The sequence below is a fragment of the Pelophylax lessonae genome (assembly GCF_965119305.1).
Source record: "Pelophylax lessonae genome assembly, chromosome: 6".
Taxonomy (NCBI): domain Eukaryota; kingdom Metazoa; phylum Chordata; class Amphibia; order Anura; family Ranidae; genus Pelophylax; species Pelophylax lessonae.
The window spans coordinates 6,704,815-6,776,903 of record NC_138773.1 but is presented as its reverse complement, the minus strand read 5'-3'; the positions used below and the strand labels follow the sequence as shown (position 1 = coordinate 6,776,903).

The following is a 72,089-nucleotide window of genomic DNA, read 5'->3' as shown; positions in this document are numbered from 1 at the left end:
ACCTCGAACACCCAATGTTCGGGCCGAACCGATGGTCGACCCGAACCGTTCGATCATCCCTAATCCTATACTGTACATGGACAGACTTTTCACTAAGACAACATTTTTGTAACAAAAAACATGTTTTTATTTGTCTAATGTAATATTCTGATTTTCTGAGATATTGAATTTTGGGGTGTCACTAGCTGTAAGCCATAATCATCAAAATAACAGAAAGAAATGCTTGAAATTATCACTCTGTGTGTAACACATCTCTATAAGAAATGGTTAGGGGCAGGCCCGGCACTCATTCAAGCCAAAGGGCTGAAGGGATGCCAGAGCTGCACCTCTCTAAACGCATGGGATTTACAAGGGCAATGATTGGTGGTGAATTGTGATAGAAAATCTAAACACAGGACAGTTATAAAAGAAATTAATTTTATTCAAATTGCAAATACAAACATTAAAAACAGCATAGAGCAGACATAGACATATCCAAACATAATAGAAAGACAATGAACAGCAGTATGGATCACATAGGTCCTACATGTTTCGCCGAGGCATAGATCCTCATAGAATGGCTTCCTCAGGGACCAAACAGGTGCAATCCCATTACTGATTCTAAGTAGCAAGATATAATATAATTTTTTTTATAGGAACAAAAAAGTACAGCAGAGTCATATGTATACACAAACATGTCAAGCACAGTAGAAATGACCCCCTAAAAAAGTACAACATGTTCCTACTCATATGATGCTTACCATTTCATTTCATATGAGGTATGACATCTGTTGAAAGTGACGACAGCCCACAATATTAAAGCACAGCACAACGTTAACCCAGCAGTGGCCAGAAGGGAGGTCCGGCACATGCCCGGGGGTCCCCAAATATGGTGGGCACTGGACCAGGCTACAGCCCACTAGCAGAGTCCTTGTGTCCAGGGGAGAGAATCAATTTGCCCACAAAATAGATATATAAAAAGAAAAGGGGAAAAAAGAGAGCCCATAATAGGCATCCCAATCAGTAAATGCTTTAAGGATATAGGTTGGCGTTAAAGAGGTAGGTAACTAGTGAGGATCAATATCATATGTGATAAGGCATATAAACCATCACCCAAAGGGAAGGGTAGGTGGGTGTTCAAAAATAATAAACCCCACCAAAATGAAACAATGTATATAAAGATATAGAGTATGGAATATAAAGTGTATATAATATGTAGGGTGTACACTGTAAGATAAAGTGCAAAAGTATTGCATGAAGATAAAGAATTTGGTGTATTGTGTAGAGGAAACGTATACAACGCCACCAAAAAATAAGAAAGAATTAGTACATCCCCTAAAGAGGTGACCATCAAGCCTACAGCGTGTGAGAGTTATATGGGATTAAAACCCAACCAACATATATATATATATCCGGTGAGTGTCCCCGATAGATACCAGGTGTAGAAAGTGCCCACCAAGCCATCGAGTATTAACAGAGGCAAAGAAAATATAACTCACCAGCAGTTTACAGGAGATTCACCGATAATAAGCTGAAGACGAGTGTCCCCTGGTCCAGCGTGCAGAGGGAGCCATGTCTGGCTTCCTGCTCCACCGTGGACCTATAAGTAGGCCGGTCACACCGGAAGTGACGTGGCCTTAAACCGGCCTCTATATGCGACTTCCGGTGCGGGCGCCATCTTGGGATCTGAACCAGCGTGAACCGCAAACACAGCGGTCTCACGTCGAGAATGATCCACAAATACATCCGTCCGGAGGAGGGAGGACTCGGGGACAAAGGGGGGAAAAAAGATGGAAAAACTACCCCAACCCCGGCTGGGCGCCTGAGTGCACACCAAAAGAGGGGGGAACATTCACATCGGTCTGTGCGATAACACTTACCATAGGGAAATTTGTCACAATCAACAGGATGCCTCACAACAGTATCATTATTGTAGCTAGCAGTCCTAAACAGATACAACAATGTTCAACATCAAATGTATTGCTATACTATACATCCAACTACTAGATTTAATCTTTGGTGATGAATTCACAAAAAATATACCGTGTATAAATTAATACACGGATAGTACCTGAGAGTAAGGAGGGAGAAGAAAAAAAATGGGGGGATTATTCCAGAAATGGCCTAAAGGATAAAGCTGTGTTAAGGCAAGGGAATTTGGTGGCCTATAATTGGTAAATCCACTTGGCGTCACGTTTCAATATGGAGTTGTCTGTTCGAGGTTCGGCCGAATTGAGAACTTTTTTGCTGAAAAAGTTTGGAATTCGGCAACCAGAACCGACCAAAATGCAATGGTTCAGGAAATGGGCTTTAAAAGCCCGTGATTGGACCAGAACCATCAGTAAAAGCCAATTGAGGGGGCAGGAGAATGCTAGGAATGTGATTGGAGTGACTAGGGGGTCCATAGGCCAATCATTAGTGAATACGCCCCCCAGTATATAAGATAGCCCTCGCCAAATTCCTAGCATTGTTATACAGGGACATGGAAGAGAGTGGAAGCAGTTCTGTGACTTCTGTTACAAAGTGTCATTTAGCAATTATTAGTGTGAGGAAAGGGATATCTAGTGTAATTAGGGTGCTATTTTCCACTATAGTTAGCTTTAATTATTCAGTTTCTGTAGGCAAAGTGTTAAGTGTAAGGGGACCATAGTGTAGTGTAGGGTTAACTGACTGTGACTGCTATGGCAGGTGACAAAACCCTTCCATGTCAGGGTGACCGCTATAGAGAAAAGATTGTTTCTCTTGTGTCACATTCAGTGCACTAATATGGCTTCGCCCCTGTCAGCATTCTTTTTGCTGCAGGAGTTGATAGTGCTTTTTTGAGGACATGTTTGGAGTCAGGCATGACATCTGAACATGTGTATAGGGGTATATATACACACACATGTCTATATATATACACCTGCACATATATAGGTGTGAAAGGAGCAGAACACTATACTTTTGCTAATGAAATAATTTGCACTAATATGGCTCCGCTCCTAACACACCTATATATGTGTAAGTGTAAAATACATATAAGTGTGTGTATATATATACCCCTATACAGAAGTTCAGATGTTTTGCCTGCCTCCAAAGAACCCAAAAAAATGCCCAAACAAATGCCTGCAAGAACAAACCTGGGCATTTTTTTTTGGCGCTGGCATTTTTTGTGTTCTTTGAAGGCAGGCAAAACATCTGAACTTCTGTATAGGGGTATATATATACACACACACTTATATGTATTTTACACTTACACATATATAGGTGTGTTAGGAGCGGAGCCATATTAGTGCTAATTATTTCAATAGCAAAAGTATAGTGTTCTGCTTCTTCCACACCTATGTATGTGTATGGGTATATATACATATAAGTGGGGGTGTATATATATATACCCCTATACAGAAGTTCAGATGTTTTGCCTGCCTCCAAAGAACCCAAAGAAATGCCAAAAAAAATGCCAGCGCCAAAAAAAATGCCCAGATTTGTTCTTGCAGGCGTTTTATTGGGCATTTTTTTTGGGTTCTTTGGAGGCAGGCAAAACATCTGAACTTCTGTATAGGGGTATATATACACACCTACACATATATAGGTGTGAAAGTAGCAGAACACTATACTTGCGCTAATGAAATAATTAACACTAATATGGCTCCGCTCCTAACACACCTATATACAGTATGTGTGTGTATATATATACCCCTATACAGAAGTTCAGATGTTTTGCCTGCCTCCAAAGAACCCCAAAAAAATGCCAGCGCCAAAAAAAAATGCCCAGGTTTGTTCTTGCAGGCGTTTTTTTGGGCACTTTTTTTGGGTTCTTTGGAGGCAGGCAAAACATCTGAACTTCTGTATAGGGGTATATATATACACACACACTTACATGTATTTTACACTTACACATATATAGGTGTGTTAGGAGCGGAGCCATATTAGTGCTAATTATTTCATTAGCAAAAGTATAGTGTTCTGCTACGTTCACACCTATATATGTGTAGGTGTATATATACATATAAGTGTGTGTGTATATATACCTCTACACAGAAGTTCTGATGTTTTGCCTGCCTCCAATAACACCCAAAAAATGCCCAAAAAAATGCTGGATACTAAACCGGCAAGGTGTGAACAGAGCGGAGTCATATCCCTGTTCTATAAGTGACAAAATACAAACAATCTTTTTTTTTTTCTGGTTCTGGACATGCTACAGAGCTGAAACTTCACAGGTACACTTTTTAGACCCCCCAGACATCAAAATCAAAAAATCTCTTTTTTTTTTTTTTCAATAATTGGCTCTCTATCAAAAATGACAATTTTTAAGAACTTTTTTTGTGTGATTCATAGTCCATGGGGCATGACCCAGAACCCTAGGCACTTTTTAGGGGCATTTATTGGGTTTTAGGGCTTTAAAATGGTGTTTTTTGGTGTTTTTTGATTAAGTTCGGGTCCCATTAATTTCAATGGAGTTCTGAAATCCGGGCCGAACTTTCGGGAAGTTCGGATGTTCTGGCCGAACCGAACTTTTGAAAAGTTCGATCATCCCTAGTCTCCAACACAGAAAATTGGATAGTATAGGGGTCAAAACTGTGCTTAAGACAAATGGGGGTGTATACCATGCCAGTGTCAATATAATAAAGATGATCATGTATACGGCGAGCAAACGCTCTTTTGGTCTTCCCAACATAGAAAGATCCACAGATGCAGCTGGCAAGGTAAATAACCCCCTCAGTGCGGCAGGTAGCATAGAAGCAGGGTTTGAGAACTACTCCATGTGGCAGGGGAAGTACATTACCCTCCCTCATCCAAGGACATTCTGCACAATCACCGCAGCGAAATGTGCCAAAGCCACCAGTAGCCCCTACCAAGGTCTCGTCAGGCCCTTGATAATGACTGTGGACCAGTTTGTCCCTGAGAGAGGGGGCTCTATGGTAGACTATCTCTGGTGATTGTCGAATATATTTTGAAACAGTCATGTCATCAGTAAGAAAATGCCAATTCTTATCAAGTACATTTCAAATTATCTGATGATGGGAATTGTACCTTGTAATAATTTTGGTGGTATTCAGGGGGTTTTTGACCTTAGAGCCAAAGATCAGGTTGTCTCTCGACTGAATGATGGTTCTGTTGTATGTCTTTTTAAGTGTCCTTCTGCTATAGCCTCGTGCCAACAACCGAATTTGTAAGGCCTTTGCTTCCTGTTTGAAATCACTGTCCAACGCACAATTATTTTGGGTCCTAAGATATTGAGAGTAAGGAATACTGCGTACAAGTGGAGGTAGGTGACGCCGCCAAACATAAAAACGTTTGAACAGAGTATGTGGTCCAGGAGCTGGATGACAAAATCTGCCATGGGCCATTTCGTCTGAACTTGTTCCCTAAGGAAAGTGGAGATGACTTCAACCCCCTTAGAGTGAGGTATGCTCGAATATAGTACCTCAATATCCATGGCAACTAATAAAGAACCCTCCGGTACCGTAAGACCCTCCACAACTCTAAGAAGCTCCAGCGTATCTTTAAGATACAATGGAAGTCTGATGACATGTGGACAGAGCTGATCATCCACAAATTGACTGGCCGGTTCAGTTTGAGAGCCCATGCCCGAGACGATAGGGTGGCCTGGTGGCTTATCAAGGTGCTTGTGCACCTTGGAGAGCGAGTAGAATGTTGGCAGGATGGGCAATTTTACGTTTAAAAAATCATATAAGTCCTGGTCGATAATGGAGGATTGTAATGCATTTGCCAAAAAAGATTTGAAACGTATCTTCAACTGTTCAATAATATCTAGGGAGACTGGTGCATACCAGTCGCGGTTGGACAGAATCATGCCACACATTTCCTCATATTGATGTCTGTCCATAATGACCACGTTGCCACCCTTTTTAGAAGGGCTTGATGACAATGTGGTCGTTATGGAGCAGTCCATCCAATGCCAATCTTTGTGAAGATGATAAATTAGAAGGCTTAACAGTGGGTAGTCTAAGACTCTCTATATCCCTAAGGGTTTGTTTCAAGAAGGCCCAAATAGCGGGACATGTTTGGAGTTTGGGGAACTTCGTTGATTTGGCCTTAAATCTTCGGGAAGTTGGTCTATCATCGTCGTCATCATCATGAGACGATGAGGAATCTGATGACTGTGCTTCAGAGGTGGTTTCATTCTCATCTAATAGTTATTAGATAAGTATTTTGAGGTAACGGAAGTCCTGCGCTCTGAATCCCTTGTATAGGTCTTCATCATATGCACTGCTTGCACATCTTTCTTTGTCAAAAAGATATTTGAAGGTAAGATTTCTAGCGAAAAGATGGATATTTTTCACTAGTTCAAATTTGTTCAAACCCTGTAGTGGGCAAAAGCTCAGGCCCAATCGAAGTATCTGTATCTCTTCCCTAGATAATTGATAGGACGAGATGTTGATGATGTCGAGGGAAGTTGGACAAGATTGAGTATGTTCTCAAGGATACAAACGCAAAGTTTGGTTGGTAGAAACAGGATTTGTTGGCATTATAATTAAATTTGGTGATTCATCCGGATATGTGTGTGTGACATCCTCAGTGATGTCATTAGAGGTTCCTATTGTCGTGACAGTGCAGAGTGTTTGATGATGAATGGGTCGAGTGTACCCAGTCTCTTTTCTTCCATGTGAGGATGGGGAAGTGGGGTACCCTAGGGGGGGGATGATCCAGGTGACATTTACCCCCCTTGGGGATAGCTCCTAAGGCAGTGAATGCAGATATGTTGTCCTGACCAGACAAAGGTGTGTTTGTGTTGGGAATCGTGACTGTTGCAGTATTAGATGTGGATTGTGGTGAGACGGCTCATTTTTTGCCATGTTTTTCATCATTATATGGTGTATCGCCACTCCCCCTGTTAGTTTGTTTGCGTGTTTTACCTCTCCTTTTTTTCACTTTTCCTGTCATATTGGCTGATTTTTGAGAGGATGCAGATGATGCTACTGAAAATTCAGAATCTGATCTGTAGGTGATGTTACTATTCTCCAGAATATGTCTGGAAGGTTTATTTCTCTGTAGTTGGAAGGCCCTTTGTCACCTATATGCATAACCTCCCATAAAGGCCAGTTTATCTTTGTAGAATTTCTGATCTTTTTTCAAATGTAAATTCTTATAGTTCTCAAGGTATGCTATCAGTTCTTGTTCTTTTTTAGCGAAGTCTGCGTTTTTAACAAGCAATCTATTTTTTGCCTGCAGGGTTTCAATGTACTTGTCAAACTCAACCAAGTCCAACTTGAATTTGTCCCTCAGCATCTCCATCATGGTGGAGGTACATTGGGTCAAATTCTTCCCCCATTTTTCCTTAAAGTTACCATCATTTACCTCAAAAGAGGGTAAGATTTGGATCGGTAAAACCAAAGGGTTCAAGCCTTAACCCTATATACTTATCAAAGAATCTTACATGCCACCCGATGTTGGATTTCCTCTCCAGTAATCTTTTTAACTTATGAAAATATATCTCCAAACTAATGTTCATATGGGTCTCTTATATACATGTTTTCTGAATAGTATCCAGAAAATTGTCCCAACCAATGCCACTGAATTGCGTTATCCTGGAAAAAGGGGGGGGGGGGAGAAAAAAGAAGGGAATGGAAAGAGCTTTATATAGCTCCACAGATACTAATTGAAGGTCAAAAACGAATGACCAATTTTTATATTGTAATATAAATTCATATTGTCACAATATATTATGAGCCAGCATTCCACAGGATGCGGGGTTCTTCACCCCAATTGAATACATGTACAGGAAAATTAGAAAATGTTGGCTCACATTGACACATCCCTAAATCATAATCAGAAAAATATAAAAATGGTTATGGGCAGGCCCGGCACTTGATCAAGCCAAAGGGCTGAAGGGATACCAGAGCTGCACCTCTCCAAACGCATGGGATTTACAAGGGCAATGATTGGTGGTGATTTGTGATAGAAAATCTTAACACAGGACAGTTATAAAAGGAAATAATTTTATTCAAATTGCAAATACAAATATTAAAAACAGCATAGAGCAGATATAGACATATCCAAACATAATAGAAAGACAATGAACAGCAGTATGGATCACATAGGTCCTACATGTTTCACAGAGGCATAGATCCTCATACAATAGCTTCCTCGGGGACCAAACAGGTGTAATCCCATTACTGATTTTAAGTAGCAAGATATAATATAAATTTGTTTTAGGAACAAAAAAGTACAGCAGAGTCATATGTATACACAAACATGTCAAGCACAGTAGAAATGACCCCCTAAAAAAAGTACATGTTCCTACTCATACGATGCTTACCATTTCATTTCATATGAGGTATGACATCTGTTAAAAGTGACGACAGCCCACAATATTAAAGCACAGCACGACGTTAACCCGGCAGTGGCCAGAAGGGAGGTCCGGCACATGCCCGGGGTCCCCAAATATGGTGGGCACTGGACAGGGCTACAGCCCACTAGCAGAGTCGTTGTGTCCAGGGGAGAGAATCAATTTGCCTACAAAATAGATATATAAAAAGAAAAGGGGAAAAAAGAGAGCCCATAATAGGCATCCCAATCAGTAAACATTGTAAGGATATAGGTTGGCGTTAAAGAGGTAGGCAACTAGTGAGGATCAATATCATATGTGATAAGGCATATAAACCATCACCCAAAGGGAAGGGTAGGTGGGTGTTCAAAAATAATAAACCCCACCAAAATGAAACAATGCACATAAAGATATAGAATATGGAATATACAGTGTATATAATATGTAGGGTGTACACTGTAAGATAAAGTGCAAAAGTATTGCATGAAGATAAAAGAATTAGGTGTATTGTGTAGAGGAAACGTATAAAATGCCACCAAAAAATAAGAAAGAATTAGTACATCCCCTAAAGAGGTGACCAACAAGCCTACAGCGTGTGAGAGTTATATGGGATTAAAACCCAACCAACATATATATATATCCGGTTAGTGTCCCCGACAGATACCAGGTATAGAAAGTGCCCACCAAGCCATCGAGTATTAACAGAGGTAATAAGCCACAATTGCGGCAAAGAAAATATAGCTCACCGGTAGTTTACAGGTGATTCCCCGATAATAAGCTGAAGACAAGTGTCCCCTGGTCCAGCGTGCAGAGAGAGCCGTGTCTGGCTTCCTGCTCCGCCACGGACCTAAACCGGCCTCTATATGTCACTTCCGGTGCGGGCGCCACCTTGGGATTTGAACCAGCGTGAACTGCAAACACAGCGGTCTCACGCCGAGAACGATCCACAAATACATCCGTCCGGAAGAGGGCGGACTCGGGGACAAAGGGCGGACTCGGGAAAAAGGGCGGACTCGGGGGCAAAGGGGGGAAAAAGACCTCTTTAGGGGATGTACTAATTCTTTTTTCTTTTTTTGTGGCGTTTTATACGTTTCCTCTACACAATACACCTAATTCTTTATCTTCATGCAATACTTTTGCACTTTATCTTACAGTGTACACCCTACATATTATATACACTGTATATTCCATATTCTATACCTTTATATACATTGTTTCATTTTGGTGGGGTTTATAATTTTTGAACACCCACCTACCCTTCCCTTTGAGTGATGGTTTGTATGCCTTATCACATATGATATTGATCCTCACTAGTTGCCTACCTCTTTAACGCCAACCTATATCCTTACAATGTTTAGTGATTGGGGTGCCTATTATGGGCCCTCTTTTTTCCCCTTTTCTTTTTATATATCTATTTTGTAGGCAAATTGATTCTCTCCCCTGGACACAACAACTCTGCGAGTGGGCTGTAGCCCGGTCCAGTGCCCACTATATTTGGGGACCTCTGGCATGCGCCAGACCTCCCTTCTGGCCACTGCCGGGTTAACGTCGTGCTGTGCTGTAATATTGTGGGCTGTCGTCACTTTCAACAGATGTCATACCTCATATGAAATGAAATGTAAAGCATCGTATGAGTAGGAACATGTTGTACTTTTTTTAGGGGGTCATTTCCACTGTGCTTGACATGTTTGTGTATACATATGACTCTGCTGTACTTTTTTGTTCCTATAACAAATTTATATTATATCTTGCTACTTAGAATCTGTAACGGATCCTATAGTCTCTATGAGAGAGATCCGTGCAGCTTCTCCCGAAATCCCAGTGAAAATACCATTAAGAAGTGAAAATAGCTCCCCATTCCCCCCCAAGCATGAGTCCAGACTTCATGACGGGATAAAACGAACTGTTTTATTAAACTCACACACAGTCAATTTATATACAGCATGGACCCATCCCTCTCCTCCTCAAATTACTACACACAGGTCAGGGGTTGAATGATTACATTATAACATGTAGATGAAATTGTATACAAGAACTCAACTAATTATCTAGCCCTCTGAACAGAAGCAATGGGAGTTCATTAACATTTCTAAGGAATAACGACCACAAACAGCATTCTTAACAGATGACAATGACTCAATCAACCTGAGCCAATTACCTGGAAGACGGTCGTCCTCGAGCTCATGAACTACAACATGCATTATTAAACAGAGGAGTAAATCAGCATATTCAATGATGTCTGAGAAGAAAGAGGGTTGAGCTGATGACATTAGCATCTGTCACAAGAAGTACACAGCAGCATGGCAACTTGGAACAAAATCTTCACACCTCTGGAGAGACAGTGTTGATAACTATACCTCTCCTTTACAGGCAAAACTTCCATTTTGTCACATAGCTCCCCCTTAGTTCCATGGGACGGCATACCTGCCTAGACCCTAACGGGTCGGCTTGGGGATGTCCGGGTAGTAAAGTCTATTTCTCCAGCTCTGTCTGCTGGGATAACCCATCAGCATTGGCGTTCTGCTTCCCTGGCCAGTATTGTATAGTGAAGTTGTAAGGCTGCAGTGCCAAGCTCCAATTCAACAGTCTGGGGTTATCTCCGGCTACTCGGTTGAACCAAATAAGTGGGTTATGGTCCGTCATTACTGTAAAGGAACGTCCATACAAATACGGCTGCAGTTTCTTGAGTGCCAAACTCTAGGGCCAAATACTCTTTTCAACGGTGGCATAACTGATCTCCCTGGGTAGAAGTTTTCTGCTCAGATATGCCACCAGATGCTCCATGCCATCCTCCCCAACCTGGCTTAAACAGCTCCCAGTCCAAACATTGAGGCATCTGGGTATCTGGAGAGGGTGAGGCATTCATAGCTCGTTCCTGCTGTCTGGTGGTGACTGGAAGTGCTCCTTTTGAAGTCTGGGTTATAAATTGTGAGGTTAAACACCCCAAGTCATTCCCCAACAAGACCTCAGCTGGTAAATCTGGCATGATGCCCACTTCCACTGACTTAGCCCCGGTGCCCCAATCAATATGCACCCTGGCGGCGGGTAACTTGTGGATGGCTCCCCCTGCCACTCTTACTGCCACAGCACGCCCAGTGTGCTGTGAGGGTTTAATCCTGTGCGGTTGTACCAGGGTTATGGTGGCTCCAGTGTCTCTCAGTCCCCTGGCTTCTTGTCCATTTAGTCTCACTGTCTGTCTGTGGTGAGCCCTGTTGTCCTCAGCTGCTTGCACTGGGTTAGCCTCGTGAAGGGTACCCAATTGCTCCTCAGTGGGTTCAAACCTGGGTATGACTGGGGAAACGTCTGCGGGACAGTGGGGGACCATTGTCTGTGCTGAAGGGGGTGACCCTGGTCGGATCCATGTAGCTTGGTTCCTGCTCTGGGTACAGTCTCGCTGATAGTGCCCAAACTGCTTGCACCTGTGGCACTGTACCCCACTGTGGGACCGGTATCTGGGTGTCCGACTGTGGGTGTGGTAGTAGTGAACTGCTGCTTGCGCTGGGGAAGGTGGCCCTGTTCGAATCCATGAAGCGTGGTTCCGTTTCTGAGTGCAGTCTCTCTGATAGTGCCCAAATTTCTTGCACAAATGGCACTGCACTCCATTGTGCCTATGGTATCGATTTGCCGGGGGGTTAGGGATTAGTCCTGATTGTTGTGGTGCTGGCGCTTGAGGATAGTACAGGGGACATAATCCTGATGATCCTCTGTGAAGGTCGACCCGCCTGCTCTCATAGAATTCGTCCGCCAGCCTGGCTGCCTCCTCCACTGTCTGAGGTTTCCTGTCTTTGACCCAGTTTCTGACATCTGCTGGAGTGTAGTCGAAGAATTGCTCTAGCAATAGCAAATGTATGGCATCCGCTAATGTAGTCGCCTGGCATCCCTGCATCCAATTGCTGGCGGCGCGGTGCATGCGGAATGCCCACTCTGTATATGACTCTTTGCCCTGTCTCCTGAGGGCCCGGAATTTTCTCCTGTGTGCATCCGGTGTAACAGCATAACGAGCCAACAAAATTTCTTTTACTTTGTCATAATTGTGAATGTCCTCGTCAGGCACTGCTCTAAAGGCTTCTGCTGCTCTGCCTGATAACTTGCTGCTCAATATCGCAGCCCAGTTAGCTCTTTCCAGATCCTCTAATACACACTGTCTCTCAAAGTCCTGCAAATAATTATCAATATCCATTTCACCCTCTGTGAAGCTTTTAAATGCAGCATAGTTGATCTTACGTGGCCGTCCTATTGTAGATCCAGGTAGCGACAACATATCCCCTTGTGGTGATCTGGCTCTGGCCTCCCGAGCTTCTCGGATACTCTGTGCTTCAGTAGCTTGTGCCATGATTTGCACCACAATTTCGTGTGAGGGGTTAGGTCCCAACATACTTAGTCTCCATCTTACATCCCTTTGGAACTCTGTTTCTTCTGTGTTTGCCATTTGCAGGTTGCTGGTTCGGTCGCTCTCCAGTAGTTCAGCTATTATCGTGGCTTTTGGCTTGTTGCTCGCCCCTAAGCCTCGAGCTTCCAGCAGTTCCTTAAGCGTCGTTCGTTTCAGCCGTTCGTATATAAGCACCATTTTCGACCTCTTTCAGTTCAGGATATCCATTCGGGAGAAAAATCCCACCACTGCCACCAGTGTAACGGATCCTATAGTCTCTATGAGAGAGATCCGTGCAGCTTCTCCCGAAATCCCAGTGAAAATACCATTAAGAAGTGAAAATAGCTCCCCATTCCCCCCCAAGCATGAGTCCAGACTTCATGACGGGATAAAACGAACTGTTTTATTAAACTCACATACAGTCAATTTATATACAGCATGGACCCATCCCTCTCCTCCTCAAATTACTACACACAGGTCAGGGGTTGAATGATTACATTATAACATGTAGATGAAATTGTATACAAGAACTCAACTAATTATCTAGCCCTCTGAACAGAAGCAATGGGAGTTCATTAACATTTCTAAGGAATAACGACCACAAACAGCATTCTTAACAGATGACAATGACTCAATCAACCTGAGCCAATTACCTGGAAGACGGTCGTCCTCGAGCTCATGAACTACAACATGCATTATTAAACAGAGGAGTAAATCAGCATATTCAATGATGTCTGAGAAGAAAGAGGGTTGAGCTGATGACATTAGCATCTGTCACAAGAAGTACACAGCAGCATGGCAACTTGGAACAAAATCTTCACACCTCTGGAGAGACAGTGTTGATAACTATACCTCTCCTTTACAGGCAAAACTTCCATTTTGTCACAGAATCAGTAATGGGATTACACCTGTTTGGTCCCTGAGGAAGCCATTCTATCAGGATCTATGCCTCAGCGAAACATGTAGGACCTATGTGATCCATACTGCTGTTCATCGTCTTTCTATTATGTTTGGATATGTCTATATCTGCTCTATGCTGTTTTTAATATTTGTATTTGCAATTTGAATAAAATGAATTCCTTTTATAACTATCCTTTGTTAAGATGTTCTATCACAATTCACCACCAATCATTGCCCTTGAAAATCCCATGCTTTTGGAGAGGTGCAGCTCTGGCATCTGTCAGAGAAACGGCCATGCTGCAACTGACAACTCCGCCAGTACTTCCAATGGCCTCAATGGACTCAGGCCATAGACTCATTGTAAGTGAAATGGCTGTGCTGCAACTGGCAACTTTGCCAGTACTTCCCATGGCTGCAATGGACTCAGGCCATAGACTAATTCACTGGCCTATAAAAGGACTCTGCTCAGCCCATCTGATTGCTGGATTGTCTTCAGCTCTTCCTGTTTCCTGTGCATTGTTACTTCCTGGATTCCAGTTTGACCCGGCTTGTTCCTGACCTGTCTGCTCTCTCTCCTGGCTTTGACTCTCTGCTTCATCTGACCATCCAATCCTGCTCCAGTGTTTGACCCTCGGCTTGTGTGACCATCCCTGCTCTTTTGCCCTCTGCCTGACTTCTAGTGTACCGATCCCGGCTTGCTCAACGGACTTGCTTCTGCTCAAATCCCCTTGTCTTGGCGCCTGTTTGGACTGATACCTGTGTATGACCCTCGGCCTGGCTTTTACCTGCACATTGCTTGATTCCCTGGAGTTCCTGAGAGTTGTTCCGGATACCCTTGTGAACCTCTATCTGCACTCCACAAGCATCCAGTGCTCCTTGGGACGCGTCACCTCCTGTCCCACTTCCAGGGGTGATTCGCACCGAGCTGCAAGGGAAGCCCTCTCAGCATTTCGGCCTCTACCAAGAAGGGATCTGACAGTACAATACAGCCATGTCAGAGGCCGACAGAGGTGCTTCCCAGCTCGAGGCTCTTTGTCAGCAAGTCTCCTCTTTAACACAGGCAGTCCAGAGACTGCAGGACGGTTATTTTCAATTAGAGGGTCAAGTGTTGAACCTAGCTGGCGCACCCTCTCCTTCCGACCCCAATCAACCTCCCGCCAGCTCCGGGGGCACCTCCACTCAGCAAGGACCAGCCAGCCCTGCTCAGGCAGCCATGATTTTCCCACCTGAACCCAGGGTACCTACACCTGAACGCTTCCGTGGGGAACGGAGAAGGTTCAGATCCTTTAAGAACGCATGTCTCCTGTATTTAGCCCTTCAGCCCAGAACCTTCTCTTCAGAGACTGTCAAAGTAGGATTTATAATTTCTCTGTTGTTAGAAGAACCCCAGACCTGGGCCCATAACCTCCTTGAGCAAAAGAGCCCCTCATTGAACTCTGTAGACTCCTTCTTCCAGGCCATGGCCCGGTTATATGAGGACCCCCAACGGACTGTTACAGCTGAATCAGCCCTACATGCCTTACAACAAAATAAACGTCCTGTAGAGGACTATACCATTGACTTCCGCAGATGGGCTGCGGATACAGACTGGAATGAGGCAGCACTCAAGTACCAGTACCGTCACGGATTGTCTGAAGCCCTTAAGGACGAGTTAGCTCGGGTAGAAACCCCTACGTCTTTGGAAGGTCTAATCTCACTGGCAATCCAACTGGACAGGCGCCTGCGGGAGAGACGCTCAGAGCGCCTTAAAGGGGCCCGACCTACCTGGGTACTCCCGAAAGTCCCACTTGCTGCTTCACCCCATCCTGGGCCTTTTGTCTCCGGGGGATCAGAAGGAGAACCCATGCAGATTGGTCTAATCCGTTCTGCCTTGACCCCCGAGGAAAGACAACGTCGCCGTCAAGCGAACCTCTGCCTTTATTGTGGGGAATCTGGCCACTTCCTATGCAATTGTCCTGTGAGACCCAGTAAGTCCTATTCACGACCTCTGCTGAACTGTCAAGTCGCCGGGTCATCCCCTACTCATCTTATTCTCCCTGTCTCCCTACAGGTAGCAGAAAAGAAGATTAGGCTTCTGGCGATCGTTGATTCCGGGGCATGTAGTTGCTTTCTGGACCGTTCTTTAGCTCAAAGACTGTGTGTCCCCATGCAAGCTAAGGAACAGCGACTCCATATTCTTCTGGCTGATGGTTCTTTGCCCAGTTCCGGGCCTGTTACTGAAGAAACATGCCCCATCTTCACCACGACAGATTCCCTTCACCAGGAATTCCTCCGATTCGACGTCCTTTCCTCACCAATGTTTCCCATTATTTTAGGACTTCCCTGGCTACAGGCCCACAACCCACAGATTGACTTGGTTAAGAGAAGGATCTCCTTCACGTCTAATTACTGCCTGAACCATTGTTTCCTACCCGGATCTGATATTTCTGCTGCTTGCCTGGCCGTCCAACCAGTACATGATCTCCCGGAAAATGTCCCCGCAGTTTATGAGGAATTCATGGACATATTTGATAAAAAAAGGCCGAAGCTCTGCCCCCTCACAGGCCTTATGATTGCCCTGTAGAACTTCTGCCCGGAGCCGAGATTCCTTTCGGAAGGATATTCCCGTTATCTGAGAAGGAGCTGGAAACCCTCCGGATTTATATTAACTAAAATTTGGAAAAGGGTTTTGTCCGCCCCTCCTCCTCACCAGCAGGGGCCGGGATATTCTTTGTCGAAAAAAAGGATGGCACACTAAGACCTTGTGTAGATTACCGGGAGCTTAATAAAATTACTATTAAAAACCGGTATCCTCTACCTCTTATCCCAGAACTGTTTCAACGTTTCCGGGCAGCTCAGATCTTTACCAAATTGGATCTCCGTGGAGCTTACAACCTTGTTCGCATTAGGAAAGGAGATGAGTGGAAGACGGCGTTCAGAACGCGGTTTGGCCATTTTGAATACCTGGTCATGCCTTTTGGGCTGTGTAAAGCCCCTGCTACCTTCCAACATCTAGTTAATGACATTTTTCGGGAATTCCTGGATCTCTTTCTGATTGTCTACCTAGATGACATACTAATTTTTTCCTCCACTCTGGAACTCCACCGGACCCATGTTAAAAAGGTACTATTTACTTTAAGGAAACACGGACTTTATGTGAAACCAGAGAAATGCGAATTCGAGAAGGATTCCATTCAGTTCCTGGGTCTCATTATCTCAACAAACGGCATTTCCATGGATCCACAGAAAGTGCAGTCAATTCTTGATTGGCCAGCCCCCTGTGGTAAGAAAGGAGTTCAACGCTTCGTGGGGTTTGCTAACTTCTATCGGAGGTTCGTGAAGGGGTTCTCTATGATTGTCTCCCCCATTACCCAATTGACCCGCCAACAGGTCCGTTTCCATTGGTCACAGGAAGCTCAAACGGCCTTTGACAAACTGAAGACGTTGTTCACCTCAGCACCTATTCTCCAGCATCCTGATCCAACCCTACCTTATGTGCTTGAAGTGGATGCTTCAGAAATAGCCACTGGAGCAATCTTATCTCAAAGACAGGGCCCAAAGACTCTTCTGCACCCTGTGGCTTTCTTTTCCCGGAAGATGACACCTCCGGAGAGAAACTATGATGTAGGGGATCGGGAACTCTTGGCCATCAAATGTGCCTTGGAAGAGTGGAGATACTTGCTTGAAGGGGCTACTCATCCCATTTTGATATTCACAGACCACAAAAACCTGGAATATCTCAGGACAGCAAGACGCCTGAGACCCCGTCAAGCTCGATGGGCCTTGTTCTTTTCCCGGTTTAACTTTCATCTGACTTACAGGCCAGGGTCCAAGAACGGGAAAGCAGACGCCTTGTCCAGAATGTTTCCAGATACCCCAAACACAGCTGAACCTAACACCATCCTCTCGGCTCAAAATTTTTTGCTTATTCAAAAGGATCTGCAATCAGCAATTAAGCAAGCCTCAGTTCAATGTCTCGAGCCTGGGACCTCTTCCTTGGAAAAACGCGGGGGATTCTTGTGGTTCCAAAAAAGGATTTTTGTTCCTTCACAAATCAGACTACAGGTCCTAAAGACTTTGCATGATCACAAGCTTGCCGGGCACTTTGGGGTCAGGAAGACATGTGAACTCATTCAGCGCCACTTTTGGTGGCCCAATTTAGTTCAGGACTGTAAATCCTATGTGGGTTCTTGTATTATGTATCAGCGTAACAAGGGGGCTAAGACCAAGTCCTGGGGCCTGTTAAGGACATTGCCCATCCCGGAACAGCCCTGGAAGCAACTATCCATGGATTTTATAGTGGAATTACCACCTTCAGAAGGTTTCACTACTGTCCTGGTGGTGGTGGACCGTTTCTCGAAGATGGCGCACTTTTTGCCTATGATTGGCACACCTTCTGCCGTGGAAACAGCTAACATGTTTATTAAAGAAGTGGTCAGGCTACACGGTCTCCCGGACAGTATAGTATTGGACAGAGGCGTCCAGTTCACCTCCAAATTCTGGAAAGAGCTTTGCAAATCCTTGTCCATTGAGATATGCCTATCATCAGCCTACCACCCGCAGAGTAATGGTCAAATGGAAAGGACCAACCAGACCCTTGAACAATACCTACGTTGCTTTTGCACTTGCTCCCAGGATAACTGGGTCTCTTTACTTCCGTGCGCGGAATTCGCGTATATTAACGCCCTGCATTCTGCAACCAACCAGACCCCGTTCTGGGTGAATTACGGGTTCCATCCTTCTTTTTTGCCCAGTGCTTTCTCAGAAACATCAGTTCCTGCAGTGCAAGACCGGATAATGGCTATCAGGGATAACTACCGGGTGCTACAGGACTCCATATCCAAAGCCCAACAGGAGTACAAGAAATTTTATGACCGCAAGAAAAAGGAGAATCCTATGTATAAGGTCGGGGATAAGGTGTGGCTCTCCTCAAGCAATCTACGACTATGTTGCCCTTCTAAAAAATTGGGACCAAGGTTTATTGGGCCTTTTAGAATCAAAAGGATGATAAACCCTGTGGCTTTCGAACGAACTTTACCTAATTCATACAAGGTCCATCCTGTATTCCATGTTTCCCTGCTTAAGCCTGCAATTTCTAGCCCCTTCCCAGGGAGGGAAGAATTGCCTCCACTTCCAGTTTCAGTGGAGGGTGAACCTGAATATGAAGTGGAAACCATTCTGGATTGTCGAAGAAGGGGTGAGCTCATACAGTATCTTATTAAATGGAAAGGTTACCCCCCTGAAGACAATTCCTGGGAACCCGCTAGTAACCTGCATGCCCCCAGGCTGGTACAGGAATTCCACAGGAGATTCCCGGAAAGATTGGCCCGGTTAGGCATCCGGAGGCTGCCCCTTGGGGGGGGGGCACTGTCAGAGAAACGGCCATGCTGCAACTGACAACTCCGCCATTACTTCCAATGGCCGCAATGGACTCAGGCCATAGACTCATTGTAAGTGAAATGGCTGTGTTGCAACTGGCAACTTTGCCAGTACTTCCCATGGCTGCAATGGACTCAGGCCATAGACTAATTCACTGGCCTATAAAAGGACTCTGCTCAGCCCATCTGATTGCTGGATTGTCTTCAGCTCTTCCTGTTTCCTGTGCATTGTTACTTCCTGGATTCCAGTTTGACCCGGCTTGTTCCTGACCTGTCTGCTCTCTCTCCTGGCTTTGACCCTCGGCTTCATCTGACCATCCGATCCTGCTCCAGTGTTTGACCCTCGGCTTGTGTGACCATCCCTGCTCTTTTGCCCTCTGCCTGACTTCTAGTGTACCAATCCCGGCTTGCTCAACGGACTTGCTTCTGCTCAAATCCCCTTGTCTTGGCACCTGTTTGGACTGATACCTGTGTATGACCCTCAGCCTGGCTTTTACCTGCACATTGCTTGATTCCCTGGAGTTCCTGAGAGTTGTTCCGGATACCCTTGTGAACCTCTATCTGCACTCCACAAGCATCCAGTGCTCCTTGGGACGCGTCACCTCCTGTCCCACTTCCAGGGGTGATTCGCACCGAGCTGCAAGGGAAGCCCTCTCAGCATTTCGGCCTCTACCAAGAAGGGATCTGACACATCCCTCCAGCCCTTTGGCTTGATCAAGTGCTGGGCCTGCCCCTAACCATTTTTATATTTTTCTGATTATGATTTAGGGATGTGGCAATGATTGTTGTGTCAATGTGAGCCAACATTTTCTCATTTTCCTGTACACAGGAAATAAATGTAACTTTTTCTTTTCAATAAGTTTTTATTAAAGATTTTCAACATACAACAACATATTCCGTTAGCAGTACATAGAACAAGATGATACATCATGAGAAAGTATAGCTCATATCACAACTTGTACATAAATTACGCAGAGCTCCTCAGGGTTCTAGCTAATTCCTTAGGGAACCCCAAGTTCGTACCAAAATGATATAGCCAGGGTGCCCCTGAAGTCCCAGGTGAGGTACCCAAGGAGCTCGGCACCCCCTTGGGAGCTTACTGTGCCAATGCCACCTCTTCCTCCCGTCTTGCTGGGAGTATGGGACATAAAAGGCCCCGGAGGCACTCTGCTGTGATAGGATACATAAAAAGGATGAAGTAGATAACAATCAAAAGTTGAAAACCGGTAGACTATCAACTGGACAGTCCAAACAAACAAAACCTCCTGTAGTCAGTGAACAATCAGCAATACCATTTTACAAGCAAGTGAATAAAATTCGTGCTCAATTAGGGTATTTATCTAGCCACCCTCTCCATTGCTGCTGGAATGTTTGGGAATTATCTCCCGAGCTAAAAAAAATTTCCGTTGATAACTTCGTAGACCGTGGGGATTTTGGTAGACCTCCATGCCGCCGCCACATTAATTCTAGCCGCCGTTAGAATATGTGAGAGAATACATCTATGTTCTTTCGGAATAGACCGGATACCCAAGTTCAGTAGAGCCAATGAAGGCGTCATTGGCAGTTTCAGACCCGTAACCGCGGCCACCAAAGCGTAGATGGCCACCCAGTAACTCCGCAGTCTCCTACATTCCCAAAATGCGTGGAGTACTGTGCCCCTCGCCCCACATTCTCTCCAGCATGCATCCGAAGAGTCCTTATACATATGGACCAATCTGGATGGAGTAAGGTAGCTCCTATGTAGTAGTTTAAGTGCCCCTTCCCGGTGGTTAGTGCAGTGCGTATATTTAAAATAGGATTGTATAGCTTAAATGTAACTTTTTGATGATATTCTAATTTTATGAGACGCACATATGTGTGTGTGTGTTTGTTTGTGTATATATATATATATATATATATATATATATATATATATATATATATATATATATACAGTATCTCAAAAAAGTGAGTACACCTTCACTATCTTTTCATGTGACAACACTGAAGAAATTAAAGTTGGCTACAATGTAAAGTCGTAAGTGTACAGCTTGTATAACCAACCGCTGGCAACAAAAGTGAGTACACCCCTAAGTGACAATGTCCAAAATGGGCCCAATTAGCCATTTTCCCTCCCCGATGTCATGTGACTCGTTAGCGTTACAAGGTCTCAGGTGTGAATGGGAAGCAGGTGTGTTAAATTTGGTGTTATCGCTCTCACTCTCTCATACTGGTCACTGGAAGTTCAACATGGCACCTCATGGCAAAGAACTCTCTGAGGATCTGAAAAAAAGAATTGTTGCTGTACATAAAGATGGCCTAGGCTATAAGAAGATTGCCAAGACCCTGAAACTGAGCTGCAGCATGGTGGCCAAGACCATACAGTGGTTTAACAGGATAGGTTCCATTCAGAAAAGGCCTCGCCATGGTCCACCAAAGACGCTGAGTGCAACTTCTCAGCATCCTATCCAGAGGTTATCTTTGGGAAATAAACATATGAATGCTGGCAGCATTGCTTCAGAGGTTGAAGGCGTGGGGGGTCAGCCTGTCAGTGCTCAGACCATACGCCGCACACTGCATCAAATTGATCTGCATGGCTGTCATCCCAGAAGGAAGCCTCTTCTAAAGATGATGCACAAGAAAGCCTGCAAACAGTTTGCTGAAGACAAGCAGACTAAGGACATGGATTACTGGAACCATGTCCTGTGGTCTGATGAGACCAAGATAAACTTATTTGGTTCAGATAGTGTCAAGCATGTGTGGCAGCAGCCAGGTGAGGAGTACAAAGAAAAGTGTGTCTTGCCTACAGTTAAGCATGGTGGTGGGAGTGTCATGGTCTGGGGCAGCATGAGAGTGCTGTCAGGCCTTGGGAGCTTCAGATCATTGTGGAAACCATGAATGCCAACATGTACTGTGACATACTGAAGCAGAGCATGATCCCCTCACTTCGGAGACTGGGCTACAAGCCAGTATTCCAACATGATAACGACCCCAAACACCTCCAAGACTACCGCTGCCTTGCTAAAGAATCTGAGGGTAAAGGTGATGGACTGGCCAAGCATGTCTCCAGACCTAAACCCTATTGAGCATCTGTGGGGCATCCTCAAATGGAAGGTGGAGGAGCTCAAGGTCTCTAACATCCACCAGCTCTGTGATGTCGTCATGAAGGAGTGGAAGAGGACTCCAGTGGCCACCTGTGAAGCTCTGGTAAACTCCATGCCCAGAAGGGTTAAGACAGTGCTGGAAAATAATGATGGCCACACAAAATATTGAAACTTTGGTCCCAATTTGGACATTTTCACTTAGGGGTGTACTCACTTTTGTTGCCAGCGGATTAGACATTAATGGATGTGTGTTGAGTTATTTTGAGGGGACAGAAAATTTACACTGTTATACAAGCTGTACACTCACTACTTTACATTGTAGCAAAGTCTCATTTCTTCAGTGTTGTCACATGAAAAGATAGAATAAAATATTTACAAAATTGAGAGGGGTGTATTTACTTTTGTGAGATACTCTATAAATACATTAGGGGGGATATGATTTCTATGTATAAATACATAAGGGGGGATAGGAGATGAAAGGGTAAAGATTGGAAAATCTAAAATCAGTTATTTATTTCTAAAGGCCCAAGGCGTGTGTCGTTGAGGGAAAATAAATTCCGATGATGTTTGATTTTCTGTAGAGATTCATCTTCCAGAGGATTTGTGTTTTAAATGAATCTCAGATGAACACAGAGCCGATCTCCCCCCTGTGTGCTCCGGGGGTGTCAGGGGGAATTTCTCTATTATAAATATATGAATGTGCGGAGAATGAAATTGTATTGTGACCAGAAATGTCACATAGATTTTCTGATATTGTCATTTACTTTTCTTCAGCAAAATTTCCACATCAGACTTCTAGCACTGAGCTGACCCTTCCAGAGGAGACTCCCCTCCCCCCTCTGCCGGGGGGATCACTGACAAAATCTGGGCTAGGAGCTAAAACAAGGAAAATTCTTCATTTTACCAGTCTGGCCATTCACAGGTATTTATTTCCTTCATTATTTGTTGTACAGGTACGTTACATTTCACTCATTGCTTCATTTGTAAAACCGACTCATCCCAATTGTTGTCATCTGTAAATGTCTGAAATAAAATAATGGATACAGAATGTTTTTTATTTTTCTTGCAGCTAAACTCCTTCATAATACATGACACCGATCACATTGATTGATTTGGTCTCAGATCAGAAAATATGTTGAATTCTTTTTAAGATACAGGACAGGTAAAGAGTCCCATTTTATTTTATTTATTTCATTTTTGTAACTATTGATCCAACACAATCACATTGTACATATCGGTAAGTGATTGACATAAGATGCAGTGTAACATATTGGACACATATTTATGTTTCATGTATAAGATGATAAATATGATGCTGTTGTCACTCTCTACACATTGTATACTCATGTGTTTCTTTGATTTATGGAAACATAAATTAATAATCTATGAAATGTTTCATTTTTGTGACTTTATATCTCATGTGGTAATTTCCTGTGTTTGATCTTTCACTGGATATATTAATAAAGTGTTAAATATTGACATGGGAATCAATTTATGTCCTTATCTATTTTTCATTTATATATTATTTATCTTCATATTTAGTGATCTCAGCATTTCTTTTCTGTTTGTAGAGTTTTATAAACTTATTTGGTTCAGATGGTGTCAGGTGTGTGTGGGGGCAACCAGGTGAGGAGTACAAAGACAAGTGTGTCTTGCCTACAGTCAAGCATGGTGGTGGGAGTGAGGGATTGACTTGGCAATGAGTAAGCGACATCTCTAAGTCGTGAAACGCGTCTGCCTTTGTGTCCTGCATTCACAGTGTGTTGTTCCAGTTGCCTATTGTTTGATGTGGAATAAATTTACTCCAATTTTTGATTTACATCGAAGTGCGGTCATCTCTTTTTGCCTCACATGGTGGTGGGAGTGTCATGGTCTGGGGCTGCATGAGTGCTGCCGGAACTGGGGAGCTACAGTTCATTGAGGGAACCATGAATGCCAACATGTACTGTGACATACTGAAGCAGATCATGATCCCCTCCCTTCAGAGACTGGGTAGCCGGGCAGTATTCCAACATAACGACCCCAAACACCTCCAAGATGACCACTGCCACTGCCAATTACCAATTTAATAGTCTGGAATTTTTCTGGTATTTATTTAAATTTGTTGTTATGTGTATTTTATTGATACCAGGCATTATATTTTTTTTTATTATCATTATTTTTTCTTTAAATATAGTTTTGGGTGCAAAGAAAATATATTATATATAATGGATGTTAAGAAGAAAAACAAACACATTTTATATCAAGTCCAAACTGATACATTTGATGGCATTGCCACTCCCTAACACACATTGTAAATGCTCATCGCCTTTTTGGATTGATAGAAATGTAACTTAACCATTTATTAAATTATTTAGTAACATGAATTCCTGTATTGGATATTTAATTGATTACATCAATAAAACTATTAATATATTAAGGAGAATATAACACTTTTTAATTATCTGGTAATTCTTTTCTATGTAAAATATTCAGATTATTAATAATTAAGCAAATATTTGCATGTGCTACAAGAGTTTGTATTTATATCTGTACATCTTTGTGGAGGAGATATCTGTATACAATATTGCAAAATGTGACCCCCATTTATTATGCTGCATAGTTACTGTATGAGGCTGAAATATTACTGAACCCCTTCAGCTCTCGCACCGGTACAACCCCTGTCAACCAGAGCTTTTTTTTTTTTTTTTTTTTACTTTTCCTAATACATGTTTATTCTGCAATAACTTTGTAGTTTTGTAATAATAATAAAATGTATACAGTGCCTTGAAAAATTATTCATACCCCTTGACATTTCCCACATTTTGTTATGTTACAACCAAAAACGTAAATGTATTTTATTGGAATTTTATGTGATAGACCAATACATAGTTGCACATAATTGTGAAGTGGAAGGAAAATGATAAATGGTTTTCAAAATGTTTTACAAATAAATCTTTGAAATATGTGGCGTGCATTTGTATTCACCCCTCTGAGTCAATACTTTATAGAACCACCTCAGAGAATTAAATTGTTGCCCATTTTTCTTTGCAAAGTATCTCAAGCTCTGTCAGATTGGATGGAGAGCGTCTGTGAACAGCAATTTTCAAGTCTTGCCACAGATTCTCAATGTGATTTAGGTCTGAACTGTGTGTCATTCTTACACATGAATATGCTTTGATGTAAACCATTCCATTGTAGCTCTGGCTGGATGTTTTTTTGGGTCATTGTCCTCCTGGAAGGTGAACCTTCACCCCAGTCTCAAGTCTTTTGCAGACTCTAACAGGTTTTCTTCTAAGATTGTCCTGTATTTGGCTCCATTCATCTTCCCATCAACTCTGACCAGCTTCCCTGTCCCTGCTGAAGAAAAGCATCCCCACACCATGATGCTGCCACCACCATGTTTCACGGTGGGGATGGCGTGTTCAGGGTGATGTGCAGTGTTAGTTTTCCCCCACACGTAGCGTTTTGCTTTTAAGCCAAAAAGTTTTAATTTTGGTCTCATCTGAGCAGAGCTCCTTCTTTCACATGTTTGCTGTGCCCCCCACATGGCATTTTGCAAACTGCAAATGGGACTTCTTATGGCTTTCTTCCACCAATGTCTTTCTTCTTCTCACTCTTCCATAAAGGGCAGATTTGTGGAGCGCACGACTAATAGTTGTCCTGTGGACAGATTCTCCCACCTGAGCTGTGGATCTCTGCAGCTCCTCCAGAGTTCCCATGGACCTCTTGGCTGCTTCTCTGATGAATGCTCTCCTTGCCTGGCCGGTCAGTTTAGGTGGACGGCCATGTCTTGGTAGGGGCCCGGCCGGTCAGTTTAGGTGGACGGCCATGTCTTGGTAGGGGCCCGGCCGGTCAGTTTAGGTGGACGGCCATGTCTTGGTAGGGTTGCAGTTGTGCCGTACTCTTTCCATTTTCCCATGATAGATTGAACAGCGCTCCGTGAGATGTTCAAAGCTTGGGAAATTTATTATAACCTAACCCTGCTTTAAACATCTCCATAACAGAGTAAAGGGGGATGAATATAAATGCACACCACACCTTTCACATATTTATTTGTAAAACATTTTGAAAACCATTTATTTCCTTCCACTTCTCAATTATGTGACACTTTGTGTGGATCTATTACATTAAATCCCAATAAAATACATTTACGTTTTTGGTTTTAACATGAAAGATTGTGGTTGTGGAAAATTTCAAGGAGCATGACATTTTTTTTCAAGGCACTATAAATATATATATTGACAAAAAAGGCTTTCTTTTGGTGATATTGTCTTTGAAACTGTCTAAATTATATTTTTCAATCCATAGACAAAAATAAAATGTAAACAAACTAAAATATATACATAATTTTCTTTTAATGGTTTAATATAGTATAATATAATATGAAAAAACGTTATACAAAAATATATTTTGTCCTGCTTATCTGCTTTCCCGCTCAGGTCATTATAAAATTATGCCTGAGCGGGAACCCTATTGTTCTGGGTGGACTTCATATGATGTCCTCCCTAGAACAAGCCTAGCACAGGCCCTATAAGCAGCACTCTGGTGCAATCTGTCACCAGCTACATTGACCAGACATGGCAGATGACTGATCAGTGTACAGGCCCACTGGGGAGGAAGGTATACCCGGACCCGCCTTCTCTCTGTGATGTCAGAAACCAGAAGTAATGAGAATTTTGTGACCTTCAATTTTAGCTATTTGTTTATAAGCTGATACCAGCTTGTGCAGCTTTTAATTATACTGATCAGATGCTTTGGAGGCCAGAGGAAAGTTCTTAGGTCTAATAGACCCCAGATTTCTCCATAAAGTGGACCTTTCATGGCCCGTGCTATCACTATCTATCTAATCACCCTTTATCTCAGTGGCAGGTGGTGCTCGGTAATTCGTGGGCAGGGGGGGCAAACCAACACACACACGCTTCCCTTCCACCTTATGGACGGAAGGACTGACGGCCGGCAGGCAGGCAAAACAACACACCATATCCCCCCCCCCCCCGAACGGCCGGCCTGCCTCCTTACCTCCTCCTTCCTCCTATCTGAGCTGGGGAGTGCTGGAGGGCTGAGCCACTGTGCTTCTCCTCCAGCTGTGTGTCTCCTCCCTCTTCCTGGCCAGTGGCCAGTGAGATCGCTTCTCCTTTTGGCCAATTGGGAAAGGGGTCTCACAACCCTCTTCCTGATTGGCTGGGAGGAGAATCAGTGTGACAATAGTGAATATTTATTCACTATTGCCATACAACTGGGTGCTGAGTGCTCTGCGCCCTGAGCCCACCCTTTCTTTGAAGCCTATTAAAGCCTCTAGCTCTAATCACATGATAAAAAAGCCCATATTGGAATCCATGCATCGGGTGCCCTGCATGTAGATTAGGGGGCTAGATGCATGGATGGGGGGGCGGCGCCCCTTTTGCCCCTAATGGATGGGCCGCTACTGCTTTATATAATCAGGCTTGTTGTTTACAAGCTGTTACCAGCTTATGCAGCATCTAATCAAACTGATCAGATGCTTTGGAGGCCAGAGAAAAGTTCTGGGGTCTAATAGACCCCAGATTTCTCGATAAAGTGGACCTTTAATGGCCCATGCTATCACCATCTATCCAATCACCCTTTATCTAATCAGGCTTGTTGTTTACAAGTGGTTACCAGCTTGTGCAGCATCTAATCAAACTGATCCGATGCTTTGGAGGCCAGAGAAAAAGTTCTGGGGTCTAATAGACCCCAGATCTCTCCATATAGTGGACCTTTAATTGCCCATGCTATTACAAGGGATTTTGTTCATTCCTTGTGATAGCAATAAAGATGAATGAAAAAATATAAAATAAGAGTGCAGTGTAAACACATTTAAATAAAATAAGTAATAACATTTTAAATGTACACTTTAAAAGGCCACTTTAGGATACCTTAATTATTTGTTTTGGTGCCTTAACCATTTAAGCCCCGGAGGATTTGGCTGCTCAAAGACCAGAGCCTATTTTGCGATTCGGCACTGTGTGATTTTAACGGAAAATTGCGTGGTCGTGCAACGCTCTACCCAAATGAAATTGATGTCCTTTTTTTCCCACAAACAGAGCTTTCTTTTGGTGGTATTTGATCACCTGTGCGATTTTTACTTTTTGCGCTATAAACAAAAAAAGAGCGAAAATTTTGAAAAAATAACAATATTTTTCACATTTCATTTTATAAAATTCCCTCCCCCAAAAAAATGTAAAAATCAAATTTTTTTAACATTTTAGGCCAATTTGTTTTCTGCTACATATGTTTGGTAAAAAAATTGCAAAAAGCGTATTTTGATTTGTTTGCGCAAAAGTTATCGCGTTTACTAACAAAGGGAAAGATTTTTATCATTTTTGTTGTTTTTTTTTAACGCGTAATGGCGGCGATCTGGGATTTTTTTTTGCGGTACTGCGACATTGTGGCGGACAGATCGGACCCTTGACTGACATTTTTGACACTTTTGGGGTTACCAGTGACATTACTGCAGTAATCAGTGCTATACATATGCACTGTTACTGTAAAATGACACTGGCAGTGAAGGGGTTAACTTTTTTTTAGAGGGAGGGGTGGTGTGTGTCCCTAGGGGCATGATTCTAACTGTGATTGGCTGTGGCTTGAGGTGTAGGAGTGATTAACGGTCCTACATAGTAGAACCGTATAATCACTGTTCCTACACAGGGGAGAATGACAGGCGGCTTGTTTACATCAGCCGCCTGCCTTTCTCCCACTGTCACGGACGATCGTGAGTGCACGGTGGACATCGGGTCCCCCGGTCACACGCGCGGGGGGGGTCCGTGACCGCGCAGGAGCGCGCCTCCGGCGGCGCGCGCTCGCACCACAGAGCCTCACAGGCTAGTGACGTACCGGTACGTCACTTTGCCTGTGAGGGGCTGACCGCCGCAGTATATGTACTTACGGCGGTCGGCAAGTGGTTAAGTATCATGTTTTTATAAGCTAATTCAGGGTCTTATAATACAGCCTGGACTTCCAGAACTGCCACACATATTAAAGCCACTTCAGCCCTGGAAGATTTTCCCCCCTTAAAGCAGAGTTCCGGCCTCAAAATTGAATTTTTTTTTTGGTCACTTACCCTATTTTAGAAGAAAATATACTTACCTTCCTTCCACTTCCTCCCTCTGCGGCCGCGGCCAGCGCCATCTCTTCCGGTTTGCGATGACTCCTGGGAGCTGAACGTCATCGCTCCCAGGAATCAATGTGCCTGCACCGGCCCCGCTCGTCACTTCCAGTGCAGGCGCTGCATTCCCTGCTAAACAGCTTCTGGGCATGCCCAGAAGCTGTGCATGGATGCCACGCCTGCACCGGAAGTGATGAGCGGGGCCGGTGCAGTGCATTGTGGGACTCCGACGTCACGAAAGAGGACACGAAGAGGGGCGCTGCGGCTTCAGATGCCCACACCTGAGATGGCAGCGCTGGAGAAGAAATTTTCATTGTAGGTATTTCTTCTTACAGGTAAGTGTGACCCGGAACAGTTCAGAGGCTATCCATTGTGGAATGTACTAGCCCTGACTGTCCCAGGGGAATTTTTAGCTAAAATTGACCCCCGAGGACAGAACTCCGCTGTAATGACCAGGCCATATTTTTGCGATACGGCACTGCATTACTTTAAAGAGGAAGTAAACAATCCTCTGCAAGTTGTACCTATAGGTAAGCCTATGATAAGGCTTACCTATAGGTACTGTAAATATCTCCTAAACATGCACCGTTTAGGAGATATTTACCTTATATGCAGCCAGTGACATCACTGGCGCATGCGCTCTGAAGGAACGGCCGTTGGTGCCATTCCTTCAGAGCCCCGTGCCGTGACCGTGGGAGTGACGTCACCACGGCTCCGGCCAATCAGATGGCCAGAGGCCAGAGGCCGCGATCCCAGAAGACGGGCGACTGAATATGTCGCCCATCATATAGGTAAGCGGGCGGCACGGTGGCGGGTCATTCTAAGGTAAGTATTCCATAATGAGCTAGTATGCGATGCATACTAGCTCATTATGGGTTTCTCTTTCAGGTTGAAAAAAAAATGTGGGTTTATGACCCCCTTTAACTGTCAATTGAGCAATTGTTTGATGCTGTACCCAAATAAAATGTATGTCCTTTTTTTCCCCACAAACAGAGCTTTATTTTGGTGGTATTTGATCACCTGTGCGGTTTTTATTTTTTGCGCTATAAACAAAATAACTAGCAACAATTTTGGAAAAAAAAAAAAAATATATATATATATATATATATATATATATATATATATATATATTTTACATTCTGCTAAAAAACATACCCAATAAAAAAAATTTAAAAATCAAACTTCTTCATCAGTTTAGGTCCAATATATATTCTGCTACATGTTTTTGGTAAAAAAATAAATAAAATCCCAATATATTGATTGGTTTGCGCAAAAGTTGTAGCGTCTACAAACTAGGGGATATTTTTAAATTGTTTTTATAGGAACGAGGATCAGCGCGCTACCCAAAGGGTCTGATGGTGCAATAAATCAATCAAGATAAATAAATAGAAAAATGAACATGAAAAAGCTGCCAATCTGAATCGGTGTCCCCAACCGTGAAATAGCAATGTGTAATGGTAAACAGGATCGGCGCTAATTCAAAAGAATATGTGATGAATGTGCTAATGATCAAATCAGTGTGTATACATAACACAGTGCTTCATAAAAATGATGCAAACAATCAAAGAATGAGAAAAATATCCAACAAATTTTGATATATAAAGAAATACACTCATTCTCATGTGGTGTTGAATAGTGTTGAGCGAACACGGACTGTATTATTCGTGTTCGTACCGAATAATTGAATTTTATTTCCTGTTTTGTATGTAATGGCGCGCTTTTAATGGCGGGCTTTCAACAGCCAATCAACAAGCGTTTAACTGGTGTGCCTTAAGCCATCCCAGCCATGCCTACTAATGTATTAGTAGCTGTGATTGGCCATCTGAAGCATGTGACCATGTCTTTATAAGTTCGAGAGCCCCAGCGCGCCGCGTCATTCTGCTGTAGTTTAGGGACAGAGCACACATCATACGTGCTGGCTGCTGATTAGGGAAAGATAGTGATTCTGTGAAAAATTGTGTCCGAAAAGAATGCAGGGACAGGTCGGAGTGCAGGCAGGGAAAGTTATTAGAGCATTTTAGGGCGAGGCTGGAGATTAGGCAGGGTCAGTCTTCTACATCGATTTTGCTGTGTGGGGGGTGGTGCTGTGAACGATCTTATTGAGCATATTAGGGCCAGGCTGGAGATTAGGCAGGGGCAGTCTACATAGATTTTTCTGTGTGGGGGGTGGTGCAGTGAACAATCTTTTTGCCCTCACTTGAGCCCACTGAGGAGGAGGAGGAGGGAGAGAAAAATCTATTTTTATCAGTCTGTTGTGTGCAGCGTTCAGCTATATTTCACTACAGATTGCTGTTCTAATCTGCTATTAAAAAATTTATTTAAAGGGGAATTTTTTTTAAGAGCACTTGCCATGCTCTTAACTACATTTTGCTGCCATTTGCAGCACTCTAGCCCTTTCCATTGGTGTTTTAGAGCCATTTTGGTGCCTGAAAGTTCGGGTCCCCATTGACTTCAATGGGGTTCAGAGTCCGGGTAAAGTTCGGAAAAAGTCTGGGACATGGACCCGGACTTTTTTTCAAGTTCGGCCGAACCTGCCGAACACGGACATCCAGGTGTCCGCTCAACTCTAGTGTTGAATGGTGTGTAATAATATTCAGTCTTGTGCAACAAAGAAAGGTAAGTCCAAATGATTCCAAGTGATATCCAGAAAACTCATAAATATGTGAAAATTATGTTTATTCAAATAAACAAATAACGTGTCCTTCTATATCGTCCAAAAAAAATAGTGTGTAACGGCCGCTTACCTCAATACACCTAAAACATGCGTGTGTGAAAATGAAGCTTCCCTTTGACGTCCCTCTGATAGCTCAATTATGGCTGGATGATGTAATCCCAAGATGAGAGGCAGCAACTTCCTCTTCGCTGATGACCAAGATGGTGCCCAGATGTCTCATAGAGAAAGTAATAACAGAGGGGCCATCATCGTGCAGTATGTTCCCAAAAGGTTTATTAGGTAAAAAGTAGTACACTTACACAATGAAAGATAAACTAAAATGCTGACCGCCAATGCGGTAAATCACAACTTCCGGTCATGCCCGTAGACACGGAAGTGACGTCACCCAGCTTTACATAGGCAGACCGTCGTTCTGCCTCTCTCGGGAACAATCGTGGGTGGCCGGTGGACATCGGGCTTGCCAGGCCCGCTGATTGGCTCACCTCTGTCCAATCAGTGTGTGATCGCCTGCGCCACCTAGTGGCTATCGCACGAAATGACGTACAGGTAGGTGATTTCATGCAATAGAGCCACTTTGCCGCAGTAAATGTACGTTAGACAGTCGGCAAGGGGTTTAAAATAAATATTTTGTTTTGGAAAATTAATATTTTCATTTCTGATGTTGCAGTAAAAGCTGACTTTTCTCTGTATGTTGGATAAAGGACAAATTAAATGTCACTCTGCTCTGTGTATTCTGCAGGAACTTCACTTTCTGAGCAAAAATAGGAGATTCTGCACCAAATTGTCTGTCAACATTTGGAGTTTTCTATATTTGATACTTTGGATTATCATAAATGAAGTCCTACAATGGATTGAAGAGGTGAATTTTGCTTTATTTATGAATATTTTTATGATGAAAAAAATATGAATACAAATATTATAATGAGGAATCAAACAGCTGAATTCTTTCTCTCTGGACTGTCTGATGTTCCGGCTTTTCAGCTCCCTCTCTTTCTCCTCTTCCTTCTCATCTACCTTCTGACATTAATCTGGAATTCACTGATCATTGTCCTCATAGTCATCGACTCTCACCTCCATGTTCCTATGTATTTCTTCCTGGGGAACCTGGCCGGTTTGGACCTCTGTTGTTCTTCGGTCACCGTCCCACGAATGTTATTTGACCTTCACACCAAGAGTAGAAAGATTGCCAAGGGAGATTGTATAACCCAATTCTTCTTCTTTTTATTCTTTGCCAGCTCTGAGGTTTTTCTGTTGTCCGCCATGTCCTATGATCGATATACCGCCATTTGTAAGCCATTGCATTACATACAGATCATGAGTTGGAAAGCCTGTGTACAGTTGGCCTTCACTGTGTGGTTTTTCGGTTTTACTTATTCTTTAACTTACACACTTTCTGTCCTAAGATTATCATTCTGCAGATCGCATGTTATAGAAAGTTTCTTTTGTGACTTTCCTCAATTATTTCAGCTCTCATGCAGTGACATCAACCTCAACACTCTGCTCCTCTTTCTCATGGGTGGCCTCTTTGGAGCTGGGTCTCTGATACTGACCATCCTGCCCTATGTCTATATATTCAAAACGGTTCTTAAAATTAAAGCTAAGGACAATAGGAGTAAAGTTTTCTCTACTTGTATCCCTCACCTGACCGTGGTCTTCATATTTTATTGCTCCTCTGTGTTTACTTACTTACGGCCAAGCCCTAACCAGCATTTTGCTGCAGACAAAGTGGTGTCCGTCTTTTACACAATAATTCTTCCTCTCCTCAATCCTTTGATATACAGTCTGAGGAACCAGGATTTCAGAACAACCTTTCTCAATTTTTTTTATAGAAAAATCTTCCACCTTCCACCCAAAATACAGAACCTACCTTAGGTCCTTCACAAGCATACACATACTAGGGCTAATTTATACAGGGGCTAACTAACCTACCAACAAGTCTTCAGAGTGTAGGAAGAAACCCACACAAGAATAACATGAAAACTCCATGTAGGTAGTGTCACAGTGAACCTAAACCGACTTTAGTGTCTCTGTTCCGGCATCTATGTTCCCCATTCAGTGTGTTCCACTGATGGTGCAGGTCAGGTTAGGAGTCTGCCCTCACTCCATGTAATCCACAGAACATGCAGAGAAAAATGTCAGCCATCGCACTCCATACAAGCCCAGTGTGTAATAGGTGATGGCAGCCTCAGCCTAACTCCATCTAGGTCACACCCCTGACATGTTTCACCCCCAGATCTCAATGACTAAGCTCATGGGTGGGTAAAAACATGATGGGGGGCATGGTCTGGGTGGAGTTAAGCTGAGACTGCTATCACCTATTACATGCTGGACTTGTAAGGTGTGCAGTGGCTGACATTTTTCTCTATTTTGTCTGTAGGTAGTATCACTGTTGGGACTTGAACTGAGGAGCCTACTAAGACCTAGTGGGGGCACTTATTCCAGTGACAGCTGTCTAAGAAGGAAATGACCTCACACTGAAGAGATGTCCTCTGATTTAACCACTTGCTTACTGGGCACTACTGCCCAGGTCAATTTTCAGCTTTCAGCACTGTCACACTTTAAATGACAATTGCGCAGTCATGCAACATTGTACCAATATGACATGTTTTATGTTTTTGTTTTTTTTTACACACACAGAACTTTCTTTTGGTGGTATTTAATCACCACTGGGTTTTTTTACATTTTGCTAATGATGACGTCAGCTCTGACGAAACGCTTTGTGCGTGGTTACGTCATTTCCGCCCCACTGGAATGCAGATCCGGTCGCTGACACGCATAGCGTCCCGGAAGTAGCCACCAACGAGGGACTCGCGGCCCCTACTGCTCTGGATGCCCGTTTACCGCTGTATCTATGTGAGTACCTGATTTTAACTTGTATAATAAAGATTTTCCAAAACGGTACATCACTATATGACACTTCTCCTTGCATATCATCACGGGATACACCCATCGTTTTGAGGAAAGGGAATACAAGGCTTCGTTGCCCAGGTGAAGGAGACACCTTCCCCCAAGAGCCCCACACACAGGAATTGCTGGATAGAGGATATCATACCAAGGCCCATTACCCCTGTAGGGGTACATATTTCTGGTGAGTGCGGGAGATATTGGAGGGGTGCACTGGTTTTCTCACCCATCACCCAGCACTCGGATCACCCGGATTATCACCTACTAAAATTGATTGATACACCTGCTTCACCTTACAGCACCTTAAAAGACTGTTTATCACCTTTTGTTGGATCATCACATTCTTTATTTTTTTGCATAGCACTGTATGGACTACTTATTTCTTTTGTCGGATTATTATATCTTTTTAATTTTGTGATTATTATCATTATTTCAAATTCTTTCACTGGCACACAGGCTTTTGCCCATTAATTTATTCATCGATTTATTGTACATATCACTTTGAGAACACATCTAATCAGATTATTAAGGATTATATCCTTTCATTTTGTGATCATTACCATTACTTTAATTCTTCCACCGGCACGCAGTTCTTTTGTTTATCAATTTATTTATTTATTTATTTATTGCACATATCACTTTGAGCACATATCTAGTGAGAGGACACTCTAATCAGCTTACCTTTGACAAATTTTTTTTTTACCCTTTTAAATACTTATGCTTTTTACTGTGGATTGCATGTCATTATCTAAATATGCACATTAGCACTTTACCCAATGACAATTAATTTCATTTCTCCCTATACCACTTATATCCAATCCGGCAGCGCCATCTTACCTCACTTTTTTCCACATTTTTCATATTTTGTTATAAAATTTTGCAAACAGATAATTTTTCTCTTTCACTGATGTGTGCTGATGAGATGGCACTGATGAGGTTGCACTGATAGGTGGCACTAATAGGCGACACTGATGATCATTGATAGGCAGCACTGATGGGCACTGATAGGGGGCACTGTTGGGGGGCACTGATGGGCAATGGTAGGCAGTACTAATAAGCACTGGTAGATGACACTGATAGGCAACACTGATAAGAGACACTGATGATGAGGCACTGATGGGCACTGATTGGCAGCACTGATGGGCACAGAAGAGTAACACTGGTGGACACCGATTAGCAGTACTGCAAGGCACTGGTTAGCAGCACTGATGTGCACTGTAAGGGACCGATGTTCCTCTAACAGAAGCCGGTTAACGGCTTTCTCCTTTTCTTCACGCTGACAGGGTGAGGGGAAAAAAATTCGATAATCGGCTTCTGCTTACTTTCGTGATCAGCTGTCATTGGCTGGTAGCTGATCATGGGATAATTGGCCCTTTACCCGTTCTGTGATCAGCCATGTCCCAAGAATGGGACGACATCTTAAGCCCACACTGTAGCCATCTTTCGGCTATAGCATGGACGCCAAGTAGTTAAAGGAATTCTCCATAAAGGGACTCCGATGCCAAAAACAAAATGTATCCATTCCCTACACATTTATAACAAGAGAATAGATATTGTGGCTTTATATACTGTATAGTTTACTGAATCTCTATACTCTGAACGGTAAAATATTTGAAAATGATAAAAAACAGTCCATTAAAAATGTATGTGATATATGTATAAACTGGATACAATGGTGGATACACTGGAGTATTGGCAACTACATGGTAAATGAGGTGTAAAGTTGATAAATGTAAAGTTCTGAAATTTTGCATTACATCATTTTACATTTAGTCATCACGTACTGTGGAAAATGTTGCATTTCATTTGGAAATAAAGGTCCCAGAGACTGGAGGAAATGTGGAGGCACAGAATCTAAGTTGCATGAGGTCCAGTGTGAAGTTTCCACAGTCAGTGATGATTTGAGGAGCCGTGTCATCTGCTGGTGTTTGTCCACTGTGTTTTATCAAGTCCAAAGTCAGCGCAGCCCTCTAGCAGGAAATTCTAGAGCACTTCATGCTTCCCTCTGCTGACCAGATTTATGGAGATGCTGATTACATTTTCCAGGTGGACTTGGCACCGCCCACACTGCCAAAACTACCAATACCTGGTCACATGATCATAGGATCTCTGTGCTTGATTGGCCAGCAAACTAGCCTGACCTAAACCCCATAGAGAATCTGTGGGTTATTGTCAAGAGGAAGATGAGAGACATCAGACCCAACAATGCAGATAATCTGAAGGCCGCTATCAAAGCAACCTGGACTTCCATAACACCTCAACAGTGCCACAGGCTGATCGCCTCCATGCCACGCCACATTGATGCCACAATTCATGCAAAAGGAGACCCGACCAAGTATTGAGTGCATCCTATACTGTATATGGACAGACTTTTCACTAAGCCAACATTTCTGTAATAAAAATCTTTTTTTTTATTGTTCCTATGTAATATTATTATAATTTTCTGAGATACTGAATTTTGGGGTGTCACTCACTGTAAGCCATAATCATCAAAATAAAAAGAAAGAAATGTGTGAAATCTCTCACTCTGTGTGTAACATCTATATAAAACATAGGAGTTTACCTTTTTGAATTTAATTACTGAAATAAATTTAACCTATTGATGATATTCTTATTTTATGAGAAGCACATGTGTGTGTATATATTTACATACAGTATCTCACAAAAGTGAGTGACAACACTGAAGAAATTACACTTTGCTACAATGTAAAGTAGTGAGTGTACAGCTTGTATAACAGTGTACATTTGCTGTCCCCTCAAAATAACTCAACACACAGTCATTAATGTCTAAACCACTAGCAACAAAAGTGAGTACACCCCCTAAGTGACAATGTCCAAATTGGGCCCAATTAGCCATTTTCCTTCCCCAGTGTCATGTGACTCGTTAGGGTTACAAGGTCTCAGGTGTGAATGGGGAGCAGGTGTGTTAAACTTGGTTTTATCGCTCTCATTCTCTCATACTGGTCACTGGAAGTTCAACATGGCACCTCATGGCAAAGAACTCTCTGAGGATCTGAAAAACAGAATTGTTGCTCTACATAAAGATGGCCTAGGCTATAAGAAGATTGACAATACCCTAAAACTGAGCTGCAGCATGGTGGCCAAGACCATACAGCGGTTTACCAGGATAGATTCCACTCAGAACAGGCCTCACCTTTGTCGAAGTTGAGTGCACGTGCTCAGCGTCATATCCAGAGGTTGTCTTTGGGAAATAGACGTATGAGTGCTGTCAGCATTTCTGCAGAGGTTGAAGGGGTGGGGGGTCAGCCTGTCAGTGCTCAGACCATACGCTGCACACTGCATCAAATTGGTCTGCATGGCTGTCATCCCAGAAGGAAGCCTCTTTTAAAAATGATGCACAAGAAAGCCCGCAAACAGTTTGCTGAAGACAAGCAAACTAAGGACATGGATTACTGGAACCATCTCCTGTGGTCTGATGAGACCAGGATAAACTTATTTGGTTCAGATGGCGTCAAGCGTGTGTGGCGGCAACCAGGTGAGGAGTATAAAGACAAGTGTGTCTTGCCTACAGTCAAGCATGGTGGTGGGAGTGTCATGGTCTGGGGCTGCATGAGTGCTGCCGGCACTGGGGGGGAGCTACAGTTCATTTAGGGAACCATGAATGCCAACATGTACTGTGACATACTGAAGCAGATCATGATCCCCTTCCTCTGGAGACTGGGCTGCAAGCCAGTATTCCAACATGATAACAACCCCAAACACACCTCCAAGATGACCACTGCCTTGTTAAAGAAGCGGAGGGTTAAGGTGATGGACTGGCCAAACATGTCTCCAGACCTTAACCTGATTGAGCATCTGTTGGGCATCTTTTTTTAAAATCAGAAACAAAGTTTATTGAATTGTGTAGAAGTACAGCAAGTATAAAAAAATAAGCATGAGATAATACATAATCATCCATACAGTAACAGAAAGACAAAGCAAAAAATCCTGAAAAGGAACAATCAAGGAGAAGTAAATCACTCCAACCCTCATCATCCATCTCCCCAGCACACTCCTCCCAGATGGGCCTAAGGGAATAAGCCAGCCGCGTTGCTGACGGAGCGAGAAGCATATCATAAAACATAGAGATCAGTTTCCTAGGTTCATCTCCCTTCATGACCAGCAGGATATCTAAAGGCTGTAATTGGGGGTAGGTGCCATCAAACTGAGCGTGTGGGGCATGACGCAATTGAAGGAACCGGAAAAACATAGAGTTCGGCAATTGAAACTCGGCCTTCAATTGATCAAACTGTTTAAGACGTCCACCATGAATAACATGAGAAAGCTGATAAATGCCATGCTGTATGCAGATCTGCAGATCAGGAACCAGCATGAGCTCCCGTAGGTGTCTATTGAACCACAAGGGGGTATCGTCATGAAAGGGAGAGCAGCCCAGCTTCGCAACCGCCAGGTCCCTTCCTGTGAAACGCAAAAGTAAGTCTACCAGAGCCACCAACCGTGCCACAAAGACCTCTCAGGATTAGAGTTGAGCGGACTCCTGGATGTCCGTGTTCAGCGGGTTCGGCCGAACTTTAAAAAAAAGTCCGGGTCCGTGTCCCGGACTTTTGCCGAACTTTTCCCGGACACCGAACCCCATTGAAGTCAACTTTCAGGCACTAAAATGGCTCTAAAACACCAATGGAAAGGGCTAGAGTGCTGCAAATGGCAGCAAAACGTAGTTAAGAGCATGGCAAGTGCTCTGCAAACAAATGTGGATAGGGAAATAACTTAAAACAAAAAAAAAAAACAGAAAAATAAAACAATGTTCTTCATCTCTGAAGGACGAGGCCCATATGGAGTAGGAGGGAGGTTGAGGTGGTGGTGGATGTGGCGGTGTCATAGGCGTGCGCACAGGGTGTGCGGGGTGTACCTGGGCACACCCTAATCACCTAGGGCACATAGCATTATCGCTCTGTTTGCCAGTGAGGAGATGGGAAAGATCTCCCTTGGACCTGCTCTGCTCTATTTCTCTTTGCCAGCAGGGAGAGTAATGTATCGGGGCCATGTACATGTAGGCAAACACATGCATGTGTATTTAAACTTTGGGGTGCACACCCTAATGCAATAGGCTGCGCACACCTATGGGCGGTGTAGGTGGAAGCGGCGGTGGAGGAGGACCAGGGCCGGATTAAGAGCATCATGGGCTTGGTGCTGAGGATTTTGAAGGGCCTTAAGGGCCGTGCCTTGGCATGCACCCAGAGGAGGAAGGGTGCAGCCATGCATGCCTAATTCAACATGGGATGCTGTCTCTGAAGCCCATAAACACATCCATGCATCGGCAACTGTCCCTCCTTGTCCGGCCTTCGTGCTGTGTGGGGAGGTTCTGAGGGAGCTGCCTGGGGAAGCGAGCATAGAAGCCAGACTTCTGTGTTTACAAGTGACAGAAGAGCGGTAACAGTGAATATGGCCAACCCGGGGCCTATATAAAGGTAGGGGCCTGGAGCTGCAGCTCCAATAGCCCCTACGTTAATCTGGCCCTGAGGAAGATGAGGTAGCCAACACTGCTTCTTTTCAGAAATTTTAAATGAGGATACACCCCAAAAGAGTGAGAAAGAGCAAAAATAGAACAATCGCTGGGTAAGGTCGATATCCATCGCTATTCTGCACAAGGTACGGAAAAGTCCCGTGGGATCCATGCCTGGTTCATTTTAATGAACGTGAGCTTGTCCACATTGTCTCTGGACAGGCGGCTGCACTTGTCTGTGATAACGCCCCCAGCCATGCTAAATACCCGTACAGATAATACACTGGGTGCAGGGCACGCCAGCACCTCCAAGGCGTAAAAGGCAAGCTCAGGCCATGTGCCCAACTTGGAGACCCAGAAGTTGAAGGGGGCAGACCCGTCATTCAGTACGTCTAGGCGTGTGCACACATACTGCTCCACCATATTGGTGAAATGCTGCCTCCTGCTAAGACGTTCCATATGAGCTGCTGGTGCTGCTGTTTGTTGTGGCGTGCTGACAAAGCTTTTCCACATTTCGGCCATGCTAACCCTGCCTTCTGAGGTGCTGGCGGTGCCCTGGTTGCATTGGCGACCTCTTCCTCCTCCTCCTCCTCCTCCTCTGCCTTGTGCTTCCACTGTGGCCCCGCTGTCAGGTGGGAATGCCAGCAGCATCGCGTCTACCAGCGTGCGCTTGTACTCGCGCATCTTGCGATCGCGCTCCAGTGAGTGAATTAAGGATGGTACGTTGTCCTTGTAATGGGGATCCAGCAGCGTAGCCACCCAGTAATCAGCACAAGTTAGAATGTGGGCAACTCGGCGGTCGTTGTGGAGACACTGCAGCATGTAATCGCTCATGTGTGCCAGGCTGCCCAGAGGCAACGAAAGGCTGTCCTCTGTGGAAGGTGTATCGTCTGTATCCTCTGTATCCCCCCAGCCACGCACCAGTGATGGCCATGAGCTGGCCTGGGTGCCACCCTGCTGTGAACATGGTTCCATCTCCTCCTCCAGCTCCTCCTCCTCATCCTCCAGAACTGTGCCCCCTCTGGACAATTGTATCCCTGGCGTTTGTGTGTGCAGGAACCCACCCTCAGAGCCCCTTGTGAATGACTGCCCTAAAAGCCTTGGAAATGTTACCTCTTCATCCTCCTCCTCCTCCTCCTCCTCATCCTGTGCCACATCCTCTTCCATCATCGCCCGAATTGTTTTTTCAAGGAGGCATAGAAGTGGGATAGTTAAGCTGACAACGGCGTCATCGGCACTGGCCATGTTGGTGGAGTACTCAAAACAGTGCAACAAGGACACACAGGTCTCGCAAGGAGGCCCAGTTATTGGTGGTGAAGTGGTGCTGTTCCGCAGAGCGACTCACGCGTGCGTGCTGCAGCTGAAACTCCACTATGGCCTGCTGCTGCTCGCACAGTCTTTCCAGCATGTGCAAGGTGGAGTTCCACCTTGTGGGCACGTCACATATGAGGCGGTGAGCGGGAAGGTCGAAGTTACGCTGCAGCGCTGACAGGCGAGCAGCAGCAGGGTGAGAACGCCGAAAGTGCGCACAGACGGCCCGCACTTTCTGCAGCAGCTCTGACATATCGGGGTAGTTTTTAAGGAACCTCTGCACCACCAAATTCAGCACATGCGCCAGGCAAGGGATGTGCGTCAAACCGGCTAGGCCCAGAGCTGTTATGAGATTTTGCCCCTTATCGCAAACCACCAGGCCGGGCTTGAGGCTCGCTGGCAGCAACCACTCATTTGTCTGCTGTTCCATGCTCCTCCACAACTCCTGCACGGTGTGTGGTTTTTCCCCTAAACAGGCAAGTTTTAAAACTGCCTGCTGTCGTTTACCCCTGGCCATGCTGAAGTTGGTGTTGAAGGTGTTACGCTGTCCGGATGAGGAGGCGGTAGAGGATGAGGAAGCGGAGTAGGAGGAGTTAGGAACAGGAGGCAAACTGAAGCGCCCTGCAAACCTCAGTGGTGGAAGGACATACACCAAATTGCTATCCGCCTCAGGCCCATCCGCCACTGCATTTACCCAGTGTGCCGTTAGGGAGATATAACGCCCCTGACCGTGCTTACTGGTCCACGTATCGGTAGTTAGGTGGACCTTGCCACAGAAGGCGTTGCGCAGTGCACACCTGATTTTTTCCCCCATCAGGGAAGGGGTGGCTTGCCTGGAAAAGTAGTGGCGGCTGGGCACGGCGTACTGTGGGACAGCCACCGACATAAGGTTTTTAAAACTGTGCGTCTCCACCAGACAGAATAACAGCATTTTAAAGGCCAACAATTTTGAAATGCTGGCATTCAGGGCCAGGGATCGCGGGTGGGTAGGGGGGTACTTCCTCTTCCTCTCAAGTGTTTGGGAGATGGAAAGCTGAACGCTTCCACGGGACATTGTGGAGATGGTTGGTGACCCAGGTGGTGGTGTTGCTGACAGATCCTCTGTTTGCGGGGTGACATGTGCCGGTATCACTACAGATGTGAATGGAGCGGCCGAGACTGCAGCAGAAGAGGAAGCAGGATGAGCCAGAGACGTTTCTTGGTTTTGAAGGTGTCTACTCCACTGCAGCTCCAGCTTTGCACTTAGATGCCTGATCATGCAGGTTGTGCTCAGGTTGAGAAGGTTTATGCCTCGCTTCAGGCTCTGATTGCACAGGGTGCAAACCACTCGTGTCCTGTCATCAGCACATTTTCTAAAGAACTTCCACGCTAGAGAACTCCTTTGAGCTGGCTTTGGTGCGCTCATTCCCTTGCTGCGTTGGGCAGTAGCAGGCGTAGTGTCTAGGGCACGGCCGCTCCGCTTCTGCACCCTGCTCCCTCTTCTGCTGTGCTGGTGGCTCTGTGCGACCACCGCCTCTTCCTCCAAACTACTCAGGTCACCTGGATGATCTTCATTCCATGTGGGATTGAGGACCTCATCGTCCTCCACATCATCTTCCAACCAGTCTTCACCCCTGCCCTCCTTGTTGGTCTCCACAATTCTGAACGCCGCAGCAGTTGGCACCTGCGTTTCGTCATCATCGGAGACGTGCTGCGATGGTCCTTGCATGTACTCATCTTGAGAAATAAGTGGTTGGGCATCGCTGCACTCAATCTCTTCCACTTCTAGGGCAGGGCTAGGTGGATGGCCCTGGGAAACCCTGCTGACAGATTCCTCAAAAAGAAGAAGAGACTGTATGCTGTATGGCTTGGGGCTCAGACTGCTTGCCTGATTTCCAAGGGGGTGAGGTGAAAGACGGTTGGACATTGGCTGCAGGTGCCAACTCTGACCTTTCTGCAGTAGACTGGGTGGGAGACAATGTGAAGGAACTGGAGGCACTGTCAGCAACCCAATCTACTATCGCCTGTACTTCTTCAGGCCTCATCACGTCTAGAGGCGCATTATGCCCTACCAAATACTGCTGCAGGTTCTGTCGCCTACTCACACTTGAGGAAGGTGTTTCACTTGTGCGTGTAGCTGGCACAGATTGACCACGTCCTCTCCTTGCAACAGGAGCTCTACCAGCAGCACCACGACCCAGGCCACGGCCCTTATTTGACGGTCTCCTCATATTTCTGTAATTTATGATCTTGCCCTAGAAAGGTGTTTATTGAATAGCGGAACAAAACAACAACAGTATCGCACGGGTGTATCTGACAGTCAAATATGCAAACTATGCCGCAATTTAATGTTTTTTACCCCAAAAGGGTGTATATTGAATAGCGGAATAGGAAAAAGGATAAAAAACGGTGTATCTCACACGTACAAACACAGACTAGGCCCCGATTAAAATGTTTTTGTACCCTAAAGGGAGGACGAGGAAGAGGAGTAGGAGGAGTTGGGAACAGGAGGCAAACTGAAGCGCCCTGCAATCCTTGGCGGTGGAAGGAGATGCGCCAAACAAATTTAAAAGGTGTATCTCACATGTACCGATACAGACTATGCCGTAATTTAATTTTCTTACACTCCAAAAGGGTGTATATTGAATAGCGGAATAGGACAAATTTTACAAAACGGTGTATCTCACACGTACAAACACAAACTAGGCCCCGATTACAATTTTTTGTACCCTAAAGGCAGGATGAGGAAGAGGAGTAGGAGGAGTTGGGAACAGGAGGCAAACTGAAGAGCCCTGCAATCCTCGGCGGTAGAAGGAGATGCGCCAAACAAATTTAAAAAGGTGTATCTCACATGTAGCAATACAGACTATCCCGCAATTTAATTTTTTACACTCAAACAGCGTGTATATTGAATAGCGGAATAGGACAAATTTTACAAAACGGTGTATCTCACACGTACAAACACAATCTAGGCCCCGATTAAAATTTTTTGTACCCTAAAGGCAGGATGAGGAGTAGGAGGAGTTCGGAACAGGCAGGAGGCAGACTGAAGCACCCTCAAATCCTCGGCAGTATGAGATGCGCCCCAAAAATTGGAAAGGTGTATCTCACACGTACCGACACAGACTATCCTGCAATTTAATTGTTTGTACCCAAAGGTTTTGATTAAATAGCGGAATAGAAAATATGATCAAAATAAGTGTATGTATCTCACACGTACACAACCAGACTAGGCCCCAATTACTATTGTTTGTACCCCTAAAGGCAGGATGAGGGGTAGGAGGAGTTTGGAAAAGGCAGCACCCTCAAATCTTCAGAAGTATGAGATGAACCCCAAAAACTTGGAAAGGTGTATCTCACACCTACCAACACAGACTATGCCGCAATTTAATTGATACCCAAAGGTTTTTATTGAATAGCGGAATAGAAAATATGATCAAAAAAAGTGTATGTATCTCACATGTACACAACCACACTAGGCCCCAATTACTATTGTTTGTACCCCTAAAAGGCAGGATGAGGAGTAGGAGGAGTTTGGAACAGGCAGCACCCTCAAATCTTCAGAAGTATGAGATGAACCCCAAAAACTTGGAAAGGTGTATCTCACACGTACCAACACAGACTATCCCGCAATTTAATTGTTTATACCCAAAGGTTTTTATTGAATAGCGGAAAAGAAAATATGATCAAAAAAAGTGTATGTATCTCACACGTACACAACCACACTAGGCCCCAATTACTATTGTTTGTACCCCTAAAAGGCAGGATGAGGAGTAGGAGGAGTTTGGAACAGGCAGCACCCTCAAATCTTCAGAAGTATGAGATGAACCCCAAAAACTTGGAAAGGTGGATCTCACACGTACCAACACAGACTATCCCGCAATTTAACTGTTCCCCAAAGGTTTTTATTGAATAGCGGAATAGAAAATATGATCAAAAAAAGTGTATGTATCTCACACGTACAAAACCACACTAGGCCCCAATTACTATTGTTTGTACCCCTAAAGGCAGGATGAGGAGTAGGAGTTTGGAACAGGCAGCACCCTCAAATCTTCAGAAGTATGAGATGAACCCCAAAAACTTGGAAAGGTGTATCTCACACGTACCAACACAGACTATCCCGCAATTTAACTGTTCCCCAAAGGTTTTTATTGAATAGCGGAATAGAAAATATGATCAAAAAAAGTGTATGTATCTCACACGTACAAAACCACACTAGGCCCCAATTACTATTGTTTGTACCCCTAAAACGCTGGATGAGGAGTAGGAGGAGTTTGGAACAGGCAGCACCCTCAAATATTCAGAAGTATGAGATGAACCCCAAAAACTTGGAAAGGTGGATCTCACACGTACAAACACAGACTATCCCGCAATTTAACTGTTCCCCAAAGGTTTTTATTGAATAGCGGAATAGAAAATATGATAAAAAAAAGTGTATGTATCTCACACGTACAAAACCACACTAGGCCCCAATTACTATTGTTTGTACCCCTAAAACGCTGGATGAGGAGTAGGAGGAGTTTGGAACAGGCAGCACCCTCAAATCTTCAGAAGTATGAGATGAACCCCAAAAACTTGGAAAGGTGGATCTCACACGTACCAACAGAGACTATCCCGCAATTTAACTGTTCCCCAAAGGTTTTTATTGAATAGCGGAATAGAAAATATGATCAAAAAAAGTGTATGTATCTCACACGTACAAAACCACACTAGGCCCCAATTACTATTGTTTGTACCCCTAAAAGGCTGGATGAGGAGTAGGAGGAGTTTGGAACAGGCAGCCCCCTCAAATCTTCAGAAGTATTAGATGAACCCCAAAAACTTGGAAAGGTGGATCTCACACGTACCAACAGAGACTATCCCGCAATTGAACTGTTCCCCAAAGGTTTTTATCGAATAGCGGAATAGAAAATATGATCAAAAAAAGTGTATGTATCTCACACGTACAAAACCACACTAGGCCCCAATTACTATTGTTTGCACCCCTAAAGGCAGGATGAGGAGTAGGAGGAGTTTTGAACATACACCACCCTCAAATCTTCAGAAGTATGAGATGAACCCCAAAAACCCCAAATATCATTCAGCTCTGCTGCAGGCCACGATTTAATTTTTTTTAACCCAAGGCTGTATATTGAATAGTGGAATAGAAAAAAGTGTATGATTTTTGAAACCACTCAATAATAGCACATGTGAACTGAACACTGAACACAGCAGTGTATGATCAGAGTCAGCACAGCACGGCTGAAGGAAAAACGCTGCACACAGTGACTGATAGAAAAATACTTTTCTCCCTCCTCCTCAGTGGGCAAAAAAAATTGTGTTCACTGCACCCCACACACAGCAAAATCGATGTGGACCACTGACACCTGCCTATCTCCAGCCTCTCCCTAAATGGATTGATAAGATCGTAGATCGGTCACTGCAAACCCCTCCCACACAGCAAAATCGATCGTAGAAAACTGACCCTAAAAATCAGCAGCAGCCTCTCCCTAAAAGGATTGATAAGATCGTAGATCAGTCACTGCAAACCCCTCCCACACAGCAAAATCGATCGTTGAAAACTGACCCTAAAAATCAGCAGCAGCCTCGCCCTAAAATGCCTACAACTCGCCCTGCCTAACACACTCCGACCTGTCCCTAAATTCTATGCGGACACAAATGAGTTTTGCCTGCCTGTCTGTCCCTAATCAGCAGCCAGCACATATGGCTGGAACTTATAAAGACTTGGTCACATGCTTCAGATGGCCAATCACAGCTACTAATACATTTGTAGGCATGGCTGGGATGGCTTAAGGCACACCAGTTAAACGCTTGTTGATTGGCTGTTGAAAGCCCGCCATGAAAAGCGCGCCAATGCATGGAAAACCCGGAAATAAAAGGACCGAACGCTGACTTTTACCCGAATATACAGTAAAGTTTTCGGGTCCGTGATTCGGGTAACAAAAAAACAATTATTCGGTACGAACACGAATAATACAGTCCATGTTCGCTCAACCCTATTTAGGATATCACAAAAGGGATGGGGGAATTGGCTGGGAGACTCCGCACAGACCAGAGACTCATAGTGCTGCCTGTCAGCCTTATCAAAGTAAAAGAAATGAGACAACTGTGCCGCTATGTAGTATAAACTAAGATCAGGAACCGCCAGGCCTTCTAGCGTGGTGGGACAATTCAGAGCCCTCCAAGACAACTTGTGCCTGGAGGGGCCCCAGATGAAAGACTTCAGGATAGACTCCAGGACTCTGAAGTACTTCACCTGGATGTAGACCGGTGAGTGCAAGAGAACATATAAGATCTTGGGTAACAAAATCATTTTGACCAAGCCAACACGGCCCATAACTCCCAACGGTAATTTAGACCAAACCTGCGTCTTGCTCTTAGTTAACGCAATCAGGGGTTCTACATTCAAAGGGATAAATTCTGATAGATCCCGAGATACCTGAATCCCCAAATACCTAATTGAGCTAACCCTCTGCAAAGGCGTAGAAGCCTGTTCCACCGGGGAGGGGGGAAAGAGGTCAATAGGAAGGATCTGGGACTTTTCCCAATTAATTTTCAACCCAGAGAAGGTCCCAAAGCTCTCGATAAGGCGGAGGGCATTAGCGAGGGAAGGTCCAGAGTCAGTGAGATACAGAATCATATCATCGGCATACAATCCAACCTTCTCCTCCAGAGAACCAGGACACAGACCAGTGACACCAGGGTGGTCTCTCAGAGCCATTGCCAGTGGTTTCACTGCCAAGGCATACAGCAGGGGGGGAAATGGGGCACCCCTGATGCATCCCCCTAGAAAGGGGGAAGGCGGCAGAGGTCCACCCATTTGCCACCACCCGCGCTCTCGGGGAGCTGTACAGTATGGAAAGCCATTTGATAAAGTTGGGGCCAAAACCAAAGCAACGTAGGCATTGCCACAGATAGGGCCATTCGACTGAGTCAAATGCATTGGCCGCATCCAATGAAACCACCACCCTGGTGCCCCAATCCATGAATGAGAAGCCTGGATATTCATGTGTAACCGCCTGGTGTTGAACGCGGTATTCTTTGCAGGCATAAACCCTGTCTGGTCCGCATGCACGAGCGAAAGAATCACTTTGTTCAAAAGCAGGGCCAAAATTTTGGCTAGGATTTTAACATCCGTCTGTAATATATCGGATATAAAAGGATGTAAAAGGATATCGGTCTGTAGGAACTCGGCTCATGAGGGTCCTTGCCTGGCTTAGGAATTAGCACAATAAGTGCCTCTTTCATAGAGTCTGGTAGGGTATTAGCCTCGAAAGCCGCCTGGTACAGCTCAAGAAGCCTAGGGACCAACGTGTCAGAGAACGTTTGATGAAAAATTTGATCGGGAGACCATCCGATCCGTGAGCCTTAGAGCTTGCAAAGAGGGACAATGCAGCCACAATATCTTCCTCCGTGATGGGGGCCTCTAAAGCCCTAAGCTGTGCGTCTGTCAGGGTAGGGAAGGTAAACTGGTCTAGAAACGAGGAGAGCTCCTAAGCAGAGTACTCCGCCCCAGTCTCATAGACCCCTCTAAAAAAGGCAACAAATTCAGCTGCTACAGCAGCCGGCTCCGTCACAGGACCCCTGGAAGGGGAATGCAATGAGATCACGACAGGAGGCCTAGAGTCAAGATGAGCTAAATATGCCAATAAACTACCTGGCCGTTCGCCATGTTCAAACAGTTGCTGTTTGGCACATGCGGCGTTTAGCCTTCTCAAAGCCCAGTTTTTCAGTCACTCGGGATTGCAATTTAAGATCAGCCAAGCTAGCAGGGGAAGGGGCCTCCACATATCTATCTTCTAGCTAATGGAGCCGGGCCAGGGCATGAGCGTAAGCCATGTCAGAAGTACGCTTGTGCCTATTGAAATGCTCACTTTGTAGACACCGGCAATGCTTTTTAAACATATCCCAGACAAACAGGGGGGACGCCAAGTCCGTGTTGGAACTAAAGTAGAATTGCCATTCACCCGTCAGCTTAGCAAGATCCGTCAGAATAGTCAGCCAGAAGGGGTTTAACCTCCAAGTCAGGGTAGGAATCACTACAGTCCTACGAAGAGTAGCACAGTACGGGGCATGGTCAGACAGAATACATGGACAGAAAGTCGCTCCTTGTAACCCAGGGAGGAGGTGCCGGGAAACCAAAATAAGGTCTATGCGGGACATGGAAGAGTGAGTGGAAGAGAAACACGAATAAGCCTTACGAGTCGGGTACAGTTGTCTCCAAGTGTCCACAAGGGCAAAATCCGTCAGTAGACAGGCAAAACGGGTATCACAAGAAGGATAGGGAGTGCTCCCGGACTGTCCTAGCCTATCCAGACCTGGATTCAAAACAGTGTTGAAATCACCTAACCACATGGCCGGGATGGTCGGGTGTCGGGACATGAAGGAAAATCCCTCTGTGAGGACACCAGAGCAATAGGGAGGAGGCACATACCAGGCCAAGAGCAACATGGGGGAGTTATCGATATGAGCCTTGAGGAAGACATATACGGCCCTGAGGGTCCAATTCAACCAGTTGAACAGCAAAATTCATATATTTAGCCACCAAAACGGAGACACCCCTGGAAAAGTTAGTGTGGGTAGAGTGAAACGCCCAGCCAACCCAAGGGCGTCAGAGCGCCCGTTGCATAGAACCAGCAGCATGGGTTTTGACCAGTACAATGACATCAGCCTGCTAAGAAAATACTGCAGTGCGCTTTACCCTATCCCCTAGATCAGTGGTCCTCAACTCCAGTCCTTGGGGCCCACTAACAGGCCGGATTTTAAGTATTACCTTGGGGAGATGCAGACTAGAATACTGCAATCACTGAGCAGCAAATGAGATCACCTGTGATGTAGTTTAGTTATCTTGCAAACCTGGCCTGTTAGTGGGTCCCGAGGACCGGAGTTGAGGACCATTGCCCTAGATCACGGATATTCCAAGTCAAAAAGGTCAAGGAAGCCATTCAGAGGTGAAAAACAGTACAAAAAACAGGCGTCTTAATTTCCAAAGGTGGACCCCCAGAGCCGGCAAGGCACCCAAAGACAGTTGTTTACCAGTCATGAAAAAGAGACCGTCGGACAAAATTAGCAGGACCAAGCAAAAAATAAAAAGGGGAGAACATAGGGGGGGACCCTTCAGCAAAAAAATAACACACAAAAAGCACAAACCCCAACCCGTGCAAGCATAATTCCCAAACAGAGCACAAGAAGGTATATGTATGCAACAACAAGTTCCCCAGTTCCCGTCCCGAAACCCAAACCGGGGGGCAGGCAGGGACCAGGGGACAATACTTAAGACAGCACAGAATTGGCACAGGTAACCAAAAAATATAAAAGAAAAATCTAAAAGCGAGAAAAACAAAAGAAAAAAAGGCAGTATGAACAATCCGGGGGCGATTGTCTCGCAGAGTAACGTGGAGAGAGAGCAAATCCTATTCTCGAGGAACAGGATCACAAAACATTACAGGAAGAGCTGAGTAGACTACCCTTTAGTCAGTGAGTTTGTACAACAAACAGACTCAAAAATAAGGAGAGCAAACCGGAGAAGTATAGAAGCCTCCAGGAAGCACAATAATAAGGCACCTAAAAAACAGGTGAGCTGAGAGAGGGCGGGTCAGCAAATAAACCAACCACATATTCACAACACATGATGGCCCCTCAGTTCTGTAGCAGTTGCAAGGACAGGCAAGGGTCCGGAGCTCCAACTGATGGAGAAATCCTCAAACAGGTGCAACATTGCGCCAGTCAAGCCAGTCCATGGCCAGGGCAGGATCTTCAAAAAATTGAACACGATCATCCACCTCCACCCTAAGACGAGCCGGATACAACATGGCGTACTTCAGGTGCAAGGCTCTCATACGACGTTAACCTCCTGGAAGTGGGCCTGCAGACACTGGACCTCATTAGAAAAATCCGGGAAGACAGCAACATGTCCACTTTGATAAGGGATATTCCCCTTTTCCCTGGAGAGGCGAAGAATCTTATCCCTTTCCCGGTAATTGAGGAATTTGGCGATAAACATGCGGGCCGGCGCTCCAGAATGAGGAGGGCGCTGGAATACGATGGGCCCTCTCCACCACAATCATCACCGAAAAGGACTCACGGCCATAGGTTTTAAGGAGCAGATCCTCCAGGAAGCTAGCTGGGTGGGTCCCCTTAGCCCGTTCATGTAAGCCAATGAACCGGAGGTTACAGCATCGGAGATGATTTTCCATGTCATCTTGCTTGGAATGAAGCTGCTGTAGCTGGCCTGTGAGCTCCTCCGCGGAGTGCTGCAGGGGATGCAGGATGTCCTCACTAGCACTGATGCGGGCCTCGGCCTCTGTGACCCTGTCCCGCAGCTTGGACATATCTTGCCGGATCAAGGAGATGTCAATCTTAACCTCGTCAATTTTCGAGGTGAGGGTACTTTGGCAGAGTGAGATGGCATCTAGTACCTTAGCGGTATGCGCCGTGGCCCGTTCCGAGGTGGGGGAGGGGCCTGCGCCATCTTCGGCCTGCAAAGCCGGCTCCTTTTGGAGGAAATTTGGCAAGCTGTGAGCTGGCATTCGTGTTCCGCTTTGGCGGCGACATGATGCCCGGAGGATCAGCGGGGTCTGTGGCACAGTTACAGGTAAGGAGAACCAGAGATATTGCAGCAGGATAGATGTACCGGAGATCGGGTAGACGGGGTGTAACGGATCTTAGAACCCCAGGTGGGCACATCCGCCGGACCTGTGTCTCCTGTCCTCCAAACGCACCCACAGCCTGCGGAGAAGTCATACCCAGCCCTTAACCCCTCAATCACGAGACAATCCACACAGGTGTTGAGGGTTAACCATGCAGAGCTTAAACTGTTTATTTTATTCCAAGACATACAGTTTTACACACAGTTATGGGACACTCCCCTTAGCCTTGCCAAAGGGGGTAAGGGGACAAGGAACAACCAATGGGAACTGAACATTTGTACATTGAAGCAGGCTACAGATAACCTAATGAGCTTATGGTAAACAGGCAGTCTCTCAATAAATACCCCCTACGGAGAGATGTATCCAGTCCAAACCATTGTCTATGTGTCATGAATCCACACAATTAGACACAGAAACAGGAGGGGGGGTGGGGGAGAAGGGCTGTAGCATTACATTACATTAACTCAATGCCAGCCTGTCCCCAGGTCTCCAGTATCTTCTGGCCCATAGTCTGTCGGTAGGAGGCTTGCGCACAGTCCCCTCCAAAACACACAGTGACAGTGGGTTCTGTCACACGGGGCTCTCACCACATGCGACCTATCCCATCACGCTGCAGGCCACACCCCCCCCCTGTTGGGCATCTTTAAATGGAAGGTGGAAAAGCGCAAGGTCTCTAACATCCACCAGTTCCGTGATGTCGTCATGGAGGAATGGAATGGAAGAGGACTCCAGTGGCAACCTGTGAAGCTCTGGTGAACTTCATGGCCAAGAGGGTTAAGGCAGTGCTGGAAAATAATGGCGGCCACACAAAATATTGTCACTTTGGTCCCAATTTGGACATTTTCACTTAGGGGTGTACTCACTTTTGTTGCCAGCGGTTTAGACATTAATGGCTGTGTGTTGAGTTATTTTGAGGGGACAGCAAACTTACACTGTTATACAAGCTGTACACTCACTACTTTACATTGTAGCAAAGTGTCATTTCTTCAGTGTTGTCACATGAAAAGATAGAATAAAATATTTACAAAAATGTGAGGGGTGTACTTAATTTTGTAAGATACTGTATAAATACATAAGGGGGGATATGATCTCCATATATAAATACATAAGGGGGGATATGATCTCCATGTATAAATACATAAGGGGGGATATGATCACCATGTATAAATGCATAAGGGGGGATATGATCTCCATGTATAAATACATAAGGGGGGATATGATCTCCATGTATAAATACATAAGGGGGGATATGATCACCATGTATAAATACATAAGGTGGGATATGATCTCCATGTATAAATACATAAGGGGGTGTATGGTCACCATGTATAAATACATAAGGGGGGGATATGATCTCCATGTATAAATACATAAGGGGGGATATGATCACCATGTATAAATGCATAAGGGGGGATATGATCTCCAGGTATAAATACATAAGGGGGATATGATCACCATGTATAAATACATAAGGGGGGGATATGATCTCCATGTATACATACATAAGGGGGGATATGATCGCCATGTATAAATACATAAGGGGGGATATGAGTTCCATGTATAAATACATAAGGGGGGATATGATCACCATGTATAAATACATAAGGGGGGATATGATCTCCATGTATAAATACATAAGGGGGGATATGATCACCATGTATAAATGCATAAGGGGGGATATGATCACCATGTATAAATACATAAGGGGGGATATGATCTCCATGTATAAATACATAAGGGGGGATATGATCCCCATGTATAAATACATAAGGGGGGATATGATAGTCATGTATAAATACATAAGGGGGGAAAGGAGATGAAAGGGTAAAGATTGGAAAATCTGAAATCAGTTATTTATTTCTAAAGGCCCAAGGCGTGTGTCGTTGAGGGAAAATTAATTCGGATGATATTTGATTTTCTGTAGAGATTTATCTTCCAGAGGATCCGTGTTTAAATGAATCTCAGATGAACACAGAGCTGATCTCCCCCCTGTGTGCTCCGGGGGTGTCAGGGGGAATTTCTCTATTATAAATATATGAATGTGCGGAGAATGAAATTGTATTGTGACCAGAAATGTCACATAGATTTTCTGATATTGTCATTTACTTTTCTTCAGCAAACTCTCTCCATCAGACTTCTAGCACTGAGCTGACCCTTCCAGAGGAGACTCCCCTCCCCCCTCTTCTATCAGAATTTATCTCTGGGGGGGATCACTGACAAAATCTGGGCTAGGAGCTAAAACAAGGAAAATTCTTCATTTTACCAGTCTGGCCATTCACAGGTATTTATTTCCTTCATTATTTGTTGTACAGGTACGTTACATTTCACTCATTGCTTCATTTGTAAAACCAACTCATCCCAATTGTTGTCATCTGTAAATGTCTGAAATAAAATAATGGATACAGAATGTTTTTTTTTTTTCTTACTGTTAAACTCTTTTATATTATCTAAAATATGTTGAATTTTTTTAAGATACAGGACAGGTAAAAAGTCACATTTTTTTTTTTTTATTTATTTCATTTTTGTAACTATTGATCCAACACAATCACATTGTACATATCGGTAAGTGATTGACATAAGATGCAGTGTAACATATTGGACACATATTTTTATTTCATGTATAAGATGATAAATATGATGCGGTTGTCACTCTCTACACATTGTATGCTCATGTGTTTCTTTTATTGATGGAAACATAAATTAATAATCTATGAAATGTTCATTTTGTGTCATTTTTATTTCTCATGTGGTTGTTTCTTGTGTTTGATCTTTCACTGGATATATTAATAAAGTGTTGACATACAAAATATTGACATTGGGATCATTTCATGCCCTTATTTATTTTTCATTTATATATTAATTATCTTCATATTTAGTGATCTGAGCATTTATTTTTCATTTGTTGAGTGTTGTAGAGGGAGGATCCTTAGTTACATTGATAATTATAAATAAGACTTTGGTCCTGACTCATTAAATTACAAACATTGGTAAATACTGTGTCAGACATTCTAAAATAAAAGGATACCTGTCATGAGAGAATATGGAAGGCTGCCTTTGCTGAGTTCTTCTCTAACCATTATGCTGATGATTTGAATATGATTCTGAGTTGCTGACCCATAACATGTATAGGGATAATTATTTCTGACACTCCTCTCATGATACTTAAAGCATGCTTGTTCCGGGTCTGTGTTTTTTTGTCATGTCTTTAGCACATTTTAATGTTGATTTAAAGCGGAGTTCCACCCTGGATTTGTTTTTTTTTTTTTTTAATACCCCCGGGACAGTCAGGGCTAGTGCATTCCACAATGGCTAGCCTCTGATCTGTCCCGGGTTGCACTTACCTGCAAGACGAAATACTTACCTTGCAAACGTCTTGTCCAGCGCTGCCATCTCAGATGTGGGCAGCTTGAAGCCAGCGCGTCCTCTTCGCCGTCTTCTTCCGCCTTCTGTGGTCCCACGATGCTCTGCGCCGGCCCCGACGTCACTTCCGGGTCGCGCGCGTCACCCCTCCACAGCTTCTGGGCATGCCCAGAAGCTGTTTAGAAGGGGATGACGCGCGCGACCCGGAACTGACGTCGGGGCCGGTGCAGGCGCAATGATTCCTGGGAGCTATGACGTCCAGCTCCCAGGAATCATTGCAGAGCCAGGAAGTGACGACGGGCCGCGGCCGAGGAAGGAGGAAGAAGGAAGTAAGGTAAGTATATTTTCTTCGCTACGAGGTAAGTAAAAAAAAAAAAATATGCGATTATCTATTTCTTTTTCAGGTGACCCGGAGCGAGAAGATGGAGGTAAGTATAAAAATAGGGTGGAACTCCACTTTAACTACTTCTCACCTGTAGGATGTCATATGAAGTTGTAGATTTGATCTGGATAATGGGTGCAGCTGCTCTCATTCTCCAGAAAAAAAAGAAAAAGAGTTCCTGCGAGCTACCTCTCACTATTTAGATTTTTAAAATGCCGCAAACACCTCACTTCTCATAAAAAGCGTGTATAATCTAAAATATAAAAATGTGTTGCGCAGAGTAAAAATCTATAAAATATAATCAATGTCTTCAATAAATGCCTGATGGGTTTAAAGTTCAAATGGGTGTAACCCTAATAATCCTCATTAATATAAATATCTGATATAAATAATATATAAAACGTGAACAATGATCCAGTGAATATTTCAAAAAATCAATATTATATAGATATACTCAGTAAATCCCCTAAATTTTCATAAAGGTAAGTATGTAAATACTCAAATGATCCAGTGAATATTATAATAAATGACTATGATATATGTGATCCAGTGAATATTATAATAAATGACTATGATATATGTGATCCAGCGAATATATTATAAAAGATTAATATGATATAATATAATATAATATAAATTTAAATCATATTAATCTTTTATAATATTCACTGGATCACATATATCATAGTCATTTATTATAATATTCACTGGATCACATATATCATAGTCATTTATTATAATATTCACTGGATCATTTGAGTATTTACATACTTACCTTTATGAAAATTTAGGGGATTTACTGAGTATATTTACTCTCATTCTCCAGATATCTTTCTTTTCAGCCTGCAATTTCCTCACTGGTTAAAGCCATTCTAGTGGGTAAATAGTTATTGGATTGCTATTACAGGCAGTGCCCCCCCACTGCCCAATGGCCCCTCTCCGGGCTCTCTTGTGTGATCGGTGAGCCGGAAATCCAATCTGGTGGTGGTGAGTTACCAAAGAGCCGACCATGGATCAGATGGACCCTGGTCATCTCTATGATCCTGGGGAGCTACAGTTCATTGAGGGAACCATAAATGCCAACATGTACTGTGACATACTGAAGCAGAGCATGATCCCCTCCCTTCAGAGACTGGGCCGCAGAGCAGTATTCCAACATGATAACGACCCCAAACACACCTCCAAGACGACCACTGCCAATTACCAATTTATCAGTCTTGAATTTTTCAGGTATTTATTTAAATTTGTAATTATGTGTATTTTATTGATACCAGGTGTTATATTTTTTTTATTATCATTATTTTTGCTTTAAATATATTTTTGGGCACAGAAAATAGATGATATATAATGGATGTTAAGAAGAAAAACAGACACATTTTATATCAAGTCCAAACTGATACATTTGATGGCATTGTCACTCCCTAACACACATTGTAAATGCTCATCAACTTTTTGGATTGATAGAAATGTAACTTAACCCTCTATTAAATTATTTAGTAACATGAATTCCTGTATTGGATATTTCAATGATTACATCAATAAAAGTATTAATATATTAAAGAGAATATAACACTTTTTAATTATCTGTTAATTCTTTTCTATGTCAAATATTCTGATTATTAACAATTAAGCAAATATTTGCATGTGTTACAAGAGTTTGTATTTCTATCTGTACATCTTTGTGGAGGAGATATCTGTATACAATATTGGAAAATGTGACCCCCATTTATTATGCTGCATAGTTACTGTATATCAAAGAAGTGCCTGTGTTGGGTACTATTGGTGGTGCCACATCCCAGTGAAAACTTAAGAAAAAGAGTTCCCCTGTTGGTGGGACTTTTAAGGCACTCACATATACACAAAGTTTTTTAAATATTTTATTACAGAAACAAAATTATCAAAATTATGTAAAAGGCAAGTAAAGTAAAATACATCACATGTGCAATTAGAATAAATCACACCAGTTCAGGGTGAAGACTCCAGACCCGACCAGTTTCGGAGTTAAACAATTACTCCTTCTTCAAGGGGGAGAGAGGAGACCCTGGGTGGTGGTCTGCAGATAATTGATCAAACAAAAATCAATCAAATAAGCAAAACAGTACAGTCATGTATTTATTGCAACAGTTTATAAAAAAAAAAAAAACTTCACATATAAACCCTCGGATCCCGGCAGTGAACTTATTGCTCGCTTGCTGAGAACACCGAGGGTTGTCTGTAGCAAGACTTGAAAAGGTCTTGCTGGAAGACTTGCTGGAAGGTGAACCTCCGCCCCAGTCTCAAGTTTTTTGCAGACTCTAACAGGTTTTCTTCTAAGATTGTCCTGTATTTGGCTCCATCCATCTTCCCATCAACTCTGACCAGATTCCCTGTCCCTGCTGAAGAAAAGCATCTTCACAACATGATGCTGCCACCACCATGTTTCATGGTGGGGATGGTGTGTTCAGGGTGATGTGCAGTGTTAGTTTTCCCCCACACATAGTGTTTTGCTTTTAGGCCAAAAAGTTTTAATTTTGGTCTCATCTGAGCAGAGCTCCTTCTTCCACATGTTTGCTGTGTCCCCCACTTGGCTTCTCACAAACTTCAAATGGGACTTCTTATGGCAGATTTGTGGAGCGCACGACTAATAGTTGTCCTGTGGACAGATTCTCCCACCTGAGATGTGGATCTCTGCAGCTCCTCCAGAGTTCCCATGGGCCTCTTGGCTGCTTCTCTGATGAATGCTCTCCGTCTCCTTGCCCGGCTCGTGAGTTTAGGTGGACGGCCATGTCTTGGTAGGGGCCCGGCCGGTCAGTTTAAGTGGACGGCCATGTCTTGGTAGGGTTGCAGTTGTGTCATACTCTTTCTATTTTCCGATGATGGATTGATCAGCGCTCCGTGAGATGTTCAAAGCTTGGGGTATTTTTTAAAACCAAATCCTGCTTTAAACATCTCCATAACAGAGTAAAGAGGGGTGGCTACAAACGCACACCACACCTTTCACATATTTACTTGTAAAAGATGTGAAAACCATTTACCATTTTTCTTCCACTTCACAATTATGTGACACTTTGTGTGGGTCTATCACATAAAATCCCAATAAAATACATTTATGTTTTTGGTTGTAACATGACAAAATGTGGAAAATTTCACGGGGTGTGAATAATTTTTCAAGGCACTATATATATATATATATTCACGGGGTGTGAATAATTTTTCAAGGCAATATATATATATATATATTGGCAAAAAAGGCTTTCTTTTGGTAAAATTGTCTTTGAAACTGTCTAAATTATTTTTTTCAATCCATAGACAAAACTAAAATAAAAAAAAAACGAAAATATATATTTTTTTCTTTTAATTTGAGTAATATAATATAGTATTAAAAAAAACTTTATATAAAAATATATTTTGTCCTGTTTAACTGCTTCCCGCTCAGGCCATTATAACATGATGCCTGAGCGGGAACCCTATTGTTCTGGGTGGACTTCATATGATGTCCTCCCTAGATCAAGCCTAGCACAGGCCCTATAAGCAGCACTCTGGTGCAATCTGTCACCAGCCACATTGACCAGACATGGCAGATGACTGATCAGTGTACAGGCCCACTGGGGAGGGAGGTATACCTGTACCGCCTCCACTTTAGCTTCTAGCTTTTTGTTTACCAGCTGATACCAGCTTGTGCAGCATCTAATCAAACTGATCAGATGCTTTGGAGGCCAAATGAAAGTTCTGCGGTCTAATAGACCCCAGATCTCTCCATAAAGTGGACCTTTAATGGCCCGTGCTATTACAAGGGATTTTGTTCATCCCTTGTGATAGCAATAATGTTGAATGAAAAAATATAAAATAAGAGTACAGTGTAAACACATTTAACCACTTTACCACCGGAGGATTTTCCTGCTTTACGTCCAGGCCACTTTTTGCGATTCGGCACTGCGCGACTTTAATTGACAATTGCGCGGTCATGCAATGCTGTACCCAAACTGAATTTACGTCCTTTTTTACCACAAACAGAGCTTCCTTTTGGTGGTATTTGATCACCTCTGCGCTTTTCATTTTTTGCGATATTAATAAAAAAAAAGCGAAAATTTTGCGAAAAAATTGACATTTTCTACTTTGACAGTTAAAAAATATTCAATATATTCAATTTTTGTCATATATTTAGGCCAAAATGTATTTAGCTACATGTCTTTGACAATAAAATCCTCAATGAGCGTATTTTTAACCGCTTTAAGACCGGAAGATTTTACCCCATTCCTGACCAGGCTATATTTTGCGATTCGGCACTGCGTTACTTTAACGGACAATTGCGCGGTCGTGCGATGCTGTACCCAAATTAAATTTATGTCCTTTTTTCCCCCACAAATAGAGCTTTCTTTTGGTGGTACTTGATTACCTGTGCGATTTTTAATTTTTGAAAAAAAGGGCGACAATTTTGAAAAAAAAAAAAACAATATTTTTTTACATTCTGATATATAACATTCCCCAAACAAAATGTAAAAATCAAAATTTTTTAACATTTTAGGGCAGCTTGTTTTCTGCTACATATTTTTGGTAAAAAAAAATCATAATAAGCGTATTTTGATTGGTTTGTGCAAAAGTTATCGCGTTTACTAACTACGGGAAAGATTTATGTCATTTTTATTGTTTATTGTTTTTTACTAGTAATGGCGGCGATCTGCCTTTTTTTTGCAGGACTGCGGCGGACAGATCGGACCCCTAACTGACATTTTTGACACTTTTGGGGGTACCAGTGACATTACTACAGTAATCAGTGCTATACATTTGCACTGTTACTGTAAAAATTACACTGGCAGGGAAGGGGTTAACTTTATTGGTGATCAAAGGGTTAACTGTGTGCCTCATGCTTACTGCCGTGTGTGGGGGGAGGGGGTTGTGTGACACAGACACAGATCGCAGGTTGAGCTATGCTGAATCCTGTGATCTCCTCCTGTCTGTCACAGAGGAGATCCGCCCCCTTTGTTTACACAAGCGGGCGGATCTCCACACTCGATCCCCTACGATCGGGGAAGAGAGGCGGTGATCACCACATCTCCTCCCCTGGCCCAACTCCCGCTGTGACTGAATACAGCGGGAGCGAGCCTCGCCGGGAGGGGGCATTGTCCAGCGACGTAGGTCTACGTCACTGGACGATAACGAGCCACTTTGCCGCAGTACCAGCTCAGTGAGCGGTCGGCAAGTGGTTAAATAAAATAAGTAATGACATTTTACATGTACACTTTAAAAGGCCACTTTAGGATACCTTCATTATTTGTTTTGGTGCCTTAAAGGATAAGTTCATCACTTTTCATATTAAATAGAAGCGGTTTCCAATGCCATTTCTGGCCCAGACATCCCAATGTGCTTTTCTCTCACTTACTGTACATCATCCACATGATATTTAGAACTTGTCAGTCTTTTTGTATCTTTGGATCGATTTTCAGATTCCATCACTTCCTGTGGCTTGTATCAGAATTCACTTCCTGTTAGGTCATCTCCCAGAAGCCTTCACTTCCCTGTTGCATCACAGAAGAGGGCGTGATAGGCTGCGTTTACCATTCTGGACCACACCTCCCTCATTACTATACCATCTTCCACCTACTTCCTATACAATCTGATTGTATAAATAGTAGGTAGTGTGGGACTCTCGCACAATCACTATGATGGAAAACACTAATATAGCAAACCCAGGCTAATGCAGTGTATAAAATAAATTGTGTAATATTACGAGGTCTCGCTTGAAGGTTGGTCAAGCATGTTAGAAATGTTTAAAGTAGTTTAAAAGACTGAAGGTTTTTTACCTTAATACCGTCTGCACATGATGTAAAAACCTATTGTGCTGCAGGAATCCCCCCCCCCAGCCCCCCCAATACTTACTTGTGCCTGATGTTGATCCTGCCATGTGCACGAGAGCAGAGGCTCTCTCCCTGCCTCCTTCCTCACTGGGCAGATTGATTGCACCGGGCGCCATTGCCTCCCACTTCTGTCAATGAATGGCAGTAATGAGGAAGAGGGGGGTGGGGCCAGGCTGCACTGTCTGTGTCAATAGATGCAGACAGGGCAGCTTGGGAGTGAGCCTGCATGAGTGCCACCATAGAGAGCAGCTTTCTATGTGGGTGCTCACTGAAGAGGAGAAGCCAGAAGTGATAGCGGGGGAGCTCAGGAGATAAGGGTTGGGGCTGCTCTGTGCAAAACCATTATACAGAGGAGGTAAGTATGACTTGTTGATTATTGTATTAAAAAATGCACAAAGGTTTAATAACACTTTATACATACATAATACATATATAAGAAGCAGAAAAAAATATTACATGCAGGAATGGAAGCTCCAATGGACTCAATTCTGCAAATATTGTAGGGATACAGAAACAAAATAGCTCAAAGACTGTCCAATTGTGTTTAGGTGTATAAGAAGGGGAAGAACTAAAGGGGGGGGGGTTATAAAAAACCCACAATGCATAACCTCCAAAATGCCTAACTCCTTGTGTCCCCCGATATTGTCCAGAGAATGCCGATACACCCTCTGCTTTAGGCTTTGGTTGTCTAGTATGTCAGATAGAAGAGATAATTTTCTAGTATTCTGATTCAAGGGGGTGACCCAGAGAAAGTAGAAAATATTCTTATCTCCAGACTAAATATTGTCATATGTATGCAATGATTACATTATGGATCGCATTTTCAGAAGCTAATTCAGGGACATTTAATACAGCCTGGACTTCCAGAACTGCCACACACATTAAAAGCCACTTCAGTCCCGGAAGATTTTCCCCCCTTCCTGACCAGGGTTTTTTTTTGCGATTTTTTACTGCTTGATTTTAACGGACAATTGCGCGGTCGTGCGACAATGTACCTAAACAAATTTGACGTCCTTTTTTTCCCACAAACAGAGCTTTCTTTTGGTGGTATTTGATCACCTGTGCGATTTTTACTTTTTGCGCTATAAACAAAAAAAAGAGCGTAAATTTTGCAAAAATAACAATATTTTTCACATTTTTTTATATGAAATCCCCCCCAAAAAAATGTAAAAATCCAATTTTTTTAACATTTTTGGCCAATTTGTTTTTTGCTACATATGTTTGGTAAAAAAAATTGCAAAAAGCGTATTTTGATTGGTTTGCGCAAAAGTTATTGCGTTTACTAACTAAGGGAAAGATTTCGGTCATTTTTGGTGTTTTTTTTTTAACACGTAATGGCGGCGATCTGCAATTTTTTTTTGTGGTACTGCGACATTGCGGCGGACAGATCGGACCCTTGACTGACATTTTTGACACTTTTGGGGTTACCAGTGACATTACTACAGTAATCAGTGCTATACATATGCACTGTTACTGTAAAAATGACACTGGCAGGGAAGGGGTTAACTTTATTGGGGAGGGAGGGGTTAAGTGTGTCCTTAGGGGCATGCTTTTTACTGTGATTGGCTGTGGCTACTAGTGTAGGAACAGTGATCAACGGTCCTACATAGTAGAACCGTATGATCACTGTTTCTACACAGGGGAGAATGACAGGCGGCTTTGTTTACATCAGCCGCCTGCCTTTCTCCCTCTCCACCAACGATCGGCGAGTGACCGGCGGACATCGGGTCCGCCGGTCACAAGCACTGACTTCCCTGTGAACGAGCCGCGGCGGGCGCGCGCTCGCCCGCTATTGGCTCACAAGGAAGTGACAGGCAAGCGACGTAGGTCTATGTCACTTTGCCTGGCTGGGGCTGACCGTCGCAGTAAATAGTCGTGCGGCGGTCGGCAACTGGTTAATGACCAGGCCAATTTTTGCAATATGGCACTGCGTTACTTTAACTGACCATTGCGCAGTTGTGCAATGCTGTACCCAAATAAAATGTATGTCCTTTTTTTCCCTACAAGTAGAGCTTTCTTTTGGTGGTATTTGATCACCTCTGCGGTTTTTATTTTTTGCGCTATAAACAAAAAAATGAGTGACAATTTTGAAAAAAAAAACAATATTTTTTACTTTCTGCTAAAAAAATTATACCCAATAAAAAATTTTTAAAAATCAAATTTCTTCATCAATTTGGGCCAATATATATTCTGCTACATGTTTTTGGTAAAAAAAAAAAAATCCCAATATATTGATTGGTTTGCGCAAAAGTTATAGTGTCTACAAACTAGGGGATATTTTTAAATTGTTTTTACTATTAACCACTTACCGCAAAGTGACGTATCCCTACGTCGGCAAGCTTTGCGGTGTTATACCGGGGTGATGCCTCTAGCTAGAGACACCATCCCGGTACCGTGGTTTAGAGCCAACGGTCGGCTTTCCGTTGGTAGTGACCGATGCGGCTTGGGAGCCGCTCGATCGTTTCCCAGGTGAGCGGGAGGGGACGTCCCCCCTTCCGCCGCCTTCCGTGACTTCGCTCGGGCCTCCCGTCCCACCGGGAGACCCAAGAACCCAGCCGGTGTGTCCGCCGGCTGGATGGAGTCCCGATCTAAGCCGGAAGCGGCTTTGATCGGGTCTCCGATGACGTAACCCGGAGGCGCCGTCCATGACGTCACTTCCGGGTTACTCTGCTGCAAAAGGAGGCAAATTTAAAAAACGGCTGTATGCAAAAATTCCGTTTTCAGCGTTTTGCATACATGGAAGTGTAGTGGAGGGGTTTGGGGTCTTTTAGACCCTCGATCCCTCCATAAAGAGTACCTGTCACTGCGTATTGGTGTCACAAGGGATGTTTACATTGCTTGTGACAGCAATAAAAGTGATCTGATTTTTTTTTTTTAAAAAAAAAACTGTAATAAAGTTAAAAAAAATAAAATAAAATAAATAGGAAAAAAAAAATAAAAATTTTAGCCGACCCCGTCACCGTTAGCTCGCGCATGAAAGAAAACTTATACGGAAGTCAAGCCGCAAATTAAATCGCTGTTCAAACCACACATGTGACATATCGCCGCGATCGCCAGAGAGTGAGCAATAATTTTAAAAAAAAGAGCTACACTCTAACTCTAAACTGGTAACCGTTAAATAAATTTAAAGCGTCGCAGATTGAGATTTCTATTGACCGTAGTTTGACGCTATTCCACGGGTGTGCAAAATTTTAAACTGTAACATGTTGGGTATCTATTTACTCGGCGTGACATCATCTTCCACAATATACAAAAAAATGGGCTAACTTTACTGTTTAGTATTTCTTAAATGCAGCAAAATGTGATTTTTCTAAATTTTTCCAAAAAATGGCGTTTTAAAGACCGCTGCGCAAATACCGCGTGACAAAAAATATTGCAATGACCGCCATTTGATTCTCCAGAGTCCTTGCTAAAAAAATATATATAATATTTGGGGGTTCTAAGTAGTTTTCTAGGAAAAAATACTGATTTTAACTTGTGAACAAAAAGTGTCCGAAATAGGGCTGGGGCTTAAGTGGTTAATGGCAGCGAACAGCAATTTTTAGCGGGATTGCAACATTTCAGGGGACAAATCAGACACATAACTGATACTTTTGCACTTTTTTGGGGTCCAGTGACATTATAACAGTAATCTGTGCTAAAAAAACATATGCACTGTCACTGCACTAATGACACTGGCTGCGAAGGGGTTAACATCAGGGGCTATTAAAGGGTTAAATGTGTCCCTAGGGGGTTCTTGATAACTGTGTGGGGGTTATACTGGCTGAGAGAAGACAGAGATCCATGTTCCTGCTTAGCAGAAACACAAGATCCCCATCTTGCCCCCTTGCAGAACGTCAATCTGCCTTGTTTACATAGGCAAACCACCATTCTGCCTCTCTTGGGAATGATCGTGGGTGGCCCTCGGACATTGGGTTTTACAGGCTCTTGATTGGCTCCACCTCTGTCCAATCAGTGCAAGATCGCCCGTGCCACCTAGTGACTATTGCATGAAATGATGTACAGGTAGCTGATTTCATGCAATAGAGCCACTTTGCCGCAGTAAATGTACGTTAGGCAGTCGGAAAGTGGTTTAAAATAAATATCTTGTTTAGGGAAATTTATATTTTTATTTCTGATGTTGCAGTAAAAGCTGACTTTTCTCTGTATGTTGGATAAAGGACAAATTAAATTTCACTCTGCTCTGTGTATTCTGAAGGAACTTTGCTTTCTGAGCAAAAATAAGAGAATCTGCACCAAATTTTCTGTCAACATTTGGAGTTTTCTATATTTGATACGTTGGATTATCATAAATGAAGTCCTACAATGGATTGAAGAGGTGAATTTTGCTTTATTTATGAATATTTTTATGATGAAAAAAATATGAATACAAATATTATAATGAGGAATCAAACAGCTGAATTCTTTCTCTCTGGACTGTCTGATGTTCCGGCTCTTCAGCTCCCTCTCTTTCTCCTCTTCCTTCTCATCTACCTTCTGACATTAATCTGGAATTTGCTGATCATTGTCCTCATAGTCCTGGACTCTCACCTCCATGTTCCTATGTATTTCTTCCTTGGGAACCTGGCTGGTTTGGACCTCTGTTGTTCCTCGGTCACCGTCCCAAGAATGTTATTTGACCTTCACACCAAGAGTAGAAAGATTGCCAAGGGAGATTGTATAACCCAAGTCTTCTTCTTTTTATTCTTTGCCAGCTCTGAGGTTTTCCTGTTGTCCGCCATGTCCTATGATCGATATATCGCCATTTGTCAGCCAATGCATTACATACAGATCATGAATTGGAAAGTCTGTGTACAGTTGGCCTTCACTGTGTGGTGTTTCGGTTTTGCTTATTCTTTAACTTACACACTTTCTGTCCTAAGATTATCGTTCTGCAGATCGCATGTTATAGAAAGTTTCTTTTGTGACCTCCCACAATTATTTCAGATCTCATGCAGTGACATCTACCTCAACATTCTGCTCATCTTTCTCCTGGGTGGCCTCTTTGGAGGCGGGTCTCTGATACTGACCATCCTGTCCTATGTCTATATATTCAAAACGGTTCTTAAAATTAAAGCTAAGGACAATAGGAGTAAAGTTTTCTCTACTTGTACCCCTCACCTGACCGTGGTCTTCATATTTTATTGCTCCTCTGTGTTTACTTACTTACGGCCAAGCCCTAAGCAGCATTTTGCTGCAGACAAATTGGTGTCCGTCCTTTACACAATAATTGTTCCTCTCCTGAATCCTTTGATATACAGTCTGAGGAACCAGGATTTCAGAACAGCCTTTCTCAATTTTATTTATAGAAAAATCTTCCACCTTCCACCCAAAATACAGAACCTACCTTAGGTCCTTCACAAGCATACACATACTAGGACTAATTTATACAGGGGCTAACTAACCTACCAACATGTCTTCAGAGTGTAGGAAGAAACCCACACAAGCATAACATGAAAACTCCATGTAGGTAGTCAGGGCCAGATTAACGTAGGGGCTATTGGAGCTGCAGCTCCAGGCCCCTACCTTTTATATAGGCCCCGGGTTGGCCATATTCACTGTGACCGCTCTTCTGTCACTTGTAAATACAGAAGTCTGGCTTCTATGCTCGCTTCCCCAGGCAGCACCCTCAGAACCTCCCCACACAGCGCGAAGGCCTGACAAGGAGGGACAGTTGCCGATGCATGGATGTGTTTATGGGCTTCAGAGACAGCATCCCATGTTGAATTAGGCATGCATGGCTGCACCCTTCCTCCTCTGGGTGCATGCCAAGGCACGACCCTTAAGGCCCTTCAAAATCCTCAGCACCAAGACCATGATGCTCTTAATCCGGCCCTGTAGGTAGTGTCTCAGTGAACCTAAACTGACTTTAGTGTCTCCGCTCCGGCATCTATGTTCCCCATTCAGTGTGTTCCACTGAGGGTGCAGGCCAGGTTAGGATTCTGTCCTCACTCCATGTAATTCACAGAACATGCAGAGAAAAATGTCAGCCATCGCACTCCATACAAGCCCAGTGTGTAATAGTTGATGGCAGCCTCAGCCTAACTCCATCTAGGTCACACCCCTGACATGTTTCACCCCCAGATCTCCATGACTAAGCTCATGGGTGGGTAAAATCATGATGGGGGGCATGGTCTGGGTGGAGTTAAGCTGAGACTGCTATCACCTATTACATGCTAGACTTGTAAGGTGTGCAGTGGCTGACATTTTTCTCTATTTTGTCTGTAGGTAGTATCACTGTTGGGACTTGAACTGAGGAGCCTACTAAGACCTAGTGGGGGCACTTATTCCAGTGACAGCTGTCTAAGAAGGAAATGGCCTCACACTGAAGAGATGTCCCCTGATTTAACCACTTGCTTACTGGGCACTCATACCCCCTTCCTGCCCAGGCCAATTTTCAGCTTTCAGCACTGTCACACTTTAAATGACAATTGCGCAGTCATGCAACACTGTACCCATATGACATTTTTTTTGTTTTTTGTTTTTTTTACACACACACAGAACTTTCTTTTGGTGGTATTTAATCACCACTGGGTTGTTTTACATTTTGCTAAAGACCGAAATTTAAAAAAAAATGTTTTTTATATTTTGTTATAAAATTTTGCTAACAGATAATTTTTCTCTTTCACTGATGTGTGCTGATGAGATGGCACTGATGGGCACTGATGGGCTGCACTGATGAGGTTGCACTGATTGTTGGCACTAATAGGTGACACTGATGAGCACTGATAGGCACTGATAGGGGGGCACTGTTGGGGGGCACTGATAGGCAACACTGATAAGAGACTCTGATGATGAGGCACTGATGGGCACTGATTGGCAGCACTGATGGGCACAGAAGAGTAACACTGGTGGACACCGTTTAGTAGTACTGCAAGGCACTGGTTAGCAGCACTGATGTGCCGGTTAACGGCTTTCTCCTTTTCTTCACACTGACAGGGTGAGGGGAAAAAAAGTAAATAATTGGCTTCTGCTTACTTTCGTGATCAGCTGTCATTGGCTGGTAGCTAATCATGGGATAATTGGCCCTTTACCCTATCTGTGATCAGTCATGTCCCAAGGACAGGAGGACATCTTAAGCCCACACTGTAGCCATCTTTCGGCTATAGCATGGCCGCCAAGTAGTTAAAGGAATTCTCCATTAACCACTTGCCGACTGCCTAACGCCGATCTATGTCGGCAGTCAGCCCCTCACAGGCAAAGTGACGTAGGGCTACGTCACTAGCTTGTGAGGGTCTAGGGAGCGAGCGCGCGCCCCCGGAGGCGCGCTCCCGCGTGGTCACGGACCCCCCCGCGCGTGTGACCAGCGGACCCTATGTCCGCCGGTCACTCGGCGATCGGCGGGGGAGAGGGAGAATGTAAGGCAGCTTGTGTAAACAAGCCACCTGTCATTCTCCTCGCTGTAAAGACACTGATCAAACGGATCTAGTATGTAGATCCGTTGATCAGTGTCCTTACAGCTCAAGCCACAGCCAATCACAGTAGAAAGCAGGCCCCTAGGGATACACACAGCCCCTCCCTCCCAAATAAAGTTAACCCCTTCACAACCAGTGTATTTTTACAGTAACAGTGCATATATATAGCACTGATTACTGTAGTAATGTCACTGGTAACCCCAAAAGTGTCACAAATGTCAGTCAAGGGTCCGATCTGTCCGCCCCAATGTCGCAGTACCGCAAAAAAAATCGCAGATCGCCGCCATTACGCGTTAAAAAAAAACACAACAAAAATGACAAAAATCTTTCCCTTTGTTAGTAAATGCGATAACTTTTGCGCATACCAATCAAAATACGCTTTTTGCGATTTTTTTTACCAAACATATGTAGCATAAAACAAATTGGCCGAAAATTTTAAAAAATTTTGATTTTTACTTTTTTTGGGGGGGGAATTTCATATAAAAAAATGTGAAAAATATTGTTATTTTTGCAAAATTGACGCTCTTTTTTTGTTTATAGCGCGTGATCAAAAAATCGCACAGGTGATCAAATACCACCAAAAGAAAGCTCTGTTTGTGGGAAAAAAAGGACGTCAAATTCGTTTAGATACAGCGTCGCACGACCGTGCAATTGTCCGTTAAAGTCACGCAGTGCCGAATCGCAAAATACCCCCTGGTCGTTTAGCAGCCAAATCCTCCGGGGCTTAAGTGGTTAAGGGACTCTGATGCCAAAAACAAAATGTATCCATTCCCTACACATTTATAACAAAAGAATACGATAATGTGGCTTTATATACTGTATAGTTTACTGAATCTCTGTACCTTGAATGGTAAAATATTTGAAAATGATAGAAAACAGTCCATTAAAAATGTATGTTATATATGTATAAACTGGATACAATGGTGGATACACTGGTTTATTTGGCAACTACATGGCAAATGAGGTGTAAAGTTGATAAATGTAAAGTTCTGAACTTTTGCTTTACATCATTTTACATTTAATCATCACTGACTGTGGAAAATTTTGCATTTCATTTGGAAATAAAGGTCCCAGAGTCTGAAAGAAGAGTGGAGAGGCACAGAATCCAGGTTGCTTGAGGTCCAGTGTGAAGTTTCCACAGTCAGTGATGATTTGGGGAGCCGTGTCATCTGCTGGTGTTGGCCCACTGTGTTTTATCGAGTCCAAAGTCAGCGCAGCCCTCTAGCAGGAAATTCTAGAGCACTTCATGCTTCCCTCTGCTGACCAGCTTTATGGAGATGCTGATTTCATTTTCCAGGAGGACTTGGCACCGCCCACACTGCCAAAACTACCAATACCTGGTCACATGATCATGGGATCTCTGTGCTTGATTGGCCAGCAAACTCGTCTGACCTAAACCCCATAGAGAATCTGTGGGATATTGTCAAGAGAAGGATGAGAGACATCAGACCCAACAATGCAGAGGAGCTGAAGGCCGCTATCAAAGCAACCTGGGCTTCCATAACACCTCAGCAGTGCCACAGGCTGATCGCCTCCATGCCACGCTGCATTGATGCTGTAATTCATGCAAAAGGAGCCCCGACCAAGTATTGAGTGCATCCTATACTGTACATGGACAGACTTTTCACTAAGCCAACATTTCTGTACTAAAAATCCTTTTTTTATTGGTCTTATGTAATATTCTAATTTTCTGAGATACTGAATCTTGGGGTGTCACTCGCTGTAAACCATAATCATCATCATGTTGCTGTGGAGGAACAGAGCTCCGTGATAAGGCGGCAATCTCCATCTGCAGCCAAGCTACTTCTCTCCTGTAGGATGTCATATGACGTTGTGGACTTAATCTGGATAATAGGTGCGGCTACTGGCATTTTCCAGATATCTTTCTTTTCAGCCAGCAATTTCCTCACTTGTTAAAGCCATCCTAGTGGATGATTAGTTATTGGATTGCTTTTACAGGCAGTGGACGTCCCCCCCACTGCCCTATGTCCCCTCTCTGGGCTCTCTTGTGTAATCGGTGAGCCGGAAATCTGAGCTGGCAGTGGTGAGTTACCATAGAGCTGACCATGGATCAGATGGACCCTGGCCATCTCTATGATCCTGGGAGGCCAGCAGTGATGTCACAATGTCACTTCCGGATCTGGCAGATGTGAATACTGACTTTTATTCCCTGGAAAGCAGAGATTGATGTTTTTCTTTTTTTTTCATGCTTTCAAGGGTAGACAAAATATCAGTTGTCTTGTTCCATGAATGTGTGCAAGTTTAAAGTGTGACATGTTTTGTATCTATTTACTCAGCATAACCCAAATCATCACTGACTGTGGAGACTTCACACTGGACCTCATGCAACTTGGATTCTGTGCCTCTCCACTCTTCCTCCACAGTCCTTTTTCCACAGTCTGCGATGATTTGGGGAGCCATGTCATCTACTGTGTTTTATCAAGTCCAAATTCATTGCAGCCTTCTAGGCAGGAAATTGTAGAGCACTTCATGCTTCCCTCTGCTGACCAGCTTTATGGAGATTCCGATTTCATTTTCCAGCAGGATTTGGCACCGCCCACACTGCCAAAACTACCAATACCTGGTCACATGATCATGGTATCACTGTGCTTGATTGGTCAGCAAACTCGCCTCACCTTAAACTCACTTGTGTGTGTCAGTGCAAGCCGATCAGCATGGAAGCTAGCGGGAAAACTTCCGGCTTGCGTTCCACCTTGACACACGTCACCACGCTGTGCGTTCCATCTGACGCGTTTCATCACTTCCAAAGACGTCACCGGAAGTTGGAACGCACAGCGTGGTGACATGTGTCAAGGTGGAACGCAAGCCGGAAGTTTTCCCGCTAGCTTCCATGCTGATCGGCTTGCGCTGACACACACGATCACAAGCGGCCACACTAGGGCTGCATTCGGGAGGATTTTACCCCAATCTTCTTTTATTTTGCCTTTATTTGCCTTTTGTTGTATTTGACTTTATCTGCATGAATTTTTTTGTATACACTTTTGCCCAATTGGGAATAAAAATCTCAAGGATATCACACTATTTGGAGCTCCATTTTTTTCATATCTTTTCT

The 72,089-nt window shown here is 43.8% G+C and overlaps 2 protein-coding genes across 2 annotated transcripts; both read left to right on the top strand.

Moving 5' to 3' along the window:
* Positions 1-32,660: 32,660 nt before the first annotated feature.
* Positions 32,661-33,611, top strand: LOC309558369 (olfactory receptor 5B12-like; the record flags this gene model as incomplete). The annotated part of the gene is made up of 1 exon (XM_082261446.1): positions 32,661-33,611. The coding sequence occupies one exon, from the start codon at positions 32,661-32,663 to the stop codon at positions 33,609-33,611; it is 951 nt and encodes a 316-aa protein (XP_082117572.1).
* A 32,391-nt stretch (positions 33,612-66,002) lies between these two features.
* On the top strand, positions 66,003-66,953 carry LOC309558367 (olfactory receptor 5B12-like; the record flags this gene model as incomplete). The annotated part of the gene is made up of 1 exon (XM_082261434.1): positions 66,003-66,953. The coding sequence occupies one exon, from the start codon at positions 66,003-66,005 to the stop codon at positions 66,951-66,953; it is 951 nt and encodes a 316-aa protein (XP_082117560.1).
* Between the last annotated feature and the right edge of the window lie 5,136 nt (positions 66,954-72,089).